We start from the raw sequence: 72,089 nt of genomic DNA, 5'->3' as shown, positions 1-72,089 counted from the left end.
CTAAAGACTTTTGGATTCCCTGGATATATAAAGCACTTTGCAAACCTTAAAGCTCTATATAAATGCTAGCTAGTATTACCATTATTATTAGGCTCAACAGGGAGGTTAACTCCTTTATTACTTCTATGCATATTGAGAACCAGGATAGGTGTGTGACTGAGGGAGACACAGAGAGGAGACTATGTGGGTACATGTGTATGTATGTTAGGGGGCACATAGGGTGCACCATTGGCTGGAGAAATTAACATTTGATCACAATGGGCTTAGGAAAGCAAGACAAAATAAATCATCAGCAAACCATTTTTCCACCCTCTCCTTTCTTCTAGCTTTTAGTTCCACTGTAAGGTCAGGAGTTGGGACTGGGGAAAACAGGATCAGAGGAGGCAGTAATCCAGCCTGAGAGCTGACTATTTGTAATGCCATGCCAAGCAAAGGCAACTTCCCAACGTTCAAAATACCAGCATAGGTGCTCTCCATTTCATTCAGTGAAAAATTAAGAACAGAGAATATCAAAATATGACATCATTCAAAATACAGCATTTACTAAGTGTGATTCAATAATCTCCAAGTACTACACCCAAGTGTGATTTAATCAAGTACTACCCTACCCCAGGACATTACATTCATTTAATCAATTACAAAGCCCCTGTTCTAAATACTATTCCACCCCTAGGCTGTACCTTCATTTAGTCCATCACAAAGCCCCCCTTCTCAAATGGAGATTAGTTTCCAATCATAAATAAAGTACATTCATTTGTTCAATTACAGAGCACAAAAAGGTCAAATTTCCCCACCCTTGGATCACAATTGAATCTACCCCAGAGTTTCAACAAGTTTAAGCACAGCACTTAATACCCAAATGGAGTTCTTTTCTTCATCTTGACAAGTTGTCAGCAATCTTTGTTCCTGGGGAGACAAAGCTTAGCAAGACCACAAGGTACACTGCCAGTCTCTTCATTAATTCATTCTCTGTCTGCAGAACAGTCTAGGACCCCTGAAAACATTAGCAAAATCCTCTTCCAGGATTTCTGTAAACATACAACAAGAAAATCCTTCTTCAGGGCTTCTGAACCAACAGCAAGGTTCCAAAACTTCTGCAACAACAGGACTGTCCTTCACCAGTGGACAAATCTGGCAAAACAACATCAAAACAGTCAGACAAAGTACCAGCATAACAGCCATGTCTCCTCAATCCTTGGCAGCTCTATCTGACAGCTCTCAAAAGTCCTGGGCAATTCAAAGTGGCCCTCAGCAATCCTCTCAGTCTCTCTCTGCCTCCAAAAGGGTGCTCCTTCCAAAAAGTTCTTCTGCCTCTCTCTTGTGTCTCTCTAAATTTATGTCACCAGCTCCTCCCAGTTCAGTCCTCTCTTTTCACATCAACAAGTCCATCCCACAAGTGGGATTCACAAGCTCTGGGTTTTAACACCAAAAACCAAGCCAATACAGGGGGATCTTTATATTCTATTACTATTACACTATTACAAAGACCAACAATTCTAATGACCAGATTTGTAGCTCAGTCTGGGTCACCAGGTTGTCTGTGGCGATAAACCACCATCACTCTCATCCTCCATAAGATGATGAGCTTCCTTTAGAAAGTGCCTTCATTTTCTAGAAACCAATCTAGTATTACTGGTAACATATGGCGAATCATACCAATATTCCTAATGATAGTTGATGGGGAAGGATGTACTAGAGGAAACTAAAGAAATTGTGATGACAAAGCCTCTAACCAGGACCATTTGCAGAAATTAATAGTCCTGGCGATTATAAAAATCTTAAATAATTGGAGGTAGAGGGAATTCCAGTTAGAGTGTCAGGAATTGTAATTTGATCTGTTCCCCCAAAATGTTCCAGTGTAGTTACTGCCTTTTTCTAGTGCATGCACGCACAGGCGCCCCCCCCCCACACCCTCAATATTAATTGACTACAGGTATTGGGGCAAAAGAAAAGGAAAAAAACAGACCAAAAGACACAAAGAGGAAGATGGCAAAACTCAATGTCTCGAAAGGGTGGATCCACGTAGCGCCTTCAGTGGGACAGAACAGCCTTGTAATGTGCCAAAGGCAGATTCTTTGGGGGCCTATAGTGTAGCATGGGCCTTCTAAACTGAGAGCTGGAATCTTATGATAAAACATCTGCCCTTCTTTCCCCCTCCCCCAACTCCTCCAATTACCAAATCCAACATTATCCGTCATCTCTTCTTTGTGGCTGTGAGAATCGCAGCGCAGACGGAGGAAATTAATAATAATTGTGGTGTCAAAGCGCTGGGATGCAATCAGAATTCAGCGTGGAAACGAATACAAACACAAACAAACCGTATTTATTCTTCCAAAAGATTACTCAATTCTCTCTCCCTCCCTTCCTCCCACCAGAGCCACCGATAATTCAGGAAAGAGATGAATCAGCGTTAATGTAGGGATTAGGAATTGATTCTTCACCCTCAGCCTACACTGCTATAGAGAGCGCTCTAATTGAAATTAGAGCAGGGATTTGGGGGCCTCTGCAGACAAGTAGAATCTATCAGGCCCCAAATGGGAAAGGAAGGGAAGGCAATGTCTCTTTATTCTAATGGTATGCATAGGGTTCTGGAAAATAAGATCAGCTGATAAGTAGAGAAGTCCACCCAGATACTGAGGAAGGGACCGAAGAGAAGGGACAATTGCTTTCTAGCATGTCCATCTCTGGACAGTAGTATTTCCATTAGCTTGCATGACCAGACAAGCAACTTAGGGGAGACTCAGCTAACTAGCGAGAGAACTCAAAGAAAAATAGACTGTCAAGAGTTGGAAGGAACCTCAGATGCCATCTATTCCAAGCTGTGCCTGGAAGGGAATTCCCTCTATCACACCACAGACAGGTGGTCTTCTAGTCTGTACTGAAAGAACTCTCATGGGAAATCTACCACCTCAAAGAGCGACCCATTTCCCTTTCGGTGAACTTTCATTTTTTTAAAATTTTATTCTTTCTTTATATTTAGCCCAAATCTTTTTACTCTCTCTGGAACTTCTGCCCATTGCTTCTAATTCTGCTCCCTAAACCTAAACAGAAAAAAGGCTTGATACTTCTTGCCTGACAAAGCCCTTTAGATACTTGAAGTCAGCTATTATTTCCCCAAGAGGGCAACCAGGGGAGTAAAGGGCTTGGAGTCTGTGATATATGAGCACTGTGAATTAACAGAAGACGTTTCCCTTGGAGAAGAGAAGGCTCAGAGGGGGCATGATAGTTGTCTTCAAGAATGTGAAGAATCTTCCTTGAAGGGGTATTAAGCTTGTTCTAATTGGCCCCAGAGGATTGAACTAGCAACAATGGGTGTAAATTTCAAAGAGGCCAGTTTAGGTTTGATGTCAGGAAAAAAGACTTCTGAGCAATTAGAGTTATTCAAAAGTGGAATGGGCTGCCTCAGAAGGTGTCAATTTCCTCCTCATCAAAAGGTCTTCAGGCGCAAACTAGGTGATCACTTATCAAGTATATGATTGATAGTAGGCATTCTTTTCAGGTATGGACTGCTGGGATCCAACTCAAAATTCTCTGATTCTAACCCAACATGTTCTTTTCTCCATGCTCACTATCTCTGTGTCCTTCAGCTGATCTTCTGATGTGATAGTCTCCAGTTTCTATACCATCCTGGTTGCTATTCTTTGACTGAACTCCAAAATACTCTTCCTAAAATGTAACACCCCAAACTGAAGACAATGCTCCAAACTGCATACCTCCACATACTATGCTGGCACATAGAAATGGCCTCCAAGAGAGCACTTATATGTTCACTTGGAAGATATTTCTAGCACCATCACCCCCTCCACACACATATGAATGTATAAATATATGTCTATATATAATATACACAAACATATATACATGCACATACACATATGCGTGCATATTCTCACACAAATATAGTCAACTTGATTGTTTATGTTAGAGGGGAATGGTGTTATGAATCCAAAATTGTGAATATTATTAAAAGTCCCATTTGGATCAGGTTTTTAAAAGCATATTGTATATATGTATATGTATGTGTGGATTTTGCAAACTGATCTATCCTCCTGGTGTCATTTCTATTTACACTAATATTATAAAATAAGTTTACATTCCCTGAAACACACCAGTTGTTCATAGCAGGAGGTAGCCCAGAAGCATGCTGCATAGAAGAAGGAAGACATTTTAAGATTAAAAATTGACTAGATAATCCATAATCTAGAGTTGGTAGTACAGTCTGGGCTTAAAGCCAGGTAAGCCACCATAACTCCCAGAATCAGAGCAGCATGTAGAGGCAGCCTACTGAGTGGTGACCACTAGAACTAGAGTTTGGTGGGGAAGGGAGTAAAATTTTCTTTTTATCAGCTCCATATCCACCACAGGAGCAAACAAACCTCTAGGAGAAAAGAAGAGTGAGTGGGAAGATTAAAAAAGCAGAAGTTTCTGTCTTTAGAGGAGATAACTGAGCTTGAGGAAAGTTAGGAAAGGAACAGAGGGACTAACTACATTCAACTAGATGTACTGGGATGAAAGCTAAATTGTTGACAACATAAAGAACAATTCAAAGGACTATGTGAACCAGATATTACCCATATCCACCATAAAATAATTTCAATGGAAAGACTAGATATTGAATCAGGGATTTTGAATGTGTATGTGTGTGTGTGTGTGTGTGTGTGTGTGTGTGTGTGCATGCGTTTAGGGCTCATACTTGGATTCTTCTTGTCTGGCAAGGGGAAGAGAAGTATTTGGAGATCAGAAGAGTATTGTGAAATATCATAGGGATAGTGAAAATGTAGTTCAACTGATGCATTTTTAGACTAGAGAAGGTATAGTTAAACTAATAGGAACATTTCTTGAATGTAAGGGGATTCCATTAAACCCTTGAATACAAAAAGAGTCCTGCCCCAGTATTAACCTGAAGGGCAATACAACTGAGGCTGATGAATTCATTTCTCTGCACAAATTTAAACATTACATGAATATTCTTCTAGTGAAGATTAGTTAGATGGGTTTTCCTGCTTTAAAGGAGGGAGATGGTACAAATGGTTCAAAAGACTCTCAGTCCCCGGTAATCTAGGAATGTTTTGGTAGAACTGAGATATAAGTTGGTGTAGGTGTTGAGGGAAAAATAGAAATTTGGCCAATGTTTGGAATATCAGGCCATGTGAATACATTACCATAGGTGACCTGAAGTAATCATTTGGAAAACCGTAAAAACTGAAATTGGGAAAATTAGAAGAAAAGCGGGGGAGGGGGCAAAGCACAGGATTTAGAAGTACTAGGAACCTTAGAGAATGAGTTTAATTCCTTTATTTTATAGAAGAAAAAAGTTAGATTCTGGAAAGTGAAAGCTCAACCTCACATGACTACTAAGCAAAAGGGTCAGGATTTGAAACCATGTCCTTTATCCCCAAATCTGTATTCTTCCTGCTATTCCACATTGCCTTTGTTGGGAATAATTTTGTACTTGCTCCTAGGAAATGTCTGAATGGTATGCATGATCCTGAATTTTAATAGACAGCTATTTTCTCATTTCTAAATTCAATCAGAGCCAACCTTAGGTTAAATGGGATAGTACACTGAGTCTTTTGACTCAGTGCCCCCTTCCTCTTCCCCAGTTATCCAATGCCTAATGGAAGTTCAGGATTCCCCTCCCTCCTCACATTAACCTTTCAGGAAAAAAAATGTATGCTTAATAGTTTTCTTTCCCCAGTGAACATTTTCCTTTCTCCCTCCCATTCCATCTGGGCCCTACCCTCTGCTTCCCAAGCTGACACGTCTTTAATTGAGAACTAGCTAAATTTTATAAATTAGTCTGTGTTAAAACTGTTAGCAGGTTTTAATAGCATAATGTGTTACTCCACTCAGGTAACATATTTGCATTTTTATCAGTGGGAAATAGCTTACCCCAAGGTATCTAGGTTTCCTGTAGGGTACTTAGGCAATCCAAGTATACTAGCAGACTAATAAGGAAAATATTTTCGCCTGGGGATTGAGGTGGAGTGACTCCCTTACCCAGAGCATCATTTTAGAAGGAGCACTAGCTAGCCTTATTCACTTTACCCCACAGTTGACCCCACTCCGTAGACTTCTTCACCCAATTGTCCCTGACCTCTTCTCTCTTTTTTTTCCTCTTCCTCTCCCTCTCCCTTTCCAACTCCAACTCTTTGAAGAAGTTGGCATTTGAGCTATACCTTCATGGAAGTTAAAGTTTCCAAGATGAAGAAGGGATGATAGAGAGTATTTTAAGCTAGGGGATAGTCTGTACAACATAGGGTGTTGCAAGGGGGCAACGTGACTTGTGCAGCACCATGTACTAGTCATATAGAAATATTAGTATTTCTCTCAAGCCTCTCTCTTCCCATTAAATATATCAAAGAATCCCAGAGTCAGAATATATCTTAGAGCAGTTCTAGTCAAACTCTGAACCCAGGCATGAATCCTCTACAATATGCCTGGCAAATGGTGATCCAACATTTACTTACAGGCATTCTAGGGGAAACCCACTCCCTACCAAGGTAAACCATTCTGGTTTTTGGACAGTTCTCACTGTGAGGAAGCACTTCCCTCTTCCCCCACTCCCATATTGAATCAAAATCTGCCTTCCTGATCAAATCTGATCCTTTTTCCACATGACAACCCTTAAAACATCTGGAGATGGATGTCACATTGTTTCAGCCCCATTTTTTTTTCTAGGTTAAACTTTTCCATATTCTTCAATTGATATTCATATGGAACCATTTCAAGGTCACTCATCATATGGCTATCCTTCTGTAAATCTGATAGTTGATCAAAGTCCATTCTAAGAAATGACACTCAAAGCAGATAAAATCTGACCAGGGCAGAGTCTATTGGGAATATCACTTCCATTATTCTATAGACCAAGGGTGTCAAACATGCTATCAGGAGCTGAATTACAGCCTACAACACTCCCAAGTAAAGGTGGAACCAAATTAAAATGAAATTTAGAAATTTAGCAAAATAAAAATACAATAGAACATTGCTAACATTAATATGTGTTTTTTTAAGTTAATATGTGCCCCATTCCCATTTCTATTTGAGTTTGACTCAAATAGACTATATTTCTATTAATGAAACCTACTGCCACATTATATTCAACTTATGTTGAATTTATAGGACTTTTTGTAAAAAAGTGACTTGCTATTCAACCTGTCTATACAACCTCCTCCATACTTGTTCTGCTGCTTTTTAGATCAAAGTATAAGACTTGGCATTTATCATTACTAAATTATGTTTTATTAGCTTAAGTTGACTTTTTCAACCTAAGGAGGATAGTGAGGATCCTAATTCTGTCACTCAGAGTATGGATTGTTCTTCCCAATTTCATTCCATTCAAACATTTTAAAAGTGTGTCATTTATGCCTTCAAGTGATTGGTAACGTTGTTGGACAAAGCACAACCAAACACAGAGCCTTGAGGCCATCCATTTGAAACACACGCCAGGTTAAAATGAATCAACATTCTTTGTCTATATTACAGCGTTAATTAGTATTAATCTAGTTGCTCAACCAATTCCCAACCTATCCCTCTGTTGTATTATCAATTCCATACCTCTTTGCCATATCCACAAAGAAACTGTGATACTTTATTAAGTGACTGGATATAATTCAGGTAACACTATGTCCACAGAAGGTCCTTAATTCACTAGTCAAGTAACCTGGCCAAAAAATCCTTAACCTATATTATGAATCCCAGCTATAGGATTATATATTTTATAGATTCTGAATAAGTAGTTGGTTATGTTAAAGAGATATTTTTAAATGCAACATCATACTAGAAAAGTGGCTTAATGCAATGGAAGTGTTCTTTCCTTCATTTCTGGAGTAGGGCTCATAGTTGAACCAGATAGAAGTAACATAAATAGAAAGACATATTTTTCTTCGATCAATCAATCAAAACCATTATTAAATCTTGAATATGTCCTATGTACTGTTCTTGGGACTGGGATTATGAATATAAAAGTTGAGCCATTTCCATTTTAAGAAACTTACAGTGTGCTTGAGGGGAATTATACCATTTTTACAGATGAAAAAAATAAAAGACGCATAACAAAAGTAAATGCAAAGTGTTTGATTAAGGGAAAGTTGGGATCCAGCAAGGGGCATCAAATAAGACACCTTAAAGTAGTTGGCATGTGAGCTAAATCTTCCATAGAGTTAGGGGTTCCAACAGGTGAAGTAAGGACTGAGAGCATCCTAAGTATAGGAGTAGGGGAAATCCTGTGCAAAGGAACAGAGGTAGAAGGAAGAGTATTGTGTGTAAGGAACAGGAATCAAATTAGTTTATTGGAGTAGTGTATATGTGGGGCAGGGTGCTAGTGTGTTATAATCCTGGAAAATCAGCCTGGAGTCAGTTTATGATTGGCTTTAAATAAGGGATTTGCATTTGATCTATGAGGCAATAGGGAGTCCCTGAGGTTTCTTGAAGAGGGGAGTGATATATCTAAGCCAGTGCTTTAGGCATATAAATTTGATAGCCTTGTGAAAGATGGAATGGTGAAGGGAATGACAAGAAGACTATTGCCCAAGTGAGGGGGTGATAAGGATGTGGTTGTGGTGTGAGTAGAAAGAAGGGGACAGATGTGAGGAGGTAATGTTGTTGGGAGATTTATTGCAAGAGGGTCATGAATTTAGAACTGGAAGGGACCTTAAAGATCATTTAGTAAAACTTTTTTTTTACCCATTTTACAGATGAGGAAAGTGATTTGCCCAGGGTCAAACAGGTAATGAGTGGCAAAGCTGGAGATTTGAACCAGGGTCATTTTTCAGTCTCCTTTCCATTGTACTATGTTGCATCCATAATTTGCAATTTATTTCCTTCACTCCACTCCCACACAGCCCAATGAGGGGAAAAAGATGTCAAAATCAGGTTTGATTAAGTGTCAGGAGGCTTTATAAGTTCTTTAAAGAAGAATATTTCCTCTGTAGAAAACACCAAGAGCCTTTTCCTAAAGTACTTACAATATATCTCAAGCAATGCATCTTAGACATATGTATTTAGGGAGCTGCATAAAGGATCTCTGGGAGACAGGAATTTTTATTTTAAAAGTGCATTCCCTTCATTTATAGGTAAATTGAGGCAGTAATAAAATATGAAGTAACTTTCATATGGTGAAACCACAATCTAGGACAAATACTAAGGGAAAACTCAGGACTACAGCCTCCCATTTCTGCATTATTGTAGCAGTAGCGATTGTAATAATACTAGTATTATTATACCATTACTACTAATAACATTAGTAATAATATTACTACTAATAGTACTACTTAGTAGTAGTGTTGCTACTGTTCATTAGTTTTAGTTGTGTTCAACTCTTAATGACCCCATTTGGTGTTTTCTTGGCAAAGATACTGGAGTGCTTTGCCATTTCCTTCTCCAGCTCATTTTATAGATGAAGAAACTAAGGCAAACAAGATTAAGTGATTTGATCAGGGTCATATAACTAGTAAGTGTCTGAGGCCAGATTTGACCTCAGGTCTTCCTGATTCCAGGCCCAGTAATCTATCTATTTCTCCATCCCAATATTACTACTGCCACTATTATAATTAGTAATAGCATTTCTACTAATAATATATTACTAATAGTATAAAATAATCTCATTACTAATAATAACATTAATATATCACATTTTGATAACACTTCAGGGATTGCAAAGATCTTTTCTCACAACCACTCTGTGAGGTTTCTTGTTCAGGTATTATTAGTCCCATTTATAGATATATAAACTGAGACTAATGAGTAGTGGAACTGGAACTGAAACCAGGTCTCCTAACTGCATGTAGTTTTCTTTATCCTATACCATGCAGCCAGGCACTTAGGAAAAATGAAAACTATGCATTTGCCCATATCCTGGTTTATAATCTCCCTCTATATACCACCTTTAGACTCCTAGGTCACCTAGCCTAGGCACCTAGAAATTTGTAACTTGATCCTGTCTTATTAGTATTTCAACTATCTGAAACAAGCAGGACTGGTAAACAGAGTACTGGAAACAGCAGTAAAACTTATTCTTTCCATCAAAAGGCATTGATTTGCACCATGGTATATATACAATTGAACACTTACACATGTAAACAAGGATTAGACTTGTTCCACTCAACACCAGAAGGTACAGATAGGATGAATGGGAAGGAATTTTAAAAAGACAATTTTAGTTTACTATCACTTTCAGTTTTATTCTCCCCATCACCATTCATAACAAGACCAGCTCCAAACCATAGTTATTACCCCAGAATTATAACCCTGGAGTAATTACCTGGCTTGTCCATGTCTGCTAGTTAAACCAGTTGGAGGAAGTCACATATCCATTCAAAATGGGTCCATTAAAAACAAGTAAATGTTATTTAAACTGGGTTCTCACTGCTGCACAGCAATCCTTTTATATTTCTTTGATTAACTACCATGCACTCTACATTGGTTTTCCTGACATTTTTTCTCCTTAAGCCTCCTACACTATTCTCTTCCCCTTCCATCCCTGTCAGCAAAAAATTTCAGTACCTCATTTACTGAGAAAATTGATACAATCCATCTTGAGCTCTCTTTGCTTCCTTATGCCATACCTCAAAACATTTGTATATAATTCTCTCTTGTCACCTTCAGGAACTTACCCCTTTCCTGTTCTCCTCTCTTCTTTATTCTCTCCACTTTCTTTTTGTATTTTCATCAGTTTTCCTTAATTCAGCTATCATACATATGCAATTAACTTGCAAGTCTTTATATCCAGTTGTCATTTTATTTCCTGAGCTCTAATCCTTCATCACAAATTGCCTTCTAGAAGTTCCAACTGGGTTCTCAACATGCCAAACCAACATAAACACATGCAACTCATTTTCTTCCCCTCTAAACATGCCCTTCTTTTAAACTTACTTTTTTATTTAAAGGGTAAAGCCATAATTCTAATAATGAAGATTTGCAAACTTGAAGTCATCATAAATGTTTTCTTGCCCTTTATGTCCCACTTCCACACACACATCAAGTTAGTTGCCAAGTCTTGTCAATTATATTTCCACAACATCTTTCAAATCCTTCCTTTTTGCTCCATTCTCAGGATCACCACCATAGTTAAGGTCCACATTGTCTCTTGAGGAGACTATTGCAGTAGCCTTTTAAGAAGTCTTCCTTCTTTCAGTCTTTTCTCCCATTAGTACATCCTCTCTACAGTCATCAAAATTATATCCCCAAAGCACAGGGTCAACCATGTTACTGTCTTTCTCCAGAAGAGAAAGTGGCTTCCTATTGTTTCTAGGATAAAAGACAAATTCCTCTACTTAGTATCTTACAATCTGGCTTCAGCCTACCTTTTCAAACTTCAAATTATTCTGTGATGTATTCTAGGTTCCACACAAACTGACCTAATTGCTGTTTCCTGAATTTTCCATTCCATCTTCCATGATTGTCCCTTTGCACTGACCTAGAATATTCTCCCTTCCCACCTCTACAACGCAGAATACTTCCTTTGAGTTTCAGCTTGGATGCCTCCTTCAGTGTGAAATTGTCCTGTCTTCCTTAATTATTACCATTATAGCCATCTCAAGTTATTGTTTATTTATTTAACTGTTAGCACATTGTATTCCTCTATAGAATAAAAGAACCTTGAGAGCAAGGTCTGCTTTTCATTTGATCTTTTCATTGCAGAACCTTGCAAAGTGCCTTGAAGAGTATAATTGCTTAATTAGGACTTGCTGCATTAAATTAGATGGATGTAAGGAAAAACTTCCTAACAAGTAGAGCTGTCCAAAAGTTCAATGGGCTGCCTCAGAAGGCAGTATCTTCTTCTCATTGGATGTCTAAGATAAAGATACTGGATGACCACTTGTTGGGTGATATTGTAGAGCGGATTCTTGGCCAGGTAGAGGTTGGAACTGATGGTCTTTGAGGTCCCATCCTACTCTGAGACTATTTGATACTAATAAGCCAAATTTTTCCCACATCTGAGACTAAAGGGTCATTTGGAAGCAACATGAATGCTTCCAGCTCTTCTGCTGCCTAAATGACTTATTACATTGCTGCCTAGGAGAGTTTATGCATCTTTCAAAGTAACCCCCCTCATCACCAAGAACTGCTTATGGGTGGGGAGAATCTAATTCATTAGTATTAATGGTCCACTTGAGAAGGGGCTGGAGGTGGTGGTGGATATAGCATGATGCACATACTACCCATCAATTGCTGTGTGGGGGAAGATAAAAATGATAGACACTGATTAAATATCCACAATGTGCTAAGCATTGTAACAACAATTCATGGGGATGCTATTATTGATGATGATGAAGACACAATCCCCGGACTTAATGAATGGCCTTGGACTTTCCTGAGGAAGAAAGCAGGTGATTTCTGTTGAGACTTCTAGCACTTTCTGTTACAGATATTGTTCAGATGTGCCAAAGAAACAGCTTCTTATGCTCTGTGCCATCATCACTGCATTCTGTATGTGGATATGTGTGTAGTGAGGGCTAAGCAAATCTTTGAACGAGAAAAAAAGTCCCATAGAACTGAATAGATTGAGGAGATTGGAAAGGCATTTCAACTGAGTCAGATTCCAGTCTGATATGTATTATCAATCAAACAACATGAGGTTACTGAATACCCATGCCATTCCCACATCTGTGGGCCCCATGTACATTATCTGGACTTTCAGTTAGATTTTCCATTTCCTGAAAGGACAAGAAGAGTCCCTTGGGGAATGCTCCAAATCACCACCATGGGACATAGAACAGCAACAGAAGAGCATCCTGAAAAGCCATGAGATACCATCGGCTGGCAGCAGCCAGCCAACCCCTCTCCTGCCGCTAAATTCAATGGACTTCCAAATGCAAAAAGACAGTTGGTGCCTTAGGACAAATTTAGCTGTGGCTGGGCTAGATCATGGATGGTTACGAGCATGAAAATTCATTCATATGAGTTTGGAATATAATACCTGACACAAGATATATCGCGGCTGCCATGCTCCAATCCCAGATAAGGACACAGCAGTAACAGATGGGGGAACAAGGCACTTATCTTGTTAGTTGATGGATTTATCTTTTTTTTCGCCTTCCCTACATATTCCATAGTGTTTAGTGAGTGGTGGTTTTTTCCGTGCAGCATATGGAGAGTGAATTGATTTCTTTTCCCCTCCTTAATTCAATAAGAACTAGAACACAAGATAAATAACTGGTTGTGCTAGAAAAATTTCCAAACAATTGAGAAAATGTCAAACTGTCTTTTCTTTTTCTTCTTCTTTTTTTAAAATTTGGGATTTGGGTTCTAGGATATGTTGTTTTACTTGCAGCTAGTCTAGGAATAGAACTTATATTAGTGAGGCCAAGGTTATTGGTTATTGTATGAACACAGGAAGGGAATCATTCATTAGGCATGGTATTGGATATGTTCCTCTTTATATTACATGGAACTTTGAGATTCTATGATTCTATGAACATATTCAGTGTGCCTAACAAAGAAAGGTTTCATTGGTGAAGATCACACAAGCCAGAATTCACAACTTGATAGTACAATGCCATTTCATCTCTACATCCATGAAACCTAACATAATCCTTTGCCCATGGTAATGCCCTTAAGAAATGTCTGCCAAATTGAATGGAATTAGTTCTTTCTAAATAGTCAGAATGTTATATTAGGAAAGAATATTGAACACTGAGTTGGGAAATGGGTGCAAATCCTGTTTTTGCTCTTTCCTGCCTGTGTGACTTCAGGCAACTCTTTTCACTTCATCTCTATGTCTCACTTTTCTTCACTGTAAAATGTGGGAATTCTACTAAGTGGTATAGTAGAAAAGACACTGTTTGGAGTCAGAAAACTTTGCTTCAGTTTTAGGCTCTGCTGCATTCTGTCAGGGTGACCCTGAACAAGTATCTTAACCTCTATGCCTTTTAGCTTGCTGATCTGTAAAAAGAGCAGAATCATCTCCATCAATGGTGTCAAAGAAATAGAAATGGGGCCTCTAAACCACACACAAGGAATCTTTCTAGGCCACATATTAACTTAGAAAACCACAAATCAGCATTAGTTAGGTTTTACTATATTTTTGTTTATCTTCTTAAACCTTTCCCAATTACATTTTAATCTGGTTGGCAACACTCAAGCACTTTGCAACCCTCAGGCCACAGGTTTGTCATCGCAGATAGAGATCCTAGGAATAGTTCAGGAACTGAAAGAGAACTCAAGGGCCATCTAGTTTATCACTCTCATTTTTGTCGGTGTTGTTGGTGAGTCATTTCAGTCAAGTCCAACTCTTAGTGACCCCATTTTGGGTTTTCTTGGCAAAGATATTGGAGTGTTTTGCCATTCCCTTGTCCAGCTTATTGTACAGATGAGGAAACTGAGGCAAATTGGGTTAAGTGACTTGCCCAGGATCACACAGCTAGTAAGTGTCTGAGGTCAGCTTTGAACTCAGGAAGATGAGTCTTCCTGACTTCAAGTCTACCACTCTAGCTGCCCCAATTGAACTACCCTCATTTTACAGATAAGGAAACCAGTGACCAGGTAGTGCTAAGTACTTGCTGAAGGTCACACATGTAATAAGCACCAGAAAGTGTTTGAACCCAATTCTTCCAATTCCATGTCTAGTGTTCTTTCCAATGTCTGAATTTCAAGTTCTTTTAGGTTTGCAAATCTATGATCCTATGGTTTTCAAGACCCCTTTTATTTCTAAATCCTGTGACCTAAACAGTGTCTTGAAAGTGCCCTGATATTCCTTTGATCCTCAGAAAACCTGACAGAGTACAGCGACATGCCAATTCCTCTATACTCTCGAGCGGCATCTACAGTAGCTTTTGCCTGACACTGCGATTTTCTTTAATCCTCAAAGAAGGGCCACTAAGTATGAAACTGTTCTTTAGTTTTACCTAAATTACCTTCAGATTAATACAATCAGATTATTAACAGATTAATGATTAATTAATAATATAACAGATTAATAATTAAGGTTCCTAAGCCTTGCTCACTACTCATTTCTTTTTTCTATCCACTGACAGAAGCAAATCTCTTTTCCTGACAAAATGAGATTTTTCCAACTCTATATCACATCCAGCTATAGGTGAAGCAGTCTTTGGTCTAATAGATAAGAGTGTCTTCATTGTGTCCTGGACTGATGGGGGTTGGGTAGTGAAAGCAGTTATAGCAATTGAGAACTCTCCTAGTAGCTTGGGATCTTAGGGATAGGCCCAGTTTGCTTGATAGAGATCTTCTTACCTTGCCTGAGCACTTACTCCCAGCTAGCTACTCTTCTCTATACCTCACACTATGTTAAGCTATTAGGGCTGCCCCAGAAGTAATGGGGCAGGAAGCCTGTATTTTTAACACAGCAATATCAATCCTGATGACCTTCTACTTGTGTAAGGATACACACGAAAAATATCACCAATTTCCAGCACCTTTCTCTACTCCCCAGTCCCAACCTAACCCTTAACCCCAAGCACCACTGTGGCTTGAGTGAAATCTTTGAATGATGAGGATGATAGAAGCTTCTGTCTCTGGTGCCACTAGGGAGTGGCTATAAAAGCAAGCAGGCACAGCTGATAAACAGCAAAAGCCAAATATAATCAAGACCATGGGGATTTCCCCCCTCTCCACAACATTTTGCACTGTGCAGCTGCGAATCAGGCTAATGTGAATTGCTATACCATATCTCACTGTGGCACAGGGTGGGAGACTGTGGGGCCTTAGGGGACAGCTCAATAGGTGGAGGAGATATGGACATGGAGGCAGCAACAGGTTCCCATAGCCTGTGGGGAGACAGGCTATTAGGATGAGGAAGAGCTGAGTAGGGGTAGCAGGCTGCAGTATCATGCTGGGAGATACTGTTTGGGGATGCAGATTATCCCAGCATGCTGCAGAGGGATGCAACAGGTTGCTGTTGCTAGCAGGGAGGGCTAGGTGTGCAATGGGAAGGGAGGCAGGGTGTGCTGGGAGGCAGGAGAAGCTATTTAGAGGCAGATACCAGGCCTTGGCAAGTGCTGGAGAGTAGGGCACATGCCACTTGGGGGGTTGGTGATAAGACACATGACAGGCATGAGTGTATAGTAAATCCAAAGCAGTCACAATGAATTGGATGTGGTTTTCAGTATGAACTTGCTGTTTTCCTCTCCATAGAGTTTTTGTCCACTGTCATTCTCTGGTCTACCATGACTTCTTCCATTTCTGATCATCTCTGTTACCAACAGAAAAATGAGTTCTGATAGAGAAAGCAGTGGATTGAGCACCAATAGTCTGGGAGGCTATACCTAGCTCTACTACTAATTAGCTGTGTGGCTTTGGGCAAGTATTTTAATCTCTCTGACCTTCAGTTTTCTCATGTGCAAAATGAGAATAACTGAGGCAAAAAGGGTTAAGTGACTTGCCCAGGGTCACACAGCTAGTAAATGTCAGGCTAGATTTGAACTCATGAAGATTCCAGGACCAGTGCTCTATTCATTATGCTACCTAGTTGACCTGGGAATAATTTAATCCTAGTTTTCATCTATCTCAGAAAACTGTGATTAGGATAAGTGAGAAAAAGTAATGTGAAAATGCCTTGATAATTAAAACAAAAGTTATATAAATTCAAGATCGTTTTATTATAGTGTAGTGACCTTATTGGCCAAGCCCATTTCAGTCATCTATTGTTGGGCAAGAAATCACTCAGCAGGGGCGGCCAGGTAGCACAGCGAGTAAGAGCACTGGCTCCAGTGTTTGAGAAGACCTGGAGATCGAACCCCGGGCTCAGACACTTAGCACCCACCCAGAAACACCTGGCCCTGTAACCTTGAGCAAGTTACTTAACCCCCATTGCTTAGGGGCGGCCAGGTGGCTCAGCGAGTAAGAGCACCGGCTCCAGTGTCCGGATGACCTGGATTAAATCCGGCCTCAGATACTCAGCACCACACCCAGAAATAACTGGCCGTGTAACCTTGAGCAAGTTACTTAACCCCGATTGCTTTAAAAAAAAAAAAAAAAGAAAGAAATCACTCAGCAATGTGGCAAATTTCTAGAAATACCATCTATTGAGTCATTCACTAACAGAATAGATTCCCAGCTCTAAGAGCTGCCCAATTAATGTCCATGAACTCATCACAGATGCAGAGAGAGCTGGCTTTTTCCTCCAGTCATTTGTTTCCCCTTTCTGAGGAACAAAGTGGTTTATCTTGTCTGTGCTGCTCTTTGCATTTTATTACTAACTCTTCCTCCTCCTCATCAGATATTTTAAAAAGATCCAAATTTTTCAGTCTTTAGCCCAATCGTGAAACACTCTTTTTCTCTACAGTTTTCCAAGCTACGTTCAGTTCACAAATTCAACCTCCAGCCGACAAATTCAAGAGCCCGCTTTCCTTCCTGTTAGGGAGTTGAGGGTGGAATTTCCATTTCCCACCCAAACCGTGATGTCCTGCTGAGAGACAACATGATATAATACGCAAATTGAAAGCTAGGCTTAGAGTCATGAAGATATGGATTCAAACCCTGTCTCTGACCCCTAGGTATATAGCCATAGGTAAGTCTCTTAACCTCTCTGAACCTTGGTTTTCTCCTTCATGGAGATTTTTCTCATCTGTATAATAAAGATTTTTATTATCTATGTAATTCCTATAAACCCAGCGTGGGTTGTCCTGAAGTTCAAATCAATCAGTCAACCAACAATAAGCATTTAGCATGCCCTTAATATGTTCCAGGAACTATGCTAAGCTTGGACATACAAAGAAAAAACAAAACAAGTCCCTGCCCTCAAGGAGTTAGGTAAAGCAATGGATAAAGCACTGGGCCTCGAGTCAAGAACTGAGAACAAATTCAGCATCAGACATTCACAAGCTGTGTGACCCTGGGCAAGTCTTTTCTCCTCTGTATGCCTCTGTTTCCTCATGGGAAAAATGGGGATGGTCATAGCACCTACTTCACAGAGTTGTCGTGAGGATAAAATGAAATAATGATTGCTCAGGGCAGTGCCTGGAACATAGTAAGAGCTATATAAATGTTAGTGCTTATGATGATGGAAGATGAGATAATGTATGTAAAGTACTCTGTAATATTTAAAGCCTGACATAAATATGTTGTTAGGTATGTGTGTGGGGAGGTGGGTTTAAACCTAATCTTTGACTTCATATCTATAGGGAACTCCCAGGGGGGAAATTCCTTCTATTGATTCAGATCAGCATATGTTTGTTCTGCAATAGAAAGGTTAAGGGATTTGCTTAGGGACAAACAGTTGTTGGAACTAGGACTGGCATCTGGTTTTATAAGACTAATTCTCCAAGGAGCAGTGAGATGGTGCAGTAGATAGAGTGATGGGCTCTATCCTGGAGTCGGGAGGACTCATCTTCCTGAGTTCAAATCTGGCATCAGACATTTAAGAGTTGTTTGACCTTGGGCAAGTTACTTAATCCTGCTTGCCTCAGTCTCCTCATCTGTAAAATAAGCTGGAGAAAAAAATGGAAAACCACGCCAGTGTCTCTGCCAAGATTGGAACATGACTGAAAAATGAACAAGAACAAATTTACAAGGTATTAGCCTTAATTCCCGTTCATGTCAGATACTAACTACTTTTTGGTTTGCTGTAAGGCACATAGCGTAGGGTCTTGCGCATGGATTTCTCAGAGACTCTAGGAAATCACTGCCTCTTCTTGGGGGTGGTTAGCCTACTTCAGGACAAAGAAGCCTGTCTGCCCCCTGAGTGGGGCAAGAAACTGGAGAGATTCCTGGCTGGCAGCCTTAAGAAGAGGGATCAGCATACACTGAGTTTGTTCAAGGTCTCCATCTTTCTCCTTTCCCCATCTAGCCTGCATCCCACTCACCTTCCCCCCTCTCCACCGCCATAGGTCAAAGAGGTAAAGACCAACTTGGAAGAAGATAATAGAGTGACAGCACCTCATAAAAGGGAAATATAAGGACCCAAGGAAAGTGCTGCCTACTGGATTAGGTGCCTCTGTCGCAATGGTGAGGAGTAATGTTGACCTCCTGAACTCAATTTGCTCACTGGCTTTAAACTTAAGAAAATACTCCATGTCTCCCTCTGCCTTCATTGCCCTGAGAAGGCCCAGTGGCTGTATCTTTGTGTTCTCTGCCACCTGCTTACTAATAAAGCCATTCATGAGGGAGGCCCTGCTCTCAAGGGTGGGGCCTGCTGACAAGGGGAGAATGGATATCGGGGTCTCTGGCCCGGGGCCCCAGTCTCTGCTGATTCCATTTCAGATTAGGGGCTGCTGAAATGTAGCAATCGATAACTCAGCTCTTTGGTTTGCTTGTTTTTGCCTGATCCCCAAGGAGATTAGATCTGATTCCAGAGACCTTTAGTAAATTTAATTGTTTTTTTAAATCTACAGTCGCTCAACAACAACCCCTTAGAAACTGAAATCAGATGGACTTTCCTCATGCAAACTAGGAGGGTTCCTTTTGGTCTGACACCATACTAGTCTGCAAACCCTTGAGAAAGCATAGGATCACATTATTGAACACACAAAGAAAAAGCCTTTGTTGGTTCTTTGTCATCAAGCCATCAATAATAACATGAAAGTAAACCCACAATTTTTTGGGCGAGATAATCATCTTTCAAAAGAAGTAAACAATGCCTTGCCTCCCCACTATAGAGGATTGGTATAAGGAGCCATGAGGTAATGTAATTAAGGCAGAATGGCATAGTACAAAAAATGCTGAATTCTGAATCAGGAAGATGTAGATTTGATTTGCACTTAAGACACTAGCTGTGTGACCCTGGGAAAATCGCCGAACTTTCCTTACAGAAAGGAATAATAACAACATCTCCCTCAAAGGCTTGTAAGAACAAAATGAAGTTGGGCAGCTGGCAGCTCAGTAAATAGAGTACTGGACTTGGAATCAGGAATACCTGAGTTCAAATCCTACCTCACACACTTCCTTAGCTATGTGACCCTGGAAAGTCACTTAAAGTCTCTCAGCCTCAGTTTCCTCATTTGTAACCTACCTTACAAAATTTTCATGAGGATCAATGAGATAATATATTTAAAGTGTTTTGCAAAACTTAACACACTATATAAATTCCAGCTAGTTCAATTATGGTGATGTTGTTTGTAAAGTTTTGTCCATTCTTTTTTTTTTTTTTTAAAGTAATTGGAGTTAAGTAACTTGCTCAAGGTTACACAGCCAGGTGTTTCTGGGTGGGTGCTAAGTGTCTGAGGCCAGATTCAATACCAGGTCATCCTGACACTGGGACTGATGCTCTTACTCACTGTGCTACCTGGCTGCCCCAAGTTTTGTCCATTCTTAAAGCACAGTACGAGTGCTCATTGTTGCTATGATGATATTGATGATGATGGTGGTGGGTGGTGGTGATGAATTGGAGAGAGAGAGGGGACAGAGACTACTAGATATGGTATCAAAAGATTTGAGTTGAAGTCTGACACCTTGAAGGTCCAATCATGAGATATCCCCTCTCCCCCAATGTACTGCAATGGTTCTCTGTTGCCTTCAGGAGCAAGCAAAAAATGCTAGGCTTATCATTCAAAGCCCTTCATAACCTAGCTGCTCCTATCTAAACCACACTCCCCAACACACGCTCTTGGGTGCAGCATATTTGCTTTGTATGTATTTGTGTGTTGTCTCCCCCATCAGACTGTAAGCTCCTTGAGGTCAGGAATTATTTTCTTTATATATATATATACAAAACATAACACAGTGCCTAGGACATAGTAGATGCTTAATACATATTTATTAATTGATTGATTGTGGTATAAAATTTACCCCCTCCTAACTTTCATTTCTGCATGTAAAAAATTGAGAATAGTGCTACCTACTTCAGAGAGGTTTTGTGAGAAAAGTACTTTGTGCTGTACATGGAGAAATGCACAAAGACCCTGCTCTCTAGGATCACGGCAAACATCACAGATACAATCGAGTTCTTTATAGAACTTATGAGGAAAACCACAACAACACCATCCCACTATAGACAGCAAAGCTTTGACAACCTCCTGCCCGTGAAAATATGCCATTTCTTCATTCCAAGCTCACAGAGTTTTCCAGCTTTGGGTACTCATTGCTATAAATTTGGGTACCTTGATTTATATAGGGTTTGTTCAGCCTCAGTCCACCTGCCTGTCAAATGGGTATAAATGATCCATGCTGCCTTAGAGGCCTCCAGCATTGGTGAGACTCCTGATTGGCACAGCTCTCAGAGAAGAAGAAATGGCCAAACTCAACCTCTGTCTTGGGTGTAGCATCACTCTCCCCACAGCCTCCACAGCTGACTGTACGCAAATAACTTAGCAGGACACCAGCAGCCAATTGCCTTCCCATCTGCTATTTTCTCTCTCCTTTTTTTTTTCTTCCTTAAAAAAAAATGAGTAGAAATTCTTTCCACTTTGCATTAGTCCCTGATGTAATGGGGCAAAGCATTTTTCATTTATCATCATAATGCCAGTCAAACGAACCCCCTAATAATGTAAATGCAGGAAGAAAGTCATTAGAGTTTATTTGTGCAGCGGCTTTGAGCTCATTCTACTCTGTTCTAAGTGTGAAATCGAGAAGGCACCGGGCAGGGCTGGTTTCCTAAGCAGCCTGCCAACTGAAGACCATCCATCCAGAGGCCCAGTGGAAATACTAGGGACATGGAGAGTCCTTACATAGACAAGACATGCAATGGAGATGCCAAGGTTAGTTACTAGTTCTTTGTATTAGTTCTTTAAAATTCAGAATTCTCTCTTTTCCTCTATTCATAAATATCCTAAGCTCATCAATTTTAAAATTAAGAAAACCCTAATTTCTGGTAAATAGTGGTTAGCTGTGCTCAGTTATCATTAGCAGTCAGTCAGCATGCATTGTTGAGCACCATACAGTTATCTTGATGAAAATCCTTCTCAATCTTGACTGGTCACCAGAAGACTATGAGAATTAATCTCAGTAAAGTCCTCTGAGAAGAGAAAGCACACATTTGTTGAAGTCTCTATTGACCATTTCCCATTCTTTGTTGTTCTGGAGATCTGATTCTGCCACTTGGATGTTCCAACTTTGGTTTGCCTTCTGACACTGATTCATCAAGATTCTTATTTTGACACCACTAACCTAACCTTCAACATATTGATTTCTGAATGACTGTAACCTTCTGGGATTGATATTCTTGAACATTCTGTGCTATCTTTACCTTTTACTCACTTTGGCACTCTATAGCACTGCCCTCTTCTCCATCTCTCATCTTTGTTGGTAGGGTTGTTTTGGTTTCTTTTTTGTTTGTTTGTTTGTTTATTTGTTTTGGATTCCAAACAAGACTACTTTCTGACCTAAATAAATCTTGACTATACCAGAACCCCTTCCCTGGCTCTAGTGAGAGCTATGCCAATTGATAACAATCTAATTCCACTATCAGTGCCAATGGAACCACCATTTCATTTGGACCCTAACACCTCATCCTGAAATAGCACTCTATCAGACAAAGTTAGAACGAATAGGTGTACTCGATGAAGTACATAACCTAGAAATCCATGCAGGAGATGATATAATCTTGGAAGCTTATGGTGCTTTTTACAAGCTATCTGAGGGAGGTAAAACAACAAAAAAGATGGGGGGCGAAGATCAGTCAATATCACTATCTCAAAAAGCAACAGAGAGGACACTAGAAAAATTAGCCTATTTGCTCAACCATCTTTTCCTTATGAAGTAGATTTTTTCTTCAACCCAAGTTTGACAATTACATTTATGTCTAATAAACCTCATCTTATTAGATTCAGTCCAATATTCTAGCCTGTCAAGATCTTTTTCGAATTCTGACTCTGTTATTCAGTGTGTTAGCTATCCCTTCCAGCTTTGTGCCATCTGCAAATTTGATAAGCATGCCATTTATGCTTTTATCCAAGTCATTGATAAAAATGTCAAGCATCACAGGACCAGGCAGAAATCCCTGGGGCACTCCCCTCCTATCCTCCTTCCAAGTTGACATTGAGACATTAGTGACAACTCTTCAGGTCCAGCCATTCAACTGGTTCCAAATCCAGATAACTAAATTGTTATCTAGCCCACAACTCTTCACCTTTTCTCCAGAATAGCATGAACAAACTTGTCACGATTCACTACAATCCATCTAACCCATTATCCATAGCAGCTCGCCCTCTCAGCCACAAGCCCGGAAGCCAGTCACAACAAGCATTGACTATTCTTCGTAATCGCCATTTCCTTGTTTAGAGGTTCCCTTGTCATCTCTTTACTAATATATTCGCTTACTTATCTTGAGTATCAACTTTCTATAGTAATAGGCATATTTTTGTGCTGTTCTTTCCATTAAAAAAAATCATTCTCCTGGACAGAGAAAGAAGAAGCAATATAAGTATTGAGCAGCTCTTCCTTCTCGTACTGTTGTCTTCATCTAATTTACTTAAAGCAGTGGCTGTATGCCTTCCATGATTTCATCCTTTGCCTCCAATACAGTGTAGCTTTAAAAAAATCTTAATATTCCTTTGATGCAGTACATCACGACATTTATTTTTCTAGGGCAGGCATGGCAGAAAGAAAATGAGTTAGGTTCAAAATCGAATAAAAGGAAGAGAGGAGGCTACTATGCATTTAGGATAGTCCGTGTTTTCCCCTAATCCAAGAGTCTATTTTTACCCCAAAGGTTTTCTCATCGATGCTATGTTTGTGAATCTTGGAGTGCCATATTGCCACAGTAACAAAGTTGCAGATGACGCAAAGGTCAAGGGAGAGATGTATGGTAGGTACAATTAAGTTGTAGAATCTTCCCAATGATGATCTGTGGGTAAGGTACAGCATAAGACACATCATTCCATATGTATAAGACTGAAAAATGAGGCGGACTATTCATGTAGCAAGATCTAAAGTTAAGAGACAGCCTACTAATGCTCATGAAATACAAAAAGAGAAAGGGGAAGAAATCAAGTATTTTGGAGAAGACCACTATGAAGTACCAATGAGAAAATAGGGACAAGAATTAGACAGGATGAAAAGGCATAAGTGATCATGAATTGAACCAGATCTAATAAGATGAATTTTAATGCAAAAAAAAAAAAAAAACCAAGGTTGTTGTAGCAGGGTTCAAAAGTCACGTAGAAGAAAAAGCCAGACCTATGAATAGAAACAGCAATTCAAATAAAAATTTTTGTGGAATTTTGGAAAGAAGGAAGGAAGACAAGAGAGAAAGAAGGAAGGAATGAAAGAAGGAAAGGAGGGACAGAGGAATGATAGAAGGAAAGAAGAGAAGAAGGAAGGAAGGAAGGAAAGAAGGAAAGGTTTATTAAGTACCTACTATGTGGCAGCCACTGTGCTAAGTGCTTTTTACAAATATCTCATTTGATCTTCACAACAGCCCTGGGAGTTAGGTGCTTATATTAGTCCCATTTTGCAGTTGAGGAATCGGAGGCAGACACATTTTTAAGTGACTTGGCCAGAGTTATACAGCTATTAAGTGTTTGAGACCAAATCTGAATGGCTCTTCCTGAACCCAGTCCAAGTGCACTATCCTTTGTACCACCTAACTACCTCAGGATGACACCTCAAATTCAATGAGTCACATGCTACGATAAAGGTTGGATGACTACCTAACAGATATATTGTAGGTAGGATTCCTGCTCAGGAAGGGGTTGAACTAGGTGGTCTCTGATAGCCTTTCCAACTCTGACATTCGATGGTTGTCTGATCACAACATGCATAGGATGGGAGAGGGGCAGATTACCCACAATTTATATAGAGATGGGGGAGGGGTGGATTACCCACAATTTGCATAGGGATAAAGGGAGGAGGAAGATTATAGAGACATTCAGGAATGAAAGTTTAATTATTGGTATCATTTTCTTGAGAGAGATTAATATTCTAAGAATTCTTCTAAGTTCCTGAATGAGGAAGGCAGGTCTGACTCCATCTCATCTGGAAATGAGGTGATTGAGTCTACTCTTTCACAAGTCCCTCAGAGATGACTTGCCTATGGGAAGGAAAGTATTATATTATCCATTATGGTGTTGTGTGGGAAATAAGGAATGGGATAGATACCTTAGAAAGGAAAGATATAATTAACCTATGACTTTGAGTTTGAAATCTGGTCATCCATGTTTAGTAGGACATACCCACACAGAATCATAGCTGAATAGATTTAGAGCTGGAGACCAATTACTTCAACTCTCTATTTCTATTTTGACGATGTGGTAGCTGGAGCCCATGGAGGTGATGTGATTTGCTCAAGGTTAGACAAGCAACAAATATGGGAACTGGAATTTAATACTAGAACTCCTGATTCCTGGTCCAGAACTCTATTCACCTCCCTAGACAAAATGAATCATGCCAACAAATAGGGTTAAGTGATAGGCAAAAGGATTTGGCCTAGATAATTCGACAGGGCTACTTCTCTGCCAAAGTAAGAAGACTACAGGGAACATACCCCCTTGGGAAATTTTGAGATTTTCTAACTAGAGCAACTATCTAAAAGAACCTGAATGTTAGCCTAAAAAGGCCAAGGTATCCCATTGCAACCCCAGGGACATTTCCAGACATGCTTATCTATATCTTGCCACTGGACCCAAATGACTCCTGAGGAGAGAGTGAGGTTGGTGACTTTCTGCATCCCTGCCACACTTAAATCCAATTTACTTGATAGTCAAGAAATTACATTTCTGATATCTTTGGTCCTCTTGGAGTACAAAGGACAAACAACAAGAAAAGAACCCAAGTGCCCTAGGTTCTTTAATTTCTAGAAGCAATTTCATGGACTACTTCATTTTTTCAATAAAGATTTGGTGTAAAAGAAGTGAGAGTAATAACCTTATGAACAATTCAGTTCCAAAACTATGCATTTCTATAATATTTTTAAATTTGTTATTATCATCATCATCATCATCATCATTATTATTTAAGGAGGTAATATGTCACAGTGGAAAGAAAGATGTGCTTTGAAGTCTAAGTGTCTCAGTTCAAATCCGCTCTCTGTCATTGATAATCTCTGAGCAGGTTACTCTTTGTCCTTCATTGTTCTTGCCTATAAAATGAAGAGGTTTGGACTAGATGAACTATTTGGTTTCTTTTTACTATAAATCTACCATCCTTTGGTCTTTGGGGACTATCTTCGGCTCTGAGGATGCTGAGATCTTAAGAATTGTCTGTGAAATGAATGGCAGAGATGATATGACAAGTTTTCTCTGGTCTACTGGTATATTCAGAAATAGTCAGCAATTTATGCTTTTCTTTCTGAAGATCTCAGGTTAACAACTCCTTTCTATCACCTTTCACTCACCCTCCCCCCAAACTTCAACCACATATGGGGAGCCCCTGGCTCCCTTGCCCCAAACACATTCTATAGATTGGGTCATTAGCATACTAAAAACCCTCAGGCAGGGTTGTTTCTTTCTGAAAGGAAGACTTTTATCATGAAGATAAATATTCACCAGAAGAATCTCTCCACCCTTCATCAAAAAGTAATTAAGTCTATTTAAGAATGGACTCCAAAATGGATGTTCCTGCTTTACTGGAAGCTTTTTTTTAATCTTTTCTTTAACATTTTCTGCCTGAAAAAGTTGTTTTGACCACTTTTTTATCATTAATAAATACGTAAATTCTATTTCACCTTTCAGGAATGATGCAAAGAAAACTTAAGGAACTTGCCAAGGTCTCACAGAAAGTTAGTAGAAAAGCTATGATTAGCAGTCCTTACTTCCATATAACACTAGAAGGAATTCTTAACCTGGGAGGGAATCTGGAAACTTCTAAAAAAGTTGATAATCATATCTCAATATAATTGGTTTCCTTAGTAGCATAAATATTTTATTTTAGGCACTTAAAAGCATTAATCTGAGAAGTATCTAAGGGGTCTATGAAACAAAAAGGGTTCAGAACCCCCTACTAGAGTCTAACAATATAGCATTGCTTTCCAAATCCTGGGAGGTGGCACAGGGTAGAGACCTTCTAAAGAGAAGGCCAAGGACTTTTTTTTTTAATGTTATCTTGTAATCACCTTTTGGAATAAGTGTGTTCTAGAGACAGAGAAATGGGTGGCAATTGTGATACACCCCTCCCCCGCAAATCATGAAGGATCATACTACCAGACACCTGAATTGACTCCAATGGGGAAATGTTACCATGAGAGGAGAAGGAGATGGTTAAATTGGCAGTCACACAATGTATTTTTGGCAATAGCATTCAGGACAGATTGGATGGGGGAAGAGTCTGAAGGTGGGGAGCCTTATGTGGAGAGTCAACCAGGCACAAGGTCACAGAACTATAGATGAGGGATATCTGTTGGTGAGAATAGATGCAGGAATAAATCTACAGATTTACTTACACAAAGAAGGTGGATGCATTTTGCATGCTGATGCAGATTTAATTTATAAATCAAGTTGCTTTCCCCCAACACCCTGAATGATATACCAAAAGTTCAGCCAGTCTTATCTCTTGGTAATTTCAGAAAAGGCCCTTCTCACCTTCCCAAGTAGATGACTCAGAATATTTTTGTAGCATGTCTAAAAGTTAGCTCAAGATACTGGAGTTAAGAGCTCTTGAGTTTCTTCCAGTCCTCTGATTCAGATTCAATTATATGAAACTTTTATTAAGTACTTAATACATGCTAGTGCTAAGTGCTCAGTATAGGAACTATGGCTGTGTTTTCATTCATATAAGAAAATCCCAGATGAGGAAACTCTTCTTTTCCAATGTAGGTCAGAACCTTCTCTGCCACTTATATTTTAAGAGAGTTCCCCAGAGTATGAAGAGGTTAAAGTACTTTCCCAGAGTCACATAGCCAGAATGTGTCTGAAGCAATACTTGAACACAGGCCTTTTGGCTCCCAGCTCAGTTTTCTATACACTGTGCCATGGTGGCCCTAAATAGAAAGACAACAACTGATGATTAATAACCAATGATTTGGGGAGATACAGAGTTTCCCCTTTTTCTAAAGACCTTGTTTCAAAAACTTAGTCTCAGAAGGTTGAACTAGCTTTCTCCTCTATCAGTCCCCACCCAACCTTAGAAGGAATCTCTAATCTAGGTGAATTCCACTCAATCAAGCTTGGGTAGTGATAGATTCTTTTGTCTAGACCAGGGGTGATACTTTGACTCAATCCAAACTTTACTGAACAAATCCCCTCAGAGACATACTTAAGGACCTAGAGGGCTCCATGTGGCCTCTTGGCCACAGGTTTCTCACCCCTGGTCTATATTGCCCAAGGTTGGGGTGTAGGGATAGTGTTTCTGTGCAAAAGTGACATGTCACTCTCAGTCCATTGTAATATTCATTATCTAATTGTTAACCACTCAGTGTTAATTGCCATTCTTAGGGACACCCTTTCTCCAAGGAAATATAAACTATGAGTCCATCACAATGTCACCTTTTGTATTTGAGAGTGTCACTGACCATCTATAAAAAATGCTGGCATTATTAATAACATGACTGACTACCCAGAAATTATGTCTCTAGAACTTTTTAAACATTGAACAACAACATATCCCTTTCCTTAACTATGCTTCTTAACATTTGTTAGGGAAAGAAGAGCTTTTTCAAATATATGTGGTACAGAGTAGAATATGATAGGGCAAAAGGAATGATCTAGGGAAAGTACCATAAAAAATATGAAAAGAGTCCTTTGAGTTGAAACAATCCAGGAAGGCTTCTTGTGGGAAGTGGCACCTAAAATGAACACTGAAGAGACAGAATGATTTCAAGCAGTAGAGATGAGGAGAGAAATATGTTCCATGAATGGGAGATGGTCTGCACAAGTGCAAGAGACAGTGATGGGAGATCATAATGGGCCAACCTGGGTGGAGTATATATAAAGGGGAGGCAGAATGAAACAAGGCTAGAGAGAGAGGTCAGAGTCAAATTCTGGGCCATGTCCATTGGCACAGACACGGGGAAACCACAGAAGGTTCTGAGCAAGAACAAAACACGTACCTAAACATTAAGAAGATATTAGAGGTAGAAGAAATTGGTTTCATCTTAAAAGATCTGCTGCCCTCTTATAGCTTATAACCATAGATGGCATTGGAACACTGCCCACCCAGAAAGAGTGGCAAGAAATCAAACTAAGGTACAAAAATATTTCTAAAAGCATCCTTGTTGAAGATAGATTGGAGAAGTGAGAGACTAGGGACAGGAAGACTAGTTATGAGGCTATTAGAATCGACCAGGAGAGTAATAATGAAGGCCTTATCTAGAATGGTGATTATGTGAGTGGAGGGGAGGGAGCCAGTGCAAGAGATTATTGCGGCCAGAGAATTGGCAAGACTTAGCACCTGCTCAGATGTAGGAATTGAGGGAGAGAAAAGAGTCTGAGATGATTCAGACATTCTCAATCCCGGTTGGCTGGAAAGCTGGCATTACCATCAGCAGGAACACAGACATTTGGAAGAGGGGCACTTTGGGGAGCGTGGGGGCACAGCAGGGATGCATTTACTTATAAAGAGCTTGAATTTTAGGTGTCTGCCCTGGCATCCGAGTGGAGATACCCTGTAGGCGGCTAGAGATGTGGGACTGACAATCAGGAGAGAAAGAAAAGCTGCTTCTTCAACTTTTTCTGTCTTTCTTACTCTAACCTGGTGCTAGGGCAGAGGGGCAGTTAAGAGTGCTTTGAATTCCCTCAGTAAGCATCTGAGAAGCTTTGTGTTTAGAGACGCAGAGCTTCATTAGTGATGCAGTCGCTTGTATCCTCATGTGTATTCATAAGAACAATGAAATAGCTAACACCAAATAACCGCCATGCTCAATATGCATTTTGCAGAGACTGAGGTAGGTAGTTCTTAATAACAATGTTTAGGTTAGTCATCCAGCAGCGGCTGTTTGTGTAAATCGGAAGCTGAACACAGGAATTGTGAAAGGATGACACAGACAAACCTGAGTGAAATAGGAAAGAGGAGAGGCTCCCTGGGGGCTGGGGAGAGAGGGCAGGGAATTTGCTAAGAGGATCCAAATCCTCACCTATGTAGGCCCTATCTCATTTTTGCAATAACTTCCTATAGATGAGACCTAATTAAGTGCCTACTCTGGGAGAACTGTCTAGAGAAGGATGGGTTTCAAAGAAAGAATCTTTTTAGAGAAGAGGTCAAAGGATTAAGATTCCCCATGTTACGAAGAACCTTGGGAGAGATTATCTAAGGGATCCCCCTTCCTTTCACCTCTAGCCAGGATAACAGTCTGACTATCTCAGAAAGAAGAAGAAGCATTAGTATGTATGCAGCAAAGGGCAAGATCCTCACTGGGCCCTGCTCATGTCCAGCTTCTCTATCTGACCCACTTGTCACCCCGTCACAGAGGGTTAGACAAAATCCTTAGGTCACCTAGACCTACAGCTGTCCGTGTCACTGAGCTCAAGTTCATGTAGCAGCTGCAGACAGACCTGCCCCTGAAAAGGGGAGTGAGAGAGTGACTGCAGCCTGACGAATTAATAACTCATCAGCAAGCACACTTTTTTCTATCAGAGAAAGCCCAGATTTCTAGAAGCGAAAGATGTAGCAATTAGCGTGCTGGGTGTCTGCCTCCTCCTGCCAGGTGGCTTCCTCCCCAAGCTTGAAGCTCATCTTACATTCGACACAGGATGGCAGGCTCTGCTCCAGGGAGATGAGAGGAACAGAATAGATGGAAAGACTGCAATTCAATTCAAATAAAAAAAAGTCTACTGAAAGCATAGTATTGCAAGGCATTGTGCTGGACTCTGAGGATACAAAAGATGAAAGGAGACGTGCTCCCTGTCCTTGAGGAGTTTACAATCTAATTGACTGCAGGATCAGACAGAGGGACCATTGGGGGTGAGAGTGAAGAGAAGGAAATGCAATGAAGTATTGTCCCTCCACTCAAAGATATTGGACGAGGGAAGATGGGGAAGGCAGTTTTGAAGTACACCAGAGAGTCAGGCAAGCTGATTTGATCAGTTGACTGTTATCCTTGCTAACAGGCTAAAGATTTCATATTTGCCCTGTACCTTCAGTGACCGTGGCTTCCTTTAGGATTCAGCTCTGAGTGCTCCTATGCTGCAGGAGGCTGTTTCTGTTCCTGTCAGCTGCTAGTGCCTTCCCATCAAAGGTTACCTTGTGCCTGCTTTGTATATATCCTTACATAAGTACATATTCTGTCCTGATAGATGTAAGCCCCATTGAGGGCCATTCCTTTTTTCTGTATTTGTTTCCCCACCACCAAGGGCAGTGCCTATTGGCTGATGAATAATAAATAAATAGATTGAGCAAGGAAGAAAATAAGCCATTACTGAAACTCTAACACCTGGCTTTCTGGACTGCATCTTCTGGGCCTGTCCAGCCCCATAGCCACTCACCTAAATACTGAAAACTAACTTCTCAAATGGTGAAGGAATGAAGCCTTAGATGGCTCAAGAGGAAGTTGAGAGGTGATGAGGAAGGAAAGTAAGGTGGTCTCCTGCTGCTGGTACGGGAATGAAAATGGAGTACAGATCTAAGAAAAGAAAGCATCCTCAATTACCTGCTGTAATAAGCAGGGTGACTATCTTAGGTACTAGTAAATGCCTTCTTCATTAGGGTGTTACACATAAAGGGCAAAGAAAGGTGGATGAGGGCATCCTCTGATAGAACCCTGAGAGGGAGCTTGGTATAAGGGCTAATGTGACATATTCATTCAGGGAAGAAGGGACCCAGTGCTTGCTTAGCATAGTGTTTGGTATGTACTGGTAGCTTAAGAAATTTTATTGATTGATTGAACATAGGGTCAAATATCTAAAGCTGGGTAGAACCTCAGAGGCCATCTAGTCTAACCCCTTCAGGTAAGGAAACTGAAGCCCACAGAAGTTAAGTGATTTGACCAGTCTCTGTCTCTGTGTCTCTGTCTCTCTGCCACACACACACACACACACACACACACACACACACACACACACACAGAAGATTAAAGGTAGAATTTGTGCTTCTTTTCACTGAGCTGAGATGCATTAGTTGGCCAGAGTCAGCTGCCTCTGATAGCAGCTATATGCCCATAATCACTTCACTTCTGAGATATTCTTTGTTTCCTCATCTGTCTACTGAAACTCATAACACCTGTATCAGCTACTTCACAGGGTCATTGCGAGGCTTTACCAAGATTGCATGTATAAGGAGCTTTGCAAATAAATAACAGTTATTACTAAGTTAGAGGAAAACTCCATCCACTCCCTACCTATCTCCCTGCCCATGACTGAGCAAAGTACCTACAGATCTCTGTCAACAGGCAGGCTTCTCGTGTTCCTTTGGCACCTGGCTCTGCAGGGTTGAATAGTGTTATCTTCCAGCTCTGAGGGTTCATGGGAGTTGCCTCAGACTACTGTGAAGGAGGCTTCAATGCTGTCCATGCTGAGGTGGTACCTATGTGCTCCACAAGTACATCCCAATGCCCGTACATACATAAAACACACACCCTGGAAGACGACTGAACCAGACCTTGGTGATTTGTTTTCCTTTCTTGCAATTTAATAGACCATCAATGGACTAACCAGGGAAATCTCTATTTCGGCTTCATTTCTTCTAACCTCTGCAAACAACTCCTGCCAGGAAGCAAGCATTTGGCTTTTCACGAGAGACAAACAAGGTAAAAATCACATTCTGGTGTCTAAATGGGTAGACCAGATAAGTGGGTGGGTGGGGCAGCCTTGTACCATAATCCCGAAGCCCACTCCAATCAAGACTAACCAGCTTTGAATGCCCATGTTTTATCTCTGCTGGCCCCATTCTCTCCCAGACCAGGCTTTGAAAGCATAGCTACTACCTCCTCTAGTGGGAGATGGGAAACAAAAGTGGATTTGGGTATCTGGAGGTAGTGTCAGACCTCTACCACTAAGATAGAGATCTGCACAGATAGCTTCCAGCCTATATTCCTGAAACTCGATGTTTCCTCACTGATAATGCCTGCAGCAGGCTTTGGCTCCAGCCCATACAGAATGCCGCAGCTGGAAGAGAACACGCCATTTGGTTCACATGATTCCTCTAACATAAGAGGCCTGGTACCAGCTTCCCATTGAGCTCTGAATTCCATTCAAAATTGCTTTGTTGACATTTAAAGGTCTCCATCAGTCTAGTCATGTGGCAAAGGAGGCCGGAGAAAGTCGAAAGCTCCCTCACTACCTCCCAGCTGAACTTCAAGACAACCCTGCAAGCTGTCTGGATGGGAAAATGGATGGAAAAATTCTCCTTGGTCAGAGATTTGAACCGTCTTGAGAGCCAATAACTCAAATAAGATCCTATTACAAATGAAAATGAAATCTGTAACTAAACCCCCCTGAAGGTTCCCAGATGCTCCACCAAGTTTCCATTTTGGCTCCTTTCCCAAAAGGCTCACATTGTAGGAAAGATTCAAGAAAGGCACAAAGTAGAACTTCCTAATGCAAAGGTTATAGAGGACTGAGCAGGTTATTCAAACCGTAGTTATCCCTTCTACATCAAATGGGATAGGGGCATGGCACACCCATGATCTGCAAATCTTCATAAATTTTTTTGGCCTTCCTTTCATGCCAGAGAAGGCTAAATATTTTTTCTTTCTTTTTTTTTTAATGGGATGTTTGCAGTTATTGTAAAAATTGGGTTAAGTATTTGGTGATAGGCTCTGTGTTGTCTGTTGACCACCTATTCTCTGTGACTTCCACAAAACTCTCCCAAAACTCCCATTTTATTTCTTATACCAACCCACAATATATTTAAACCAATATGGGGAAAGTTGGGACATGAAAGGCATAACCGTATTTCCTTTTCTTCAGAGGTTTTAAGAACAGAAATTGACTCCAGGCTCCCGGAATTTGATAGATTAAAATATTCAGTCCTGAATGGAGACAGCAGGACACACCAAATATCCTTTGAGGGACCTTCTTCCTCTTGATTCTTTGACTTTATTTTCTTTTTTAAAGAGTCCTTCACAGTACCCATTCTGGTTACCATCCTGATATAGCTGAGTGGCTACAATGGTACAGTAGATAGAAACTTGGCTTTGGAATAAGGAAGATCTGTTTTAAAGTTCTATATTGGCCCATCCTGGCCATGTGACCCTGGGAAAAGTCACTCTTTCTTTGCCCTCTATGATTATAAATTGCAAAGCCAGTGCTGATCAGTTTTGGTAAAGGGTATTTCCTCACCTAGATGAAAGACAATGAAATAAATTGCAAATACAATGATGGAGGTAGGGGATGAGGGGAGGGTGAGGAGGAAGTCTAGATATTTGAAATGGGCTAAGCAATGAATAACATAAAATTCATCCCAGTGCCCAAAATTTTAGCCAGTGACTCTAGGGCTTACTTCCTCAGATAAATGTTTCCAGCATAGTTATAGAATACGCAGAGGGATTGGACTTACAGGTCACATTTCTTAGTAGGACCCTTCTCCCAAGACCTAAAGGAACTTAAGTTTGTTGGTAAAATGAAATTCTGACTTGATTAATTCCTAAATTAAAAATCCTGTGGATATTTTTTTTACTCCACTGTGTTTCAAATACCTAAGGGTGTCACAAGTATCTGGGTCCAGCTGGTAAAAGGAGTGGCCATTTCCAGTTCCTACCATTAAGAAGGACTGCTCAGGGGAAGATGAACCAGAGACAAGGGATATTTCATGTGGCAGACTGTCATGGCTCCAAGCCGGCTGCCTGAAGCCGTCAAGCACATGCCAAAAAATACAAATACACCTGCTCCACTCTCCCACTGAGTCCTCTATCATGCCATGAACAGCTAAAGCTAAATCATTATTTATTTTTTTCCATGATTAAGTTTTTATCCAACTCACAAAAGGGTTATATATAACTGAGATTTCTTTTGGTCTAAGGGCCTCTTTCCTCAATTCCTACCAACTCTAAAATATAATGGTAGTAGTAGTAGTAGTAGTAGTAGTAGTAGTAGTAGTAGTAGTAGTAATATCAGCATTTATATAGTACTTTCTCTATGCCAAGCACTGTTCTAAGAGTTTAACAAATTTTGTCTCATTTGATAAACATCTTCTCAGCTAATGAAATTTAACTTTCTTTACTAGGCCAAGAAAATTCACTCTTCTAACTTCCACAGAGTAGGTTACCTTATTAGCACTAAAATGTTCTCTATCCCAAAATAAAACACCATCAAAATTCTGCCTGCAGCCAGAGGAATGTGTGGGCTTTGCTCTATCGGTGCCGGAGGATAAAATGCAGTTTTTCCTTTCTTATATTTAAAAATGTGGAACTCTTGGCAGGATGAACGATATTTCATTATTTGTGGTGATCAGTTTACCAAATAGGTGGAAGTCACCATAAAGAAAAACTAACATTGAATGTGTATGTCTGTACATGAGATGTTTGTGGTTTGATGTGGTGGTGATAGATGCGTGTGTGTGTGTGTGTGTGTGTGTGTGTTGAAAAAGGCAACATTGAGGGGTCCTTTGAGAAAATAAAATAATGTGGAACCATAATGTCAAAAGAAACCTTAGAGGTCCTTTAGAGCATTAGTGTCGAACTCAAATAGAAACAGATGAGGCTGGATTGTTGACTTAGAAAATCACAAGCTAACATTATCTATTTTCTGTCATATTTTTAGTATATTTTTGTTAAACATGTCCCAATTATATTTTAATCTAGTTCTTTGCTACATTGGAAAACTTTGAAGCCTGAGTTTGATACCTCTGCAAGTCTAGTCCAACTTTATCTATTAATAGATGAGGATACTAGGGCATAGAAAGGGTTTATCAGTTTGTTCAATGGCATATAGGTAGTTAGTGGTAAGTCTGGCACTGAACCCAGGTCCGATCCTAACCAAACCAACAAACATTAATTAAATGCCTATTACATGCAAGGCATTGGGAACTATAAAGACAATATGAAAGAGCCCCCACCTTCACAAAGTTTAAATTCTACTGGGGTAGAAAGTTTTGACTCCCAGTTCAGGGTTTTTCTACTACCCAATAGAAATCAAGCCTTGAGTCAAATCAATCTTTGGATTCCTTAAGTAATGTACCTCTCTTGCCTCTATTGAAAAGGAAAATATCACAGGTTTATGACACTTTATCCCCTTCTTCAGATCAAAAATCAAAGAAGCTTCAAGGTCACAGAGGATAACAGATTTAGAGCTTGAAGACAATCTAAAAATATAGCTCTCTTTTTACAAATGAGCAAACTGAAGCTCCCAGAGATTAAATTACCTGCCCAGGGTCCCCTAGTTAGTAAGGTCAGAATTTAGATTTGATCCCGGGTCTTCCTGATTCCAAGATCTCCATTCTATTCACTACCCCATGCTAAAAGTATGTTTTGACAAGGCTATGTGATCAGCTGAATGTGAGATGTTTATATGAGCCTTTCACACACACACACACACACACACACACACACACACACACACACACCTTATGTTAGAGCATACCTGGATGAGTATTTGGAAAGGAAGCCCTGTATCTTTGCATCACCTCTAACCTGGACATGGGAACATAGAATTTGCCCGGTAAATTCCTCTGGTCATGTGGGCTGACTCTGCATCTCTCTGTAGTTATTGACTTGGCTTTATTTGCAACTAAAGCCCAGTTGGGGAGACCAGCAGTTCATTCCCTGGCATGATGAAGGGGAAAGAAGTCATCAGCAAACATTAGAGGCAGCAGGGCAGGGAGGCGGTGTTTGCTGAGGGAGGGGAGGAGTAGCCTTGTGCATTTTTCAAAGGATTTCTTGGTCACTTACTCAGCAGTTCTGGAAATGCAGAGAATGAACAAGTGAAATAATGATGCTGAAAAATGATGAGCTTGAAGGTTAAGCTCACTTTCATTTCAAACACTTTGGTCTCTTTCCCCCACCCTCCCCATCATGTTGTTTCTCTCCCTGACTTTCTGTGAGGGAATGGGAGAATATAGCACAGGAAAGCACAGAGGCATACTCTCAGTGGTCAGAGCAGAGCTAGAAAGACAGGGATGGGATGCTCCTCCAAATCTCCCTAGGAGCAAGGATCCTACCTGATGGTGTCCTGGCTATAATGTTTAGTACAACACTCTCCCTCCCCCATCACCCACAAACATACCCACAATACATGTAGAGTTGACGGTTTAAAAATAAGAACAAAAAAAAATCCAATTTAAATCCACAACCCCACAGGGAAAAGCTGAAATGCTGGGGAAAAATGAAGGACCCAGCATGGCCTAGTAGAAATAACTCTGAACTAAAAAGTCGGAACACCTTCTTGTTCTCTTGTTCTGGGGGGACAAATTCTTATCCCAGGTTCTAATGTTTATGAATTGTGAGACCTAGTAGTTCTTCCTTGGACTGAGTTTCTTGGATTCATCATCTGAAATGGTAAGATAAGATGATCTCTTAGATTGCTTCCAGTTCTAAAATTCTACAATCTTGACCAAACTTCTGCCAAGATTCCATTCCCAAGATAAGTCTCCCAATTGGTATGGCTCTTAACTTCTATGAAAAAAAGTGACTAACTGCATCTTGAGAGCTCTCAAGGTTCCTGGCTACCACATCGAACTCCTTGGCATTTTGGCCACTAGGTCTAGCAATAAGAAGTAGGATTCCTGAGTCTCAAGTCATGGCAAATCATGGCAGAGAGGCTTTGTGGTTTGATGGAAAGAATACAGGATTCTTGAATTCAAAGCCCACTTCTGTTTTTTATTGCCTATGACCTCGGTCAAGCTACTAACCAATCTTAAGTTCTGTTTCCCTATCTGTAAAATGTAGGGGCTAGATTAAATGACATAAAGGGTTCCTTCCAGGTCTAAACCTATGATCCTATGAAGGATGCAGAGGGTAGTCCCAACCCTATGGTAAGTACCTCAAAGGTCATGAAAGAATCAGGTTCTTGATAATTCCTATTGGGGAATAGAAAAGAATGGTAAGGGTGGAGGCAGGATGGAATAAGCCTGTCAGATAGAGGAATTGCCATTTAATGATAGGGAAAGCAAGGGCAGACATCCTAATGTGGGGGGAAGGAAGGAAGTAGGGGGGAGAGAGAGAGAGAGAGAGAGAGAGAGAGAGAGAGAGAGAGAGAATGGGAAGGAAGATATAAATTTAGCCAAATGGTATAAGGAAAGGGAGACTAAATATATACTTACATTGATCACTTGCAAAAGGCACATGTAGATTCATGCAAATGTGCATGCAGATTAGGTTTGTCCACTGGAGTCCTAGTGATGGGCCAGCATGGCCCCTGGCAGTGTTAAACACAATGATCTATATGACCAGATCACCTTAGGAAATACTGACCTGGCTGGCTTTTGGCAAAGCAGGGAAATCTGACTGCAGTGAATTCTCTAAAGACATGGCTTTGCAGGATCCTATGGAAATGGATGTTCATTCGTGCTGGGGATACATGAAGGTCAGAAAGGGATTCCTTCAGTGAGGCTGGTGAGGGTAGAACCCCCACCCCTCATTCATATAATGACATAAGCAAGAAAATTCTTTTTTGGCAGCATATATATATAATTTTTTTTTTTACTGGAAATAGGTCCAGATTAGAAATTACAAGGATGAGCTTTCATTCCTGGTTCTGCCACTAACAGGTTGCATGACCTCAGACACATCACCAAGCCTCTGCCAACCTCAAAAAGACAAAATACATGCACTTTCCTATTTTCTATAAGGAAAGTGCTTTATATACTTCAAAGCATTATATTAATATAGCCTCACTCTGTCAGAATAAGCCTTTTTCACCAGACTCCCTGACATATGTCTCTAAATGCAGATATTGAGCAAAGGAAGTCCTGTGGCTAACTGGTCACACCAGCTCCAGAGATGGTGAAAATCTGGCCTTGGAACTTCTTGCCACAGAAGTCTGGGGATAATCAAACAACAAGATTTTATTAAGTGGTGACTATGTATCAGACACTGAGCTAGGTGCAGACAAAAACCTTCAAGGAGCTTATTGGAAGGGATATCACACATACATGCATACATACACACACACTCACAGGTATGTGTTGCATACAAAATAGATGCAAACTAACTTGAAGGGGAAGGTACTAGTAGTACATCAAGAATGGTAGGCCCTATCAAAGATTGTGCCTGAATTGATCTTTGGAGAAAAGTAGGACTTCTAAGGATTAGAGGTAAAAAAGGGAGTGCATTCCAGGCATTTGAGGCGATGGGGAGGGCAGCAGAAGAATCAAGAACTCAGATGGAAATGGAGTGATTGTGCATGGAGAACTGCAAGAAAGCCAGTTTGACTGTACCTTAATACCCTCGATGGGTAGCAACAGAAAATAAGTTTGGAAAGATAATCTCCTTGAACTACCACATTTCTGCTTTTCCAGTAGAAAATAAGCCTCTAAGAACTTTGTTTTATAGTGAACCTATAAATATTCCTTGTGAAAAACTCTACATTTGGCTTGCAGGGCCTGACATCCTCACTGTCTCTTGTTCCCTTTTTATTTATGTGGGCCCTGAAACTAAAACCACCTCCTGTTAGAACTAGGAGAACCTCGAACATTATATATACATAATCACATACACACACATTTAATAACATCAGCAATGTAAATGGACAGAACAGAAACCACAAAGAAATCAAAAATAAATGCTGTGAAATTTTAAAGAGAACAAGTTTGGTCCCAAAAAAGAGATATGAGAAGACATTCCCTTCTGATCCTCTTTGCAGAGGAGGGGACAGGGAGAAATCCATGGGTATGAAACATTGCATAAAACATATTTTTTCTATATATTTGAATGATGTTGCTTATTTTTTTCCACCTTCCTCTTTTTTTCTTTAAATTCTCTGATATAAGGGATATATCTCTCAAAGAGTGAAGGAGAGGTTCAGGGGGATATCTGGGTGATATAAAAATAGAATATATCAATTACACACACATATATATGTAAAAATAAAAAGTAGCAGCTTGGAAGGCACTTGAGTAATCATCTAATACAGCCCTTTTCTCTATAGTTGAAGACAGCATGGCCCAGAGACATGATCACATGAAGTGCCAGTCCTTAAACTAACACATAGGTGTCCTGATTCCCCAGAGTGGTTTAAAATGGGAACAGCAGCAGATTTGGAGTTGGGGGACCAGAGTTTGTTTCATTCCAGCATCCTCTTTTATCTTTCTAGAGGATGAATTTCCTCACTCAGTTGTTAGAGTGTCTCCTTTCTCCCCTTTTATTTCCCATTTCTCTCCTCACCATCTAGAACATTGTAATAGCAGTGCTGGCTTCTTTCTGCCACCTCCCCACATCCCCACAACATTTCCTGCCTGTCCCTAGTGGCCTGGACTGCCAAGAGCCTGCTGCCTGCAATGTAGGAACAAACTGTTTTACACATAACATCAAAAGCTACCACTGCTGTAAACAATATATTTTTTAATAAAATACCAGGGTTTTGCAACTCAGTTCTTTGTTTGTCTGTCTTAATTTCATTGGATGACTGGTACCTGAAGGCAATAGTAGCAAAGGGAGGATAGTAAAAAAAAATCCTGATCTTTGTGGAAAAGATTCTGAGATCAGATGATACTCAGAGGCCCCAAATTAGTGGTAGAGAAAACCTGGGTGGGTCTGGGGAAGAAAAAGCAGAGAGATCATTAAAAAAAAATATTGAAAGATTCTGCTTCAGCTTGGTAGAAGAGCAGCTCTGAAGTTGTGCTCTGAGATGGGGGATGTGTCCTCTCATGTGTCATTACCACAGTGGGTGGGCTGGGAGTTCTAGAGAGCAGCAAGAAGCATGCTCACAACTGTTTATTACTGAAACAGAATAAAATGCTATTTAAAGGCAATCAGTTGGAATTACTTTCAATACATAAATATTGTGGGAAATGATTAGTACATTTTAATTACTTTGCTAACATTGATAACAATCTTTTGCATGCACTGGCTTCTGCACCGAGCTCATGAAGCAGTACCATTGCTTTCCCCAACAGCCTCATCCCCCTCTCCCGCCCCTACCTTGATACTGTCTTCCTCACCTGTTTGACCCCGCACCTCAAATGTCACAGCAACACTATTACCATCTAGTGCCTTTGCAAAATTGAGAGTTTGGTTTAGAAAGAAAGGGAGGGGATGTGTCCCAGCATCACACAAACAGCTCCAGGAAAAGACATCAGGACATTTGCCTTGACATCATCCAAACTCAGCACACACATTTGTGCCAGGTCTTTAATTTTTAAAACTTTGTTTTGACCCAAGACCTCTCCAACTGTGCTTAGGGCAAGTACTGCCCAGAATCTGAACATCTTTGTAAGATTCTTCTCTCTCAGATGTTCCTTCAGTCAAATCAAACTAGAAAGAACAATGGACTTACCTATATTCTTGCTGTTAGTGAGGATTAAAACTAGATAGTTTAGGTGGATGAAGAGACAGATAAATAAATTAAAAATGGATGAATCAATGGATAAATAAATGAATGCGTGAGTGAATGAATGAACAAATAAAATGAATCAATCAATGGATCCATGGATAAATGATTGAACCAATAAATGGATAGATGAGTAAATGAATAAATAAATGAATAGATGAATGAATAAGCAAATGAATGAATGAATGGATAATACAAAGTCTCCACATCAAGCTAGCCCCAGTTTCTATAATAAGCTTTACATGGAACAGATATTCTTTCTTGAAAATACTTTGAACATTTTATTAACTCAACAAGCCAAACACAAATACTCTACTTAGGAGCAAGAAAGAGCAGATCAAGCACGTGTCCACTCAACATGACACATTATTCAGTAAACAAATTCATTATTATCAATTATTTTGGAAAAGTTAACAGGTATTTCACTTTTGTTAAGTGTTTCAGTGATTCATTTGCTACCCTGTCTAGTTCTCCCCAGCTCTTTCCTCCTTCCTAACTTGATCGACAAGTTATGGAACAAGATTTTGCTTGTTGGATGAGATCAAAAGGGGGTGTTGACTTGTTCTTAAAGTGAACTTAGGTCTTTGCTAGAGGGTGGTTGACTCTTGGGGCAGCATCCTAATGAGTTGGGCCAAATGCCAACAGAAAACCAGGGCCATATGGAAATCCACCCAGGTCACTTTTCTCCTTCTAGGCAGGATTTCAATCAAACCATCCAAGAGAGATCACTAAGCAATGACATGACACTACCCCTAATTTCCTGTTTCAAACTGTTGACTAGTTTCTTAGGTCAGTCATCCCATGCTTATCTCATAGTCAAGTCTGCTACAATTTGGGACCAAAATCTTTTGTTTGATCCTCACTAGAGATACAGAACAACTGTCTACACTCTTTTTTTTAATTTGAAGATGACACAAAATTGAGGAGAACTAATACATTGGAAAACAGGATTTACAATGATTTTACTGGGCTGAAACAATGGTTCCCAGGATCACAGATTTTTTTAAAGGTTAAAAGAACCTCAGCGGCTAATTTAGTCCAACTCACACTTGGAAGGAACTTTCACTAGAACATACAAGTGGTCAACTATCCAGGTTCTTCCTGAAGAATTGTGGTGAGGAAAAACCTCCTGACCTCCTGAAATATCCCATATTTCTTTGAGACAGATGTCTCAACAGCTTTTAGGGAGTTTTCCCTGACATCAGACCTACATTTGTTTCTTTACAACTTCCAGCTGATTGCTGCTGATTCTGCCTTCTGGGACCAAGCAGAACAAATCTAATCTCTTTTCCTTTCAAATACTTGAAGACAGTGACTAGGAGTCCTCCCTCTAATTCCTCTCTTCTCCAAAATAATCATTCCCAGTTCCTTCAACTGACTTACATATTGCATGGAATTAGGACGTTTTCCTTCCTATTTGTCCTTCTCTGGTTGCTCTACTGATCATTGGCCTTCAGAAAGTATGGCACCCAAGACTAAACTCAGTACTGAAGATGTGGTCTGAGTAGGACAGAGTTCAGAGATAACATGCTCTCCTTATTCCTGGAAACTCTTCCTCTCAACATAGCCCACTTTAGCCTTTTTTTAAGTTACCACATCACATTTGCTCAATGATTTTGAGTTTACAGTCTACTAAAATTCTCAAATCTTTTTTTTTTCTTTTTGAAAAACTGCTCATTTAATTATTCCACCTCAACATTACATTTGAAAAGCTGATTTTTTAACCCAATTGTGAGACTTTGCATTTATCTATATTGAATTTTGTCTCATTGGATTCATTCCAATGCCCTATCTTGCCAAGATCTCTTTTTTTGGGATTCCAACTCTGTCATCCATTGTGCCAGCAATTACTCCCAGTTTTGTCAACTCTTAACTGGTTGAGCATATCATCTAAGTCTTTATCAAAAGGTAAAAATATTAAACATTACAAAGCCAATTATAGATCCCTTAGACTTTCCACCGGAGACCTCAACACTGAGATTTAATAAAGGACAGAGAAGGGTAAAAGGTTCTATTTAGGTTAAAGAAAGCAACTATACAGTATGACTAGGAAAGACCTTGCTTGATAGCAATAAATCATGGAGGAAAAAAGATCTGGAGATTTTAGTAGTCTACAACCTTCATATTAGCCAACAATGGAATATGGTTGCTAGAAAACAACAACTAATACAAACTCAGAATACATTATAATACTCATGGTGTGAGTGAGAGGGCACATAGATGATCCTACTATATCGACTACATCTGGTATAATGTATCCAGTTCCAGGCACCACACTCTAAGATGCATACTGACCAAAAATTTTCTAATGGTCTGGAAATCATTTTGTATAAGGAATGCTCGAAGGCACTGGAGACAGCGGACAACAGATTTGTCTTTGTTTCTGTGAAAATTGTTTTTCAACTGTGTTTGTAGAGTTCCTGGCTCAGCCTATCCATGAACAATTAAGATGTCTCTAATTGTTTAGATCTATCTTTGCTCCTGTGAAAATTGTTTTGTAATTATTTGCAGTTATTTTCAATAGAATTTTTCTTTCTCTATCTCTTCTTGCTGAGCTTTATTGGTCATCTATAGAAATGATGATGTAGGTGGAAAGGATGGGAGATATGAAAGCAGTCTTCATATTTTGGAAGATGTATCTTGTAGAAGATGGAATAGATTTATTTGGCGTTGATTCAGAGAGAAGGATAAGGGAAATAAAAAGAAATTTCAGTGAGAAAATTTCTTCTTAATAAAGGAAGTAAACAAGCATTTATTAAATGCCTAATACGTGCCAGGAATTGTGTTAAAGGTTCTACAAAACTTATCTCATTTGATTTTCATAGCATTCCTATAGAAGAATGCTATTGATATCCATTTTACAGTTGAGGAAACTGATGCAGACAGAGGTTGAGGGATTTGCCTTAGGGTTACACAACTAGTAAATTTCTGAGGTCATATTTGAGCTCAGGTCTTTTTGACTCAAGAACTAGTGCTCACATCTAGTTACCTACCATTCTAATGACTAGAGACATTCACTTGAGCTAGTCTCCCTAAAAAAGTACAGTGCTCATGATCGGTAGAAGAATCATACTTTTGGAAAGGAACATAAATACAGATCATCTTGTCCAAATTTTTTGTAAATCATTTTATGAATATGTGCCATATTTTCCTATTAAACTGTGAGTACCACAAGGGCAGGGTATATGCTATATTTAGTCACTGCTTTTCCCCCAGTAGTCTTATGCATAGTAAGTGTTTAATAACTAGGATTTGAAGTTTGACCTCCTATCTTGAATAGGCATATAAGGGATCTCCTACCTGGCATACAAGGGATCTCTTGTATACCACCATGGCTGACTGTCATCTAGCATCTATTTGAAAACTTCTAGTGAGAGGGCACTCAGTTCTTCACCAGGCAGTCTGTTACATTGTTGCATAGCTCCAACTGTCCTTACAATTGAGCCAAAATCCTCTTCCCTAGAACTTCTACTGCCTTGGCATTTACTTTTACAAAGGCATATGCTGCTGAGCAGGGTTTTGGGGGCAAATGAAAATTAGGTAAGAGTGACTACATGGTAGAAGGTAGAGTCACATATGCCTAGGTTACCTACTCACGAGTTTATCTGCAGGATTGTGAAATAGATAAAGATTGCCTCTTCCTTCCTTTTTTCCCCTTATTCACTTATTATCTCCCTACTTTTTTGCCTTCCCCTTTTTACATTAAATCTTATTCTTTTTCAATTAAAAATGTGTTTATTTCTCTCCTTCCATCTCTTCCCACCAATAGAAAAAAAGAAAAAAAGAAAACCCTCATTATAAATAAATATTGTCAAATAAAACAAATTCTTATGTTAAACAAGTTAAAAAATGTGTCTCATTCTGCATATTAAGTGCAGCACTTTCTGTCAGAAAGTGTACAGAGTCAGGTAAGCAGAAGTAGGAGAACCATTTATGCCATGACAACAACATTGTGAAAAACAAACAATTTTGAATGACAAGAATTTTGATCAATGAAATGATCTGCCATGATTTGAGAGAAGAATTGAAGAAGAATGCTACCCTTTGCTTCTCATCACAACCAAAAAGATTACAATGAATTTTTTTTTTTTTGCTAGGGGGAAGGAGGATATCATTTATTAACTCTGACCATTCCACACCTCACTGGTCACCACTCTTGACGCCATCAGGGTGTGGCCAACTGTACACGGTGAGATCTCTAAGTTAATGGTTTGCTAAGGTATTTCAGAACAAAAGTAATATGACATCTGTTCTGTCCCTACTACTTTTCCCCAGGGAAAGGGGATCCAATAGACACACATTACTTGAGAATAAAGAGTTATCTCTGTTTTCCAACTTGGCCATTTTGGGTTTCATGGAAGTTAATTTCGTACCAGTGAGAAAAGTATACAGAATTTGGTTCCCTTTACTGCATAAAACTGTTCTTAGGGCTCTGTTCAGGGAAGTAATTGGGGAAGAAGGAGAGGAATGAAATCCTTTCTGATTTCCTTGATTTTTAAAAATGTGTGTTTCTTGATGTATTCTTCAACATCTGACTTAGAATGTTAAGGGGCCCCCCACTCACACCAGAGATTTGGGGGTCACCAAAGCCACACCCTTCATGAAGAATAGCAACACAGAAATACTTCTCTTCCGCCAAAGTTCCCAGTGTTATTACCTCCTATCCTTCTCTAAGTTAGTCACTCCTGTTCTCAGAACAATTATACCATCTCCCACTGAACACAGTCCAACTCTCAGTCAGAAAGCCTAGCTCCTTCTGATTGAGGGAAACCCCTCCTGCTTGGACCAAAATTACTAGAAGGAATATACAAACTACTTCTGTCTTAGGAAACTCTTCACTGTCCTGTGCATGGGGGAAATGTTCATATCATAGCTACCTCCCATCTGACCCATTTTAGGGCAGGAAAGATACTGACATTGGGAGAGTATGTAACTTCTTCAAATCAAAGATGAAACCCTAAAACCACCTTGCAGAAGGCACATTAGGCTGATTATGATAGTTATTAATAATCACAGGCATGGGGCACTTCAGAGTTTGCAGAGAATATTAACATTCATTAGGCTATTTTGGTTATCATAACAATCCTGAGAAATAACAGAGGAGAGATTTCATTTTCTCCATTGTGCAGATGAAGAGAAAGGGGCTCATTCGGGTTAAATGACTTGATCAAAGTCACAGATCTAGCCAATGGGAACTCAAAACCAGTTTTTTGTTATGTTTTATTTGTTTGTTTGTTTTACTCCTGGGCCACTGTTCTTCCTTCTCTCCCCCCCACTTTCTTTTTTTTTTCTTTCATTTAAATTTTTTTAATGTATCTTTTATATTTTCATACCGTAGTCATTTCTGAATTTTTCCAAGCCCAGCAAAGATTCCTTTGTAACTCATAAAAACAACTTAGCAAAATCAGCTGACCTTACAACTAAGTCTAACAGTATACAACACTCCTCAGCCATAGTTATCCATCGCTCCAAAGAAAGGAGGAAGGTATATTTTGTCAATATCGGTCATTAAAAAAAGCATCTGGCTTATAATAGTGTTCTTTTAATTTATATTTTTGGAGTCTGTGTCTATTGTTTTATTGATTTTGTTTATTTCTAGATGTATTAGTTTATACAAATCTTTCCATGTTTGTTTTCAATAAAATGTAAGTTTTTTATGGGCAAGAACACTCTTACTTTTGCATTTGGAACCCTAATGTCTAACATAGTTTCTGGTACACAATAAAGATTTAGTAAATATTGATTGATTTAATGTGAATTCATCATATTTATCATTTCTTACATTCATATAACATAATTTGTTTCACAGTTCTCCAATTAGGGGGAACCTATTTTGTTTATATATATAAATAAGATAAACAGACAGACTCTTTCTCTCTTCAACCTCCTTAGTTACAGATGCCCCACAATTATATTTTTTGGATCAAAGGCCATAAAGTTTAGTTACTATTTTCTTATTTTCTTTTTTCAATTACATACAAACAAAAATTCTTAATATTCATTTTTTTTTAATTTGAGTTCCAAATTCCCTCTCTCCTTTCCTTCTTTCCTCCTTGACAAGGCAAGCAAGCACTTTGATGTAGGTTATACATTTGCAGTCATGGAAAATATTTCCATATTAAGCCATGTTGCAAAAGAAAATACAGAACAAAAAAAGTTACTTTTTTCAAATATTTCTAAATAATTTTTCAGAATGTTTGAACTAATTTATAGTTCTACCTTCCGTAGCCCCTCCAACATTAATTTTTTTTTCAATGTTCTGTCATTTTTTTTTAATTTGCTGGAGGTGATATGAAACCTTGCTTTGATTTGTGTTTATTGATAGTAATATGACCATCTTTCAGATGGTTATTGATAAAGACTCAATTATTTTATATCCTTTTTGATCATTCATTTATTGGGGAATGGCATGCATTTTTACACAGACATACATACAGAAACACACACATACATACCATTCCCCAATATACGAATGGTCAAAAAATGATGTAAATAACTGTCTTTATCCATAACCATATAAAATGGTTTCAAATCACTAACAATAAATACAAATTGAAACGAGGTTTCACATATATATATGTGTGTGTGTGTGAACTTGATTTTCTATTCTAGAGGCTCCCCCCCACCAACTTTACCATTTTGATTCATAGACATAGAAGGTGATGGCAGATGGAAATTATAGGAGTTTAATATGCTAACACCTCTTCTTTCCCAGAGAGCTTTGTTGCTGTACTATATTTCTTCAACATGAGGACAAATGAGGAGCAATAAAGACAAAGCCCAGTTGGGGCAAGGGGCTAGTTTTCAAGTTCCAAAAGCTATAGTCCCATCTTTAATCTCCCTTAAAGTAAAGGAAGACTATTCAGATACATTGGCCAAGTCTATAACTCTCAAATTTCTCTGAGCCCTGATAAGAGCTTTCCTTTGGGGGTTTATCTCTGTAGGAATTACACAGTAAGGAAGCTGTTGTAGTCCCGAGTTCCAGAGAGCTAGTCTTTGGAGCCCAAAGATCTGGGCTTACATGCTACCCCTGCTACTTACTACCTGTGTGACCATAGGGTAAATTTAGAACTGAAAAGGAAAACAGAGGACTGCCCTAAACCCTCTCCCCCCATTTTATAAATTAGGAAACAGGATCAGAGAGGCTAAGTGATCCAAGGTCACACAGTAGTACAGGCTTTTAAGTCACATCTCAGCTTCTTTATTTGTAAAATGACAGGTTAGATTAGGTTATCTAAGGCCCCTTACAGTTGTAAGTCTATGATCTTATGCAATTCCTAACCATACCTTGAATAGCTGAAAAGCAACTCACATATAATCCCCTATTTTAACCCTGTCTTTCAACATTCTCTTTCTGACCCCGAGATCCTCTCTCCACTCAGGAGGACCCAGGTACTGGCTTTCGCATTCTACCCCATTCCTCTACTAATTGACAAAGTTCTGCACCATGGGAGACTGATGTTGTTAACCAAAAGATTAGCATTTTTAGCAGGGGAGATGTAGGGAGAGATATTTTATTATTTTTTTAGAAGAGAATGTGTTTTTTGAGGTAGATGAAAGGAAGCCCAAGGAGATGTGCATTTGACTCCCCAACATGTTTCTTCAAGCCTCCCTCAGCAGTACTTAAAGGCGTTTCCAGTGGAAGACTTTATGAATGCAAAATGAACTGAGTGCCTTGTGCCTCTTCCAGAAGAAAGGGAAAACTTATCTTTTATATACAATATTTCCTTTATAACTGATGCTGTGCATCCTGCCCTCGTGCTGTCGGCACCACTTCAAATGCCAGGCTGACCTTCCCAAGGTCACAACTCTGCTCAGCAGTCACCCTCTCAGGGACAAGCTGAAAAATTGAGAGTGCCCAAGCTCTGTCTTCTGCCTTTCCTCACTCAACTCAAAGGCTTTGCCCCAGGGCACTGGGCACCTGCATTTCCCAGCAGTCTAGTCGAGTTGGTTATAGCAGGGAGAGGAAACTCCCTGTTCCTACAGGGCAGAAACCCAAAGCATTCTTGTGTCTAACTAAGAAGTCTCATATTTCTTTAGCATTTTTTTAAAGCATCATAGTTGGGGATTCAAATGAAGAAGCTAAGTGGTAAAGGAAAATGTGAATGTGTTTGTACTCTCAATACTAGATAATGTATTTATTTTTGCCCTCAACCCTAGTTTGTCTCCCTTCCTGGGGCAGTAGAAATGTGCAGGTGAGAGATTTTGGTTTTAGCTCCTATTCAGATATTTGGCTAACTCTGTAGCTGTCGGCAAGTCATATTATTCCACTGAATCTAGTCATCACATCTGTAAAATGAGGATACTACCTATGTACCACCTATGTTCTAGGGTCATTGAGACCATTAGTTTATAAAACTTAAATCAATAACCAAAAGAGTTACTATCATGACTGTTACGTGCTGGCCTATTCTTTTAATTTGGTCCTATACCTGTTTTTTTTTTTTTACTACCTTACCATATCACTCTTTTCTGCCTAAGATTATCATCTCCTAGTAAGCTGAAGCAATGTCTGTGTAGTTTCCTTTAAGTATTATACAAATAGCCATTTTAAAATCCCCTTTTTTATTCCTGAATTGCTGACAAAATCATGACATTCTGGAATCCTTTAGTCAGAAAGAGCCATAAGTAGGCAAATGCCACTTTCTCCATAAAGTAATTCCTTCCTCATTTCATTTCATCTCATTTAACTTTATGTTAATCATATGTACTTATGATATTCTAATTTATACTATATTTATCTGTGTTCCTATTTTATTTCCTGGTACTGGATTATAAGCTCTTTGAGGACAGGGGCAATGTCATAATTATTTCTGTACCCTCCTACACAACTCCATCAGCTAGCAATTCATTGCATTGAATATATTGATTAATGAATTAAATATAACTCTTTACCAGTGGATGGGTTGTATCTAAAATATTCCCATTAAAACCATCAGACCTCTAAATGAATATATCTAGCTATGGGGAATTCAAAATCTCAAGACACAACCTCTTCTTAGAGAACCCTAAATTGTTAGGAAGTTTTTCCTTTTACTGAACCTAGATCTCCCTCCCTGTAATCCATTCGGTCCTGGTTCTCCCCTCTGGAGTCATACAGAATAAATTTAATCTCTTTTCCACATAACATCCCTTCATGCTTCAATAGGAATAAGATTTCTCATATGGTAATCACCTTGGAAATGCAAATAGCTGTGGGGTGCAATGCAGCCTCTGGGTATGGACTGCACACTGTTATTGCTAAAGCCTCTGCAGACAAAATCTTTGGATAGCTGAGGAAATCAGAAAGCCCTAAGGAAAATGGTAATACCCTCACTCTCTTCACCTCACAAACCAATCCTGATGGATTGTATTTGCTGAGGCAAGGTCAGAAGTAACGAAATGGAGGCTTGCTTTCCCGCCCCCTTGAGGCAGGAGAGAGCATTACTAGTTCCCTACTACTATTTCCATATTATAAAACTTGAAGACTCTCGTGCAGTTGACTGAAAACTGAGTGACATGGTGATTAATAATTGCCTTTTAGTTTGAGATAGGCTTAGAAATGTCCATTAAGGGAGGTATTGAGGCATTATACATTAATCCTAAACATTCCCTTTTAAACTCAAATGAAATAACTAACTGTTGCATAATTCAATGGGGGTAGGGGTGAAAAGAGGCTGGGGATCTAGCTCACTTGCTGAGTAACCAGTGAATAAACACCATCCACGAAACTATTAAGTTAATTTAAAATCCTGACAATTTAGCATGACTCCAGCAAGATAAGAACCATTTATTAAAAGGCACAGTTCATTAACCCAAATGCTATTGGCATATTTGCTCAAAGAGAAAGGGAAAGGGCCCAAATCTTACCCAGGAGTCTTCTTTCTTTTCCTTGGAGACAGTAAAATGGGACCTGAATCTCTATTTCTGAACTAGGAAATTATTCTATCCCAACCCATTTCTATGAATTTCAGGTTATAGAATCACAGAATCCTGGAAATGATTCAAGTCATAGAATTATGGGATTTCATATCTAGAGCTAACAAGGGGATCTCTGAGCCCATACAATTCAAGCAAGAAACTGAGAATGAGAGAAATTGAGTGATCTGCCCAGGTTTAGACAACCTGTAAATGTCTGAGGCAGGATTTGAACCCAGATCTTCCTGATTCCAAATCCAGCACTGTTTCCATGATGTTTTGCTTCCTCTTACATTCTGAACTCATTTTTTGATTCTTCTGTCAACAGCCAATCAACAAACATTTATTAAGGGCCTAGTAGCTGAAAGGTACCATGCCAAACATTGGGAATATGAAGAAAGGTAAAAGATAGTCCCTTTTCTCAAGGAGCTTGTAGTATAATGATGAAAACAACATGGGAGTACAACATACAAATAATATATATATATATATGATAAGTAGGAGATAATTAACAGAGGGAAGGCATTAGCATTAAAGTGGATTAGGAAAGGTTTCTTGTTGATTCTTCACAAAATCATAGAGTTAAAGTATCACAGAAGTCATCTATCTAGTCTCTTCTCTACTAAAAATCATGAATCTCATTTACAACTTCCCCAATAAATGGTCTCTCAGTATTTTTTAACAACTTCCACTGATAGGGTACTTATTACCTCAAGAAGCAAACTATTACATTTTTTTGACATTCCTAACTTGTAGGAATACATTCCTTAAGTTGACCCAAAATCTGGTTTCTTGTAGCTTTGGTCCTTTGGTCTTTGTTATAGATAATTATTCTTCCATATGGCAAGTCTTCTTGTACATGATGACATCTAACATGGTCTTCCTAAGTCTTTTCTCCTCCAGGCAACTTATCCTCATTCCTTGAAATGGATCCTTTAAACTATGGTTTTGATTTTCTTCACCATCCTGTGTCACCTTCCTCTGGACATAGTCCAGTTTGTTGGTGTTCCTTCTAAGATGTGGAATACATAAATAAACATAGTACTGCTGATGTGGTCTGCCTAGGGCAGAATATAATGGGGATATTATCTTCCTAGTTTGGGGTACTATACTTCTATTAATGCAATGTACAGTGGTATATATTAGCTCTGTTGGCAGCCATATCAAATTGCTATACTTGGCATAGTTGGTATTTTAAACTTAAGTTCAAGAATTTACTTTTTCACTATTAAATTTCATCTTATTAATTTTAATCCATGATTCCAGCCCATTTAGATCTCTGGTTTTCCTAATTCTGTCATCCAGTGTATTATTTATCTCTCCAAGATTCATACAATCCCCAAATTTGATAAGGATCTGTACTTTCATTCACGTCACAGATAAGAGTCATCTTTTCCCACTCCTTCACCTCCTCAAATCCTATCAGTTGCTGTTATTGTTTGTGTTTGTGTACCTTCAGAACACCTCTATTTTGCCCCCTTTCTGTATTCATATGGCCACTGTCCTGTTTTGTAACCTTATTACCACTTACCTGGATTATTAAAATAGCCTTTGAATTTCTCTTCCCACTTGTAATCTCTCCCTACTTCAATACAACCTTCACATAGCTGCCAAAAGAATCTTCCTAAAGCATGGCCCTAGCTCAAAAACTTTTACTGGTTCCCTGTTGCTTTTAAAATAAAATGAAATAAACTCCTTAATTTATCTTTTAAGTCATGCTTCTGCCTCCACCTACATTTATAAATTTATTTTATATCATTCCTTTTCATACATGCTATATCACAGCTGAAATGGACTACTAGCATGTTCCAATTTAATATTTCCTCTTCTGTTTCCATGCATCCTAGAGGCCAACTCCTATTCTGAAATTGATTTACCTTATTTCTGTTCTTCAGGTTCCATTTTAATTTTTCTGTTCAAGATTCAGCTCAGATACTATCTTTTCTGCTAAGTCTTCTCTAGTCTTCCAGCTATCTGTCCCCTCTCCTCAAATATCCTAGTGCATTCTAATTGATAATTCTGGTTCCCTCTTCACTCCCCACATTGAATTGTATTTATTTCTCCATATGCCCTCTCCCAACAATGTTCTACCTTCAGTAGGAAGCTCCCTGAAGATAGAAACTATTTAATCTTTTGGTCTATATATTCTTTGTTCCTAGAACAATGGTAGGTGCTTAAGACTGCTGAATTGAATTTTCAGCATGACATAGCTAATAACAGAATCCCATGACACTACATTATAGACCTCTGATCATGTTGATAGAATACTATTAAACTGTACTTCGGATGAGGCCAGTCAACTTGTACTGTACTATCATCTTGTTCACATCCAACTATATAAATACAAAGATATTGTGAGAGACTCTATCAAAAACCTTGCTAAAATTCAGATTTACTGAGTCCATATGACTCTGCCAATCTCCTCTTGGGGCAAAATTCATGAGCTCTTAATATAGGGGTGTGTTGATAAAGGTTTAAAAACTGTATATACATAGGGGCGGCCAGGTGGCTCAGCGAGTAAGAGTGCCGGCTCCAGTGTTGGGATGACCTGGAGATCGAATCCCGGGCTCAGACACTCAGCACCACACCCAGAAAAAACTAGCCGTGTAACCTTGAGCAAGTTACTTAACCCCAATTACTTAAAAACAAAAAAAAACTGTATATACCATATGAATATATACATAGTATATGTATATATACATACATGTATATATGCACATATATATTTATGAAATACTTTATGTTTTATCTACATTATTATTTTCCTCCATCAGTTTCTTTTTTTCATTCATTTATTTTTTTGTGTGTGAATTGGTCCAACCATTCTTTTTTTTAAATTTTTTTTTCTGATTTACTGCATTAATTTCTGCCAGATTTTGAGTTACAAATTTTCTCCCCATTTTCCCCCTACCCACTGCCCCAAAATAGCAGCCCCATAGGATATCCCCTCCTCCAATCTGCTCTTTCCCATATTTTCTCCCATACCCCTTCAGACTTTTCCAGTAGGGCATGGTGGATCTCTATGCCCCAGTGCCTGTATATCTTATTTCCCAATTACATGTAAAATAGTATAATAATAATAGTATATATATATATATATATATATATATATATATATATATATATATATTTATATTTGATTTTAAAACTTTGAATTCCAGATTCATTCCCTTCCTCCCTTGTCACCCACCCTTACTGGGAAGATAAGCAGTTCAATATAGGTTGTACATGTGTGGCTAATGCAAAACAATAATACAGTAGATATATTGTAAAAGACTGACTATATTTCCCTCCCTCCTATCTCACCTCCCACGTGTTCTATTCTTTACTTAGATCCCATCCCTTTTCAAAAGTGGGTGCTTCCAATTTCCCTCCCCACCCCAGCCTACCCTCCCTTTCATCATCCCCCTTCTCATCCCCTTCCCCCCTACTCTCCTGTAGAGTGAGATACCCTATTTAGTGTGTATTTCATTCCCTCCCCAAGCCAAATTCAATGGGAATAGGGTTTACCCATTCCCTTTTGCCTTCCTATTCTTCCCCTCCATTGTGACCATTTTCCCTTGTCTCTTCTATATGAGATAGTTTACCCCATTCTGTCTCTCCCCATCTCTTCTCATTATAATCCTGTCTCACCTCTTAATTTCACCTTTTAAGTATCATCCCTTCCTTTTAAATTGGTCCTGTGCCCTCTATCTATGCATACCTATAAACACATATACACACATTCACATATGTATTCATATGCCCATATACCCTCATATATAGACATATATATTTCTATTCCCTTCAACTATTTTCACACTGAGAAAAGTTTCATCAGTTACAATTATTGTTTTTCCATGTAGGAATGGTAATAGTTCAACTTTGATAAGTTCCTTATGATTTCTTTTCTCTGTTTACCTTCTCATGTTTCTCTTGCTTCTTGTATCTGAATGTCAAATTTTCTATTCAACTCTGGTTTTTTTCAGCATATTTTCCCCTGAAACATGATACTCAGTTTTGCTGGGTAGGTGATTCTTGGTTTTAATCCCAGCTCTTTTGTCCTCCAGAATATCATATTCCAAGCCCTTCAATCCCTCAGTGTAGAAGCTGCCAGATCCTGGGTTATTCTGATTGTGTTTCCACAAAATTCAAATTGTTTCTTCCTGGCTGCCTGTAATATTCTCTCCTTAATCTGGGAATTCTGGAACCTGGCTATAATATTCCTAGGATTTTTCTTTTTGAGATCTTTTTCAGGAGGTGATTGGTGGATTCTTTCAACTTCTATTTTGCCCTCTGGTTCTAAAATATCTGGGCAATTTTTTTTGAGAACTTCCTGAAGGATGATTTCTAGGTTCTTACTTTGATCATGGCTTTCAGGTAGTCCAATAATTTTAAATTATCTCTCCTGGATCTATTTTCCAGGTCAGTGGTTTTTCCCATGAGATATTTCACATTGCCTTCTATTCTTTCATTTGTTTGGATCTGTTTAACAGCATCCTGATTTCTCATAAAGTCATTATCTTCCATTTGCTCCAATCTAATTCTGAAGCAATGATTCTCCTCAGTGAGCTTTTGAGATTCTTTTTTCCATCTGGCAAATTTGGCTTTTTAAGGCATTCTTCTCCTCATTGCCTTTTTGAGTCTCCTTTGCCATTTGAGTTAGTCTGTTTTTTAAGGTGTTATTTTCCTCAGTCAGGCTGTTGACTCTCATTTTGTAAGTTTCTTGCATCATTCTCATTTCTCTTCCCAATTTTTCCTCCACTTCTCTTATCTGCTTCTTAAGGTCCTCTATGGCCTGTAACCAGTTCGTATTTTCCTTTGAAGCTTTTGGTTCAGGAGTTCTGACTTCACTGTGTTCCTCCTGTTCCATGCTTTGCTCCTTTTTGTCCCCCAAATAGGAGTCTAATGTTGGAATCTTCTGTCTGATTTGTTTCCTTTCCTGGTCATGTTGCCCCTCAGTCACTTGACCCCTGGGCTTTTTGCCACAGTAGGACTCTGCCACCAGACAGGGGAGCTTTCGTCCCAAACTCTGGGGTTTTCTCAGCTGCTGGAGGTATTAGATGGGTGCCTTCTCTGAAGCCTCCACACGCTCTGGCAAGCTGCTCACGCACCCCAGGACCTCCACCCTAGACTGAAATCCAGATCCAAGCAGGTTAAAGCAAGAGATTTATCCCTCAGACTGGTTGCTTGGTCCCCCTACACTGTGCAGGCCAGGAGCTGAAGCTGCCACATGGGGCTGTCTGGCTGTGCCAGCATCTCAGCAGCTTCTCACCTCAGGGGCAAAAGCCAAGCACTCCCATTTACTGGGTCTCAAAGTCCAGACTGCACTGACCTCTCAAGTTGTCCTTCACATCTATATGCTGATAATTCTGGAAACAGCCATAGCTGCTGCTGATCTGGAGTCCCTTAGGCCTGCGGCTAGTCAGACCCACCCTGGGGCTTAAACCTCCAGCTCATCCAGGCCTGTGCTCAGCTCCCAGAGCACTGTGCTACCCAGTTCCTGCCAGCTTACCGGGCTATGCTCAGCGGGAGGTTAGCTTCTCTGTGTCATTTTGTGGGTTCTGCGGCTCCAGAGTTTGTTCAGAGTCCCCCTTTTTACATTGATTGGAAAAGGTGGAAGCTGGAGCCACTTGGAGGTCTTGTTTCTACTCTGCCATCTTGACTCCGCACCCCCTCCATCACTTTCTTAAGTCTAGACAATCAATACAACAACAAATAAAGTCCTGATTTGTAGTATTTGCTAATTTCTAAAATGTAAATATTCATAATGAAAATTTAACAAGCAGCTATTACAAAACAGTACAAGTTGGCTCCTGCATACCTCTGGGTGAAAATCCAGAAATCTCTACACCACAATGATAATAACAGATATTCAAAAAGCATCTAAATGTACAAAATTATGCAGAGTGAAGTGAGTAGGACTGGAGAAAAATTTATACATGGACAACACCGTTGTAAAGACAACAACTTTGAAAAATTTAAGAATTCCTATTGATGCAATGACCAGCCATGATTCCAAAGGACCAGTGATGAAGAATACTACCAGCTCTTAGAAAGAGATGAGACTCAAGATATAGAATGGGATGGAATGGAATAGGATTGAATAGAACAGAATAGAATTTTTGAGCTAGAAGGGTGGGGGGGGTCTCTTTTTTTCTGAATGGGTTAGTGATAACCACCATTTTGGTTGACTAGTCCTCAATCCTGCACTTTTGGACACAGTCAATGTGGGAATTTGTTTTTCCTTTCACTATACATACTGGTTGAAGATACTCCAGTATCTTTGCCAAGAAAACCACAAATGGGATCACTAGCAGACTAAAAAATGCCTGGACAACAACAACAAAGAATGCAATAAGGAGAACAAGAAAAACCATATACATACTAGTTACAGTGATATGAATGGAAAAAAAATAAAAATGCAAATGAATACTAAATAATAAATTTTTACCAAGAAGTTTGGCCGCAGAGGAGACCTGAAAAAATACACCTCCTTTTCTTTGGAGATACGAGGATTATGGGTATAGAATACTACATACACTGTCAGATTTAGTTGATGTGTTGTTGATTTCAATGGATTATTTGTTTTTTGTGTTTTTCTTTCTCTGTCTTTTTTATTCTTTGTTATAGGGGATGGTTCTTTGAAGGAGAGGGTCAAGATATATTCAGAAATAAAAGTCATGTAAAAACAATATTTTTAAAAGAAGTAATAACAAAAGAAGGAACATGGAAAGTTGAATTTTATAGCAAGGGGGAAGAAGGAGACTAACTATATGAAAGTCTAGAAGTTTAAGCAAAAGAATGGCCCAGATGTTCATGTAGACACTCAATTGTCAAAAGTGACTTGAGCACAGTGATTATCTAAAAAGGAAATAAGAAAATGAGCATGGATTATTTGTCTCAAGTTGTAAGACCCAGCATAATTCATAACAGACCAGCAATATGCAGATGGGATGTGTTTTTACTTATTACTCATTTCCATAAGAATATAACATAGCTCTGTAGTACTTTGGAGTTACAAAATGCCTTGCTCACAACATCTCTGTAAGATATATAGGGCGAGCTCTGCATCCCCACCTGAAGTGACTCCTATTCTGTAATTTTCCCTGACCATGTAAGGAGCAAAGTTTTCCAATTATTCCAGAATAAGCAACTTAAAAGGGGGGGGGGGTAGTATTGATGTCTTCAACTACAGTGGGTCAAGAAGGATAAGAACTGTTTCATTTTTGTCTCCATTCTAAGCATTTAGCAAAGAGTGGTAGCATTAATAAATGCTTATTAATTAGTAGAATGATTGACAGACTGCAAACTGAGGAGGAATTCCATCTCCCAAATCTTGCCCTATTAAAAGAATTAATCGTTTACCATGAAAATAAATACCATCACTATCTCAAAGGCAAAGAAGAAATAATAGTATTCATAGAAATTAGAGAGAATATCTAGTAGATAGTGGACACATTCATTCTCTTCTCTGTATTCTATTTTTTAGAGGGGTTCTTGGAAATCTGTGCTATTGAGTAATATTAAATAATGCCAAAGTATAAGAACTTTTCCTATATTTATTCTCTTTTGGGTATAGGCTTAGCAATAGCATCGCTCTTATCAAACAACATGCACTGTTTAGTCTCTTTGTTGATAATTCCAAATTACTTTCCATAACAATTGCACTCATTCACAGGTCTGCCATCAGTGTGCTGTTTTCTCACAATCCCTCAAACATTTTTCATTTTCTTTTGTTTCATCTTTGCCAATTAGATGGGTGTGAAGTGGAAAATTAGAACTCTTAATTTGCATTTCTCTAATTAGTAGTTGGGGCAGCTAGGTGGTACAGTGGATAGAGTGCTGAGCCCGGAGTCAGGAAGAGTCATCTTCCTGAGTTCCAGTCTGGTCTCAGATATTTATTAGTTGTGTAACCATGGGCAAGTCACTTAACTCTGCCTCATTGTCCTTATACATAAAGTGAGCTGGAGACGGAAAACTACTCTAGCATCTTTGCCAAGAAAACTCCAAATGTGGTCACAAAGATTCAAACATGACCAAAAAACAATTGAACAACATTTAGTAGTGACTTGGACCATCTTTTCATATGACTATAGATATCCTTGGCTTCCTCTTTTGAGAATTGTCTAGTCATATCCTTAGACCACTTATCATTTTGGGAAACAATTTCCTATTGTAAATTTGAATCAGTTTCTTGTAACTCTTGCAAATGAAACTGTCAAAGAATATGTACTGCAATCCCATTTTACTGTTTTTCTTTGTTATAGTATAAGTAACAAAAACCAAAACTGGAAAGGAAAGGGATACCCATCAATTGAATAAATTGTGGTATAATAATGTAATGGAATATTATTGCAAGAAGTAAAGAAACAGATGATTTCAACGAAACATGAAAAGACTGAACTGAAGCAGAGTAAAGATAACAGAACCAGGAAGAAAAAATGATACTATAAAATTACTATTACAAAAATGAATAATTTTGAAGATATTTACATACTGGTAAAGAATGATATGAAAAGTACCAAGAGAACAATTTATACAATAACAACGCTATAAAGACAATTTTGAGATCTTTAAGAATTTTAATCAATGCAATGATCAATGAGGGAATTTGTTTTACTTGACAATGCATATATGTCTCAAAGATTTTTTTCTTTTTTCAGCAATGAGATGTAGAAGGTAGAAAACCAGATTTCTATTAGTAAAAAAAAAAAAAGTAAGGTTGTAGGGGAGAGGTTCCAGTTGTGGAACATTGAATGTACTTTTAGATGAGATCAGTGTGTTATTAGATTTGCTTAATTATTTTATTTTAGTACAAAAGAGCTCTCAAGGGTTGAAAGTGATCTGGAAATGTTTATAATGTAAAAAAAAATTCCAGTAAAACATTTTAAAATGAAAAAATAATATGACCATCAACAGAGAGGCATCATAATATGTTGGATGAAGGGCCCATCAGGAAGGTTTAGATTCAGGTCTTTTCTTTGTTCCTACAGATATGTGACTGTGAACAAGTCCCTTAATCTCTCATTACCCTAGGCCACAGGTGGGGAAACTGTGGGCCTCCAGTGCATATGAGGCCTTCTAGGTCCTCAAGTGTGGGCTTTTGACTGAATCCAAACTTCACAGAATAAATACCCTTAATAAAAGGTTGTGTCCTATAAAACTTGTACTCAGTCCAAAGGCTGCACCCAAGGACCTAGAAGGCCACATCTGGCCTCAAGGTCAAAGGTTCCCATCACTGCCCCAGGAAAATCTTTAGGATAATATATTATAGATTAATAGCCAGCCTATGTCAGTGGGAAATGCTTCCACACTGAGAGATCCCTCACAGTGGAATAATAGACTCTTATTGTGACCAAAGCCAAACTAAACCTACAGCAATAAAACAAGAACCACAAAAGCTCTAAGAACAGCATAGGATAGGTTGGAATGGAATGGCATGGAATGACATGGAAAGACATAACAGAATAGAATAGAATAGAATAGAATAGAATAGAATAGAATAGAATAGAATAGGATAGGATAGGATAGGATAGGATAGGATAGGATAGGATAGGATAGGATGGGATAGGATGGGATGGGATGGGATGGGATGGGATGGGATGGGATGGGATGGGATGGGATGAGATGGGATGGGATGGGATGGGATGGGATGGGATGGGATGGGAAGGGGTGGGAGGGGGTGGGATGGAATAGGATGGAATAGAATAAGGTAGAATTTTCGAGCTAGAAGGGTAGGGGTCTCTTTTTTTCTGAATGTGTCACACACAGATAACCACCATTTTGGTTGACTAATCCTCAAGCAACGGAATCATAGAATTTTAGAGTAGGAAGGGAAAATCGTTCCACATTATTTGTTAATCCAACCACATTATTTTCTAGGTGACATAACTAAGGCCCAGAGAGATAAAGTGACTTGTCCAGTATCATAAAGCTAATTAATGACATACCCTAGACTAAAATTGAAGTTTCCCAAATCCTAGGGGAGTGATATTTAATTACATCTGACTGATGGACTATAATTTACTCACCTTAACATACTGGAAAACTGAGGAGGTATTCATTTCCCAAATCTTTAGAAGGGTTCAAAGGTAAAAACAAAATAAATGTAGGTAGAAAGATGAACAGAACTGATGATATGTCAATGGAAGGACCAAAAGGAGATAAGCTGATGTCATCATCTCCACATTTTTGTAGCCTTTAATATTTTTAAGTTGCTTAAGCACCTTTCTGATCCTCACAACTATTCAAAGTAGATAGGTCAAGAATTGCTATCTACATTTTACAGATGACATATAGACCTATTAAGTACCACATGTAAGATCATCCTGAATATCAGTGGCAGAACTAAGGCTTAAACTCTGGTCTCTTGGTTTATAACTCAGTATTTTGTTTTTGCTATTAAAAAACAATTAACAAATGGCATATTCCTAAATATTACAGTCCACTAAAGCATATGAATTGTCCAGCAGGCAATCTACTTCACGTGTGCCCTGTACAGAGGCACCTTTTGGAGCTTTTGTCAGAAGCCATAACTAGAGTGGGGTAATCAGAGATTTATACCAGGGCACAAATCGAGAGAATGCTAGTTTAGAGGACTCTAATGACCTTTTAAATCCATTGGTAGTATAGAAACAACAGACTTTTGCAATTACTTAATAAGACTAAGTAGTTAACCGGTGATTCACTGGATTGAGGGCTCCTTCTAACTCATGTTTTATACCAGGGTTGGGGAACTTGCAGCCTTGAGGTCGCATGTCAAAGGGCTGTGCTTGAGGACCTAGAGGGCCACATGTGGCCTCGAGGCTGTAGGTTCCCCATCCATGCTGTATACCTTTCCTCTTGAAGATGCTGGTAAACTGAAATTTAAGTGTCTGTCTTCCAAGTCTGTCTCTTTCCACTTGTTGTGATACTCTCCTAGTCACACCAGTTCCAAGTTATGGTTCTGGTTTCAGTCAATGGCTGAAACAGACCTGGGAGAATAAAACTACTTCATAAGTCTTGTGCCAGGTAAAGTCAATACAGTTTCATGCAGAAAGTAGCTGAGACAATCTGACTTGGCTGTGCCCAAAAACCTTTTAAGTCTCTGAGCAAGTTTTTTTTTCTTCCTAAGATGCAAATAAGCAATCAGGGTTCTCCTGTGTAAATATTTGGTAGTGTGCATGGCAAAAAAAAATGAGTTTAGAAAATCCAGGATGCTTTATCAGCCCTTGCAGACTATTCCCTGACAGGAAAGCCAGACAGCCTAGAGGCAGCAAAGATTTCCCCCTTTTACAGTTTTAACTAAAAGGAACATTATAGAGGTGAATTAACATTTAAAAAGAATGTAAAAACTCAGAACTGTTCTAATGATGATTAATGGAGAGCTATAAGGGGGCCATGACCTGCTAGTGTCATTAAATGGATTGGCAGGTTTCTGAGCATTAATTATAAATAGCCACAGGAGTTCTCCTACTTAAGTGAATGATGATAAATCTGAGTCTCTGAGAGAAAAGAAAAAAGAAAGAAAAGAAAAGAGGGTGAAAAAAGTTTGCAAGTGAGTGTGTGAATGGGGAGGTGGAGAAAGAGTGAGACACTGAAAGTGTAAGAGCAGAGAGAAGGGGATAAATGATAAATTAGACCCTGCCAGTCAATCACATTTTCTAAATGTTTTATGTCCCAAAAGCTATAAAAGCAATATTCCTTTCTGCCCTTATTGGAACCATTTCTGTACAGCAATCACATCAGTTTCCTTGGGGATTTCAGCTGAAATGTGCTTTTGCTTTGGCTTCCCTATTTACTCTCCTGCTTGCTGCTAAGGAAGGGCCAGAGCCAGCATACAAATGGGCAGGAGAGAAGGACCCAGTGGCCAGTGGAGGTGGGTAGGTGAGAGGGAGATATATTGGCTGTGGGATGAACAAGGGCTCTGGATGGGTCAGCCTGCTTCTGAAAGCAAGAGTTTACCTTCCTATGAATCTACCACCTGGCATGGTGTTCTATAGGTGGACTTGAGTAGAGATTGTAGCTGGAGAGGTCCATGTGGAGCTCACAGTAAGACACAACAAGAGTGAGCTGCACAGGCTTTATTTAAGGAGTCCCTGCTTAAACCTGGAGGGGAACTCAGAGGCCATCTGTTCCAAACCCCTTGTTTTAGAGGTCAGGAAATTGAGACCAAGGGAAGTGACTTGTCTAAGGTCACAGGAGCAGCAAGTTGTAAAACCAGGATGCGAATCATAGTCTTTCAAATTCAAATATGCTATCTGGAAACAATGAATGGTCTAGGTACATATTTTTCTGAAATGGCTAAAGCATAAGAATGAGTAGAATCCCTGCAGAAGGTGGGATTGGAAAACTTGAAAAAAAAAAGCATTTATTAAGGTCCTAGCATGTGCCAGATGCTGTGCTAAAAATATTATCTCATTTGATCCTTACAACAAATCTGAGATAACTATCATTATTAGGGCTATTTTATAATTGAAGAAAGTGAGCTAGTTGGAAATTAAGTTACTTGCTGAAGGTCACACAAGTATCTGAGGCTAGAAGTGATTTCTCTGGTCTCTTGACTCCAGGCCCTATGCTCTATCTGCTGGGCTATCTAACTACCTTAATGGAAGACAGAGAAACTAAAACATTGAGGGGAAGTGGTGGTATATCTCTGGCATGGGGGCCAGCCACTGAAAAAAACACAGAGACAGGAAATGGCGAGAAAGGAATAGCAAATAAACTGGGTCATAGACTCTGGTGGGTGAGGGAGAAGTAGAACATTGAAAATATAAGAAGCCATCTCTAGGGTGGGGGGAGGAAAAAAAAAGCAAAAAAAAATTTACACAATAATTTTATTATATATTTAAAAGGAATAGCAATTTGTACATAACAGATTTGCAGTTTCATGTGCAATCATCTTTTTTATTATTATACTATGTTATGGAAATGCTTGTTTTATTCCATAAACTAAAATAAATGAATATTGAAAAAATAAAATATAAGAATGGTCCAGTTTATGACGATCTTTAAATACCAAACCCTCATTAAGCAAGGGGTGGAGAAGTAAGGTTGGTGAAGGGGGGATGGTGAGAGATAGCTTTAGAAAAATCACCTTGACAGTTGAATGTAGAATGGATTGGAGTGGAGAAGCATGAGGTAGGAAGACCACTCAGAAGACCAAACTATAGTCCAGGTCAGATGTAATGAAGTCCTGAACTAATTCAGAGACTGTGTTAGTAGAGAGAAAGGGATAGATGAGATATGTTATAACTGTGCAAAGGACAAGATTTAGCAACAAATTTGATAGGTATGGTGGAGTTGACAGGAAGTAAGGAGTTGAACATGGAACAGAGGTTCTGGATTTGGGTAGCTGGGAGGATGGTAGTGCCCTCGGTGTGCTGGGAAGAAGGAAGGTCTAAGAGGAAAAGAGAATTAATTTTCCTTTAGATATATTGAGTTTGAGATGCCCACAGGACTTCCAATTTGATTTATCCAAAATGTAGGAATTTTGTGAGAAAGAGTAGGGCTGGATGGTTCTATGAATTATAGCCATAGAGATGGCAATTGAATATATAGGAGCTGATGAGATTATAGAGGGAAAAGAGAAAAAATCCCAGGACAAACCCTTGGGGAGTCACTCACAATTAGCAGATGTGATATACATGAGAACCACCAAAGGAGGATAAGAAAGAATGGTTGAATAGTAGAAACCCAGGGAAAAGGGACAATACAGAAGGGGAAGGTGAGTGACAGTGCCAAAGGCTGCAGAGAGTTCAAGAAGGAAGAGGACTGAGGAAAAAGGATTTTTTTTCCTTTGGTGATAACTTTGGTAATTAAGTGATTATTGGTAACTTTGGAGAGAACACTTTTAGCTGAATGAGGAAGTTCGAAGCCAGACAACAGAGGATTTAGAAGAGAGAGTGAAGGATGAGGAAGTGGAGGTACTATGTTGCCTTGCTTAAGTGAAGGCCTCGTTGAGATCATTGTTGTTCAGTCATTTCAGTTTTGTCTGACTCTTTGTATCACCTTTTGAGGTTTTCTTGGCAAAGATAAGAGAGTGTTTTGCCATTTCCTTCTCTAGCACATTTTGCAGGTGAGGAAACAGAGGCAAACAGGGTTAAGTGACTAGTAAATGTCTGAGGTCAGAATTGAACTCATGAAAATGAGTCTTCCTAACTCCCTGCCTAGCAGTCTAATCTACATTACCAGTCTATGCACTATACTTGTTGACCGTGGAGAACAGATAACATAAATAATAAAGTGGGTGAACCCAGTTAGGGAATGAATTAATCACTGTCTGTGACTTCCGAAGGCATCTTTTAGTTGTATGCTCCTGGACTGTTTTTCCTTACTCCAAGCTTGATCCCTGTCCATAGACATGGGATTTGAGAGCCAGAAGAGACCTTGGAGATCAGTTAGGCCATAGAAGAGGAAACTAAGGCACAGAGAGTTAAAATGATTTCCCTAAGGTTATGCAGCTAGTCAATGAAAGAACGGCAACTAGAATCCAGGTCCCACAGATTCCCAAATTAAAGAACTGCTTGTCCTCTAATTACCTTTGGCTTCTAAATCAGCAGGCAAACAAAGCAGCCAGTCTGTGGCCCTGGGTTCCCATCAAACAGACAAGGCTGTGAGCCAAGAACAAGCTGAACCCGAGCTCTGTGGGCCACCAGGGACTGCATCTTAGGGAGAGTTGAGCCTGTATGGGGTTGACTTATCTAAGACAGAGGAGAGACTTAAAGGAAGTGGGTGAAGCAAGGTAGCAGGAATAGGAAACTCAAAACATCTGGATTGGAAGAATGGATCTCCCTGGATATTGTTGTTTTTGTTTTTGTGTCAGGGTGTGTGTGTGTGTGTGTGTGTGTGTGTGTGTGTGTGTGTGTGTGTGTGTGTGTGTGTGTGTGTGTGTGTGTATTTTTTAAGTGTTGCCACTTTTCTAGGCCTTCCTTTCCACTGAAAGTCATTATTTCAGCTGATTGGAAAATAGTGTTGAAAGACCTGGTTCTCTGGTACAATTTTCTTCATATCCTATTAGTTGCAATACAATTACAGAGAATACATCAATTCCTGGGCCTGCCTGCTGCTGCCGCCAGAGCCGCCTATTAAAAAGCAGCCTTATTAATGGAATTGTACATCCAGGATTAATCGGCTTGCGTTGCCCATTTACATTTCTCATTCCACAAGCACTTTTGTTTGCTTAATAGGCTGAAGGAGCTAGGAAATGGCACAACAAAAGCCTCTCCCAATTGCCACGCATATCACTGGTAGATTTAATATCCCCTTCCTTCTTTCATCCTGAAGTGTTACTCCAAAGGGATAAGATCTGGCACATGCCTCTGGGGGAACAGAAGAAACAGCTGAAGCAGAGATAGAAGGAGATATCTGTCTGGGAGGTGAGGGACTCAGGGCTAAGGAAGGGCCCCTTCCTTTGTGCTGGAAGAAGCTTCAGCCCTCTCCTCCCACTCTGGGAGAGGTGTGGGTAAGGGAGGCAGGTGGTCATAGGGAGGGAGACAGAAAGGCAGAAAGAGATGGGAGGAAATCTTTCCCAGGGTTGTAAGATGCCCTGAAGATGTCACTTATACTTAAAGTATCTTCAACTCCCAATGGTCCATGTGGGGCTTCTCCACTTGGAGGATTTTTCAGGGTGAACTCCAGAGCCCCGTCCTGCATCCCTTCACCACATAGTACATTCCTGGATCCCTCTCTTCCATGATGCAAGTGTGTCATTAGTGAATTCTGTGTGTGCTTAGTGAATTCAAACTAAATTTAATAAGGGAAACATAATTAGAAAAGTAAATCTTCTAGGGGGTGGGGAAACATAATACATTCACAAAGCTGGGCAGAACTGACTTTTGGATTATCCACACCACTGCTTTCTTTAATTAGTGTGGATAACCAGGAGTTGACTTTATGACACTTCCAATTATTATGACTTGAGGAAAATAAAAGAATTTGAGTGTGAGGTTCAGGAAGCCCTGCCTGGAGTTCACAGGTTATGGATAGAGTGGGATGTCTTCATCCCATAAGGAGAATTCATCTAGGAAATACTCACCATCCCTTTCTGGACATGCAAAAGCTCAGCCTTGGTAATTTGGAGCCCCAAGAATTGATTGGAGACCTGTTGTTTCAAACAAAGCTGAAGAAAGACCAATGATCCTTTATTTGTCACCAGATCTGTGTTGGATGGTGGGAACTGAGAACACTTAACTCTCTCTGTACCTCAGTTTAATCCTTATCAGAGGGGATGAAACCCAAGCCACAGTATACAGGACAGTAGTAAATTAACTGATATTTGAGGGAGACTTGACCAGCCCCCAGGGAAAGTGTGGTACAAGCACACCAGGCCTTGGGTCTATTAATCAAATCTTGAGCTCCTAAGAACTCAAGCCTTTCCAGAATGGGATGGGAATTGAAAGAGAGGGACAGAGGAGGCTCTGTCATCAGTAAACCACAAGACTTCAAGGCTACAAAATGAAGAGGAATGCATCTGTTGTGCTTACATATAAAGCGAAGTTTGCAGCTCAGCCTCTGCACCTCCCCTGGCTTTTGGCTATCCTTGCCTACCCCCTTCTTCTTCCATCAACACCCCCCCCTCCTTCCAAACCCCAGCCTCAGGGGGTACTGCTCATAAAAACCCATCTTTCAAACAGCGATCCTTTATTGAATTTGCTTCTCTCTCTCTCTTTACTTTCCCCAGCCCCCACCCATGTACCAAGAGGTCTCCTCAGGTCAGAAATGATGGACAGCTGAGGCCTATTAAGCCTGAGCCACCTTTCCAGCCAATGGCTCCATGGTTAAATAGAGGGCTTCAGTCTCTTGCAATGATATTACTGTGGCAACAGAGTCAATGTATGTGGAGGTACTGTAATATAGTATGACTTTTCGCTTTAATGGAATTTCTCTGGAACACTAGGGGGAAAAAAGACTCCATTAGCCATACTACAAAGGCCTCTACTTATTAGTATTTTAGAACAGTGGCAAAACATTTCTTGAATCTAATTATTGCTGACAAATATGAAAATTGAAATCAAAGTTAAATTTTCAGCTACGGTGCCTCATATGCCAGCATTCTCTGGCTTCCAACTATTGCATCAACACATTTATTCTTCAGATGGCGCCAGCAAGAGATTGGATATTTTTCCCTCCCTACCTCACCCCCACCCCAGAATCCCTCCTCCCACTGCCCAGGCCCTATATGTTTTGAAGCATTAAATCTGACATATTCATCTTAGTGGCTGGCACTGGGTAACTAACTTTATGTTTACCCATCACAGATGCTGAAATGAGCTGAGCAGAATGGAGAAGAAGCTGTTTCCGTCTTTCTCCCCACCTTCTTACTTCCCTCCCCCAATCTTGGCTTGCTTTTTTTTTCCCTCCCCTATATAAAAGTCATTTGACTGATTTCCAATTCCTCCTGATATCAGGATGGAAAAAAAAAAGGACTTGTCAACACCTTCCTTTCTTTTTCCCTATTAAGCATACTGTAAAAATCAATCCCTTTTGTCATTTCACTCTGCTTGTGCGAATGTTTAATGGATGTCAAGGGAGCTAATGATCGCTGGTAGAAAATTCATTTTAGATTTGCTATTTATAAAGTACTCAGTACTCAGGTGGGAAATTAACATGAGGCAAGGAGTGAGGTGGGGGAAGGGATGAAAATATAGAATGAGGGGACCTGTCAGACTGCCAGCTGCTTTGTGTGAATAGCACCCCAACTCCACCTGAGGACACAGTGCTGGGAATGCCACACATAGGCCAGCAGGACCCAAGAATCAGATCTGGTTTTGAAATGTGAGGAAGCAAGTTCTCAAAGGAGGAAGAGTCCCAGCCCGCCCCCCCCAACACATGCACAGAGTCCCATATGGAGACCATCAACCATCATGAGTACATAGGAAATACTACCTTAGTAAAAAAAGATAGATAAGGATCATATATAAATATAGATTATATAAATATGGATTATATAGATATCAATTATATATTTACCTTATATAGGTATAGATATGGATTATATAGATGTAGCTTATAGAGATTATATAGATGAAGATAAAGCATTCATTAAATACATTTATGGGCCAAACACTCTGCTAAGCACTGAAAATATAAATAAATGAAAAAAAATAATACCACCACATTCCTCAACTATAGATTTGTAATACCCAGTCCACCACAGTCATCTCCCTGCTCTGCTTCCCTCTCCTATATGCCCTGCCCCCTGCCCATTCCCCAATACTACCATGACCAAAACTCAAAATCCTAAAGATCAGGACTAAATGAACTCATGCCAAACTGTCCAGTTCTCCTTCCAGTGGCTTTCCTAGGTCAGGTGCAGAAAGCAGTCACTGAAGTCTATTTTTGTGGTATTATTTTGTGCTTGCTCTAGTGGTGCCAGATGACAGAGCCAAACTTCAATGTCCCTATTTGAGGAAGATGCTACAAGGCCCTACATAGGTCAGGCTTGACCTGTCTTAACCCACCCTCCAAGTTCCCACCAGCCCACATAACAGCCCCACACACCACCATGGCTCCATGTCAGAAAACCTCCAGCCTACCTTTTCTTTTCCCTCCCTTCTTCTAGTCTCTCCTTTTCCTGGGCTTCTCCGGGATAGTTTCTCTGTTATATTTGGATTAACTGCAAATCTCCTTTGATTACTCAGTCGCTGTTGAAACAGACAACCTGTTGCCACGTGTTTGATTACTGAATCCCAGGGGAGTTCCTATTTGTAATACCGCCAGATACAGTACACTCAGCAGCGAGTTACCCAGACAGCCATGGAGCCGTTAATTCATTGTCTAAGACGTTCCTTTTCAGTTTCTGATTTTTCAATAATAGGCTTCTCACGAAGCCCTTAAGCTTCAGAAATAAGCCGAAAACTGCTTTTCCAGTCATTTACATAAACACAAGAGGATCAGGGGGGAAAAAAGAGAATGGTTGAACATGTTATTCTGGGGGCCTTGAGAATTTGAGTGGATGACACGTCCTGGCTAGAGGTCTAGGGAAGAAAAGCACAATGGGAAGTGGGTATGCTTAAAGAAATCCTGACACCAAGGCTAATGATAAATCCTGAAATTTCTCCTGACTCCCAGGCTGCTGCTTCATTGAGGCTGGGCGGATATTTGTGAGCACCAGCAAATTGTTCTGTCAGTGAACAGCTCCCTCAGCTGCCTCTTGTCAGGAGGTATGCCACTCACTGCTTGGCCCCAAGTCCCACCATTCCAGGAAGGATCCAGAACATCCATTTCTTTGAGGACTATAGAAAAGATGACAACCAAAAAAAAAAAAAAAAAAGGAAAGGAGGAACTAGGAGCTATGGGAGATGTCTTCTAAAGAAATGAAGAAAACTTTCGCACTTAATTACCAATGATAGTATGGGTCTGGTCCTGATGGAGGACTAGACCTAGGAGAGTAATTTGATGGTATTCTTCAAGCCACTTAAATCTACCATCTTGATCCTTCTTTAGTAGAGGCAGCATGGCATGAAGGAAAGATGTTAAGAGATGGAGCTGAGAAGAGCTGAACTCAGGTTTTATCTTTGTATTAACAGAATCATCTTGGGCACTTTCTTGAGGCAATGAAAAGAATACTAGATTTTCAGTAATGGTTGTTGTTAAGCCATTTTCAGCTGTGTCCAACTCTCCATGACCCCATTTGGGGTTTTCTTGGCAGAGATACTGGAATGGTTTGCCATTTCCTTCTCCAGCTCATTTTATAGTTGAGGAAACTGAGACAGACAGAGGTAAGTGACATGCCCAGGGTCACATAGCTAACTAGTGTCTGAGATCAATTTTGAACTCACAAAGTTGAGCCTTCCTGACTCCAGGTTCAGTATCTACTGCAACATAATAGCCTTGGGTTCAAATCCTAATTTTGCCAGTTACTTCTTGTGTGACATGGGGCAAGTTATTTCATCTCTCTAGGTCCATAAATCTATGATTCAATGATCTGTAAAATGGGAATGATAATGTCAGTACAACACATCAGAATGATAATGTCAGTACTACACCTTATGGGGTGGTTGTAAGGAAAGTGCTTTGAAAACTGTAAAATACTATATTTAAATATATAAATATATTTATATTTAAGTATATATTATATAAATACTATGTTTAAATATATAAATACTATATATAAGTGAGGTAATTATCTGAATGGATATTATTGTAGTGCATTTGCACACAGGCAATCAAAAATTCCTGTTCTTGTCCTATTTGACTGACCTGTACTCATCCTCTTTTTAAAAAAAAATAAAATTATCAAAATTCTTTTATAAAATCTCATCTGGTTCTAATCATACTATCACTTTTTGAGCACCTATTTAGATAGCGTGTAAGTGATGACTGTTGTTGTTCATGAGTTTCTTTGTAATTTTTCCATGTGCCTTATATTCTGTGTCTCCCTAGAGTCATATTCAGTGTAGGTATTTGATAAATGTTTGAGGATAATGATTTGATGATGAAGAACCCTCTCTAGGCCTCAACTTCTTCATCTGTGAAATGAGAAATGATCTCTAAGGTCCCTTCCAGATCTAACATTTATAGTTTAAAGAGTGGGAGGAGCATGAAAGAGAATGAGTAATAATGGTTTGAGGGAGGGAGGGGAGGAGAGAAAGAGAGGATGACAAGAGGAGGAGAGACAGAAATAGAGAGAGATAATGTTATATAAAGAAAGAGACAACAACACATATAAACAGAGAGACTGACACAGGGAAATATGAGGAGGGAGGGAAAGGGAGAAGGAAAAGGAGAAGAGAGGGGGAGGGAGGGAGAGAAAGAGAGGGAGAGAGATAGACAAAGAGGGGGGGAGGATGGAGACAGAGACAGAGAAATGGATAGAGAAGAGGGGAGAGGGAGGAGACAAAAGGACAGAAGTGAGAGGGAAAAGAGAGGAAAGAGACAAAGGAAGGAAAGAAAAGAGAGTGGAGAAAGGAGAAAGAGATAGAGACAGAGAGACAAAGAGAAGAGAAAAGATATAAAGATATTTCCCTTAAGACTATGAGCTCCCTCTAGTCAGAAAATGTCTTCTTCCCTGCATGTAATAGGACAGAACTCCACATAAAATGAGGGTTCAAAAATGTCAATTGACTGTTCATGGTCATTGTACCTGTTTAGTAATTCAAACAGAGGAAA

This window comes from Petaurus breviceps, unplaced genomic scaffold, assembly GCF_028583685.1.
Source record: "Petaurus breviceps papuanus isolate PSGF00001 unplaced genomic scaffold, PetGlider_PUasm1.0 91133, whole genome shotgun sequence".
Lineage (NCBI taxonomy): Eukaryota > Metazoa > Chordata > Mammalia > Diprotodontia > Petauridae > Petaurus > Petaurus breviceps.
This window is presented reverse-complemented; position numbering follows the sequence as displayed.